Raw genomic sequence first — 53,505 nt, 5'->3', positions numbered from 1 at the left:
TTCTCTGTTCTTTGTGAATTGTGAAAGCCCACTGGAAGGTTGTGTCACTCACTGTGTCTTCTCCAAGGTTGCTTTCCACATTGCCTGCTACCATTTCTTTCCAGCTACCTTGGCAACTACAGCTTCCCCTGGGAGTTGGCTTGGATTTTACTCATTGAGAATTTGATTTGCTTGGAGTTGCATTGTCATCAAGCAAAAGTCAGATAGCTATGCTGTGGTGCAAGAACAGGCCAGTTTCAGGAGCCCCTTTAGGTGCACAGATAATCCAAAGCACTCCCCTATGTTATCTGTGTACCATTCTGCAAGTGCTGTTAATCAACATCATTTTCTCTCAGGTAATTTCAGCCTCAATGGGGTTAGGAGAAATGACGAAATTCAGATGGGTCTGGGAATATAAGAACAGGTAGCCCTATGAGAAGCCGTGTTCAGAAAGTGGAACAGACGTTTTAGTTAACCCAGTGATTCCACAACAAGGAGTAGGTGTTACAATTGCAACTAGGGAGCATCAGTGTTGTAGTGGTCCCAGAGCAGCCTTGAAGGAGAATCTATCCAGATGTCCATCAGCCAAGGAGTAAAAGTGTACCGTAGGTTGGAGCCCTTCCATGCATTCTGATTCAGTGTGAGATAATCCATGCAAGCTTTTCCTTACTCACTCAAAATATCTGTGGCACAATCACATTACGGGGAGAAAATTTGTTGATTTGGATCCTGGTTATGGAGATTTCCTATGATTCTAGCTTTGGGCCTGAAGTCACTCAGGTTATGGTGAAGACTGCTCCGATGAGACGTAGCTGCACACTTTGGGGAAAGTCTGAAATAGTGAACAAGAACAAGAGTCTAGTCCTTCACCAATGTATGATCCTTTGCTGGGAAACAAGACTACTCTACACAGCCTTGGGAACTTGCTAAGCAAGATTGGTAATAGGGAAAGAACCCTGAGTCTATGTCGGTTTATGGGAGGACAGCACATCACTGACTGAGCTGTCTAAAGGTTCTGGCCACTACGTACATAACCCACTCAACATTTGTTTTTATGCCTCCAGAGTATCCTGGGGAATCTTTACATTAAGCATTAATGTTCAGGTAGGAACACAGGCTGGAAGAAGCCATTTGAATATCCTTTCCCTATATAAATACCCTTTTTGGGTGAATGACCACCCACATGGCTTCAACCTCAGGCAGCTAAAGAGCTACTCAGAGTATTGTTCTGGTACAGTTCATGTGAATTTTGCCCATGAAACAATATATATGATCCTCTGGATTTCTTGGTATTTTCTACTCCTTTTTTACTGTGATCTCTCCGGAAAGATCTGAGGACATTTTCTCTTCTGTCCTCTCACAAACTGCCTTGCACTAGCCATAGACTTACAGGGGTGCTGTTCTGTTTCTACATCACAATCACCTTTAATGTCCATGTGTACGCTGGGAAGATTTGCATGGAGCACATTCTCAGTGATTACAGGATCTGTGCACTTCCCATGGATTGGATGTGAGATGGCTTCCCTGTGCATTTGCAGGTACAGTGGTTACAAATTGAACCTACAGTTCCTTCAGTGCTAACATAATCAGAACTTTCACCTCAATTCTGGGCATGTTCTCCAGAAGGCATCTACATGGTATTCTAGGTTGCTCATACCTCTCTTGAACTCAGATTCAGACATAGCTACAAGGTTATTAGTCAATATCATATTCCTGTACCAGTGGGAAAATATGCTCATTTTTCTCTTAATTCCAGTACAGTGCATTGTCCAAAGTTCAAATTCTAGCAGTTTCAAAAGGTGAGATATAAATCCAAGCCCAGGTACTCTATGTCACTTGGGGATGCAGGGACTGACTCAGATGACAGGTCATGCTGGATTGTCCAACTAAATAGACCAGATGTAAGAGGGAGAGCTGAATTGACAACCACTCACTAAATCTTTTTCCCTCTCTCTGCTAGGTCTGAAATTCTCCAGCAGAAACTAGAATATGACACATACCAGGACAAGATCTCCCTTGGTGAGAATTGCTACAGGAGGAGAACTAAGTGTGCACAGCAAATACACCACTATTGCGTCTCATCTGTAATGTCCATAGCAATTGTGGACTGCATTTTCCTCCTTTAGTTTGATTTCTTTGGATTGAATATGTTGTATTTTCACCTCGCCTCTCTCCAGCAAGTGTAAATTTTTGGAGGGACCCAGAGAAGTGCTGATGCACATCAGTCAAAAGCTGCTGGTCATCCAGAAAGACTGTGCACGTATAAATTTGTACTTGTCCTGATGGGTCATCCAGAAGAGTTTCATGGAGATCAGTTCACAACATTGGAAAGACTTTGAGACAAAGTCTGTAATATCATTTATACTCAATATTGGATGGCTTCTTCCTTAATACCCCTACTCCAACAAAAGAGACCTACTTCCACTCCTCTTGAAAAGATCATTACCACCAATAACTGCTTGTCTACTATGTCTCCAAGGCAAGCCACAGGCTATAAGTCTATTCTGCAAAAGGAGCAGCAAAAGAATGCTTAGAGCAATTCCTCTATTTAAAGTTTGGTTGAGTTTTGATTATATTGGTTTTTTGGTTTTCCTTCTATTCATTTGAAGATTTGTTATTTATGTCTTGTTATTTTGTTCATTTGCTTTTCTATTTTGATAAGGATATAGACTGTATATATTGACTACCTGCATCTGGTTACTATCAAGTAAATTGGATGTATTCTGGTGAATAAAGGAGTAATTTCAAACTCTTCACTCTTACGAACCTTCTTTATTGATCACTGGTATCAACCTCTGAAGTCCCACAGCTACCAGGGAGGGATGGATCTCTGCATTCTCATCGGGACTGGGCATCAAAATTCCTTCCCAGTCAGACTGAGATTCAAAGGCAGTTACACAGTCACTGTTCACTGTGTTCCCAACTCTGTGAACTTCAAGTTCATCATGCATATATTACCTACTGTGTATGCCTGGTGTCAAATATATAGTTACCTCTAAGTTATACTCTGTGGATGAGAGTGTTGAACAAATTAATAGGATAAACATTAATTTTTCTGTAATATGTCCCAGGACATATAAACATGGTATGAGGGAGATTAAAGCAATCGGGAATCCTGCACCGAAATCCCATGGCAGAGAATGCTGAACACCCAGAAATGCAGATAATCCTGAGACCACAGGACAGAAAGCCACTTCTACCCAGCTCTGCCCACATCTCTGGCTCAATATTAATCTGCATGATGCCTCTGGAAACAGGAATAGAGGAGCAGTCAGTGGCAGGAACCTGCTTTGTCCAGCCTGGGCCCAGAACTGACCAGGGCCCTGAGCATATTTGAAAAAAACCAGAAGCATACAATTCTCTGTTTCCTGATTGTGGCTTTTTTTATTTGAAGCTCTAAACACCATTTTGTTGTTGTTGAATTTTAATTGGATATTTTTCATTTCGAATTCAAATGTTATTCCTTCCTTGTTTTCCAGAAATAAGTCTGAATACCATCGCCCTCCCCCTCTGCTATAAGGTATTCCTGTCACCATCCAGCCACTTTCCCAGCCTAGGCAGGACCAAGGGCTGCCCATTCCATTTGTGCCCAAGAAGACCATCCTCTGATACACATGCAGATGGAGCCATGGCACAGTCCCTGTATAGTGATTGGGTAGTGGTTTAGTCACTGGGAATTCTGCTTGGCAGGCATGGCTGTGCTTATGGGGTTGCAAGTCCCTTCAGCTCTTTCAATCTTTGTGTAATTCCTCCACCTGAGGTCCAGTTCTCAGTTCAATGGTTTGATGCTAGCATTCACCACTGTATTTGACATGATCTGGCTGTGAATCACAGGAGACATCTATATCCAGTTCCTATCAGCCTGCACCTCTTAGCTTCATCGACCTCATCTAGTTTGAAGGCTGTATATGTATAGGCCACTCGTGGGGTAGACTCTGGATGGCCATTCCTCTAGGCTCTGTTCTAAATTTTGCCTCCCTATCCCTTCAATAGTGATTCTTCTTCTCCTTTAAAGGAAGGAGTGAAGCATCAGCATTTTGGTCATCCTTCCTGAATTTCATTTGGTCTGTGAATCTTGGGGAATTCCAGCATTTGGGCTAATATCCACTGATCAATGAATGCATACCATGTGTGTGTTTCTGTGATTGGGTTAGCTCACTCAGGATGATATGTCTTAGTTCATTCTCTTTGCCTATGAATTTCATGAAGTCATTGTTTTTGATATCTCTGTAGTACTCCATTGTGTAGATGTACCACACTTTCTGTTTCCATTCCACTGTTGAAGGGCATCTGGGATCTTTTCATTTTCTGACTAGTATAAATAAGGCTGCTATGAACATGGTGGAGCGTGTGCCCTGTTGTATGTTGGAGCATCTTTTGGGTAAATGTGTAAGAGAGGTATAGTTGGGTCCTCAGCTATTGCAATGTCTAATTTTCTGAGGAACCTCCAGACTGATATCCAGAATGGTTGTACCAGTCTGCAATCTCACCAAAAATGGAGGAGTGTTCCCCTTCTCACATCCGCGCAAGCATCTTCTATCGCCTGAGTGTTTTATCTTAGGCATTCAGACTGGTGTGAGGTGGAATCTCAGGGTTGTTTTGATTTGCATTTCCTTTATGACTAAAGATGTTGAACATTTCTTTTGGTGCTTCTCACCGATTCCCTACTCCTCAGCTGTGAATTCTTGTTCAGCTCTGAACCTCAACTTTTAATAGGATTATTAGTCTTCCTACAGTCCAACTTCATGTGTTGTTTGTATATTTTGGATATTAGCCATCTATCAGTTGTAGGATTAGTAAAGTTCTTTTCCTAATCTGTTGATTGGTATTTTGTCCTAACCACAGTGTCCTTTGCCTTACAGAAGCTTTGTACCTTTATGAGGTCCCATTTGTCTACTCTTGATCTTAGAGCATAAGCCATTCGTGTTTTGTTCAGGAAATTTTTTACAGTGTCCTTGTGTTCAAGATGCTTCCCCACTTTTGCTTCTATTAGTTTGAGTGTTATCTGGTTTGATGTAGAGGTCCTTGATCCACCTGGACTTAAGCTTTGTCCAGGGCAATAAGCAGGGGATGATTTGGACTCTTCCATATGCTGACCTCCAGTGGAACCAGCACCATTTGCTGAAAATGCTATCCTTTTTCCACCTGATGGTTTTTTCTCCTTTGTCAAAAAATCAAGTGATCATATTTGTGTGGTTTCATTTCTGGGTCTGCAGTTCTATTCCACTGGTCTATCTGTCTGTCTCTGTACCAATACCATACAGTTTTTATCACTCATGCTCTGTAAACTGCTTGAGTTCAGGGATGGTGATTCCCAGGGAAGTCCTTTTATTGTTGAGGATAGTTTTAGCTATTTTGGGTTACTTTTTATTCCAAATGAATTTGCAAATTGTTTTGTCTAACCCTATGAAGAAGTGTATTGGAATTTTGATGGGGATTGCATTGAATCTCTAGGTCACTTTTGGAAAAATGGCCATTTTTACTCTCTTAATCCTGCCAACCCACGAGCATGGGAGATCTTTTCATTTTCTGAGATCTTCTTCAATTTCTTTCTTCAGACACATGAAGTTCTTTTCACACAGATCTTTCACTTGTTTGATAAAAGTCACACTGAGGTATTTTTATGTTATTTGGGACTATTATGAAAGGTGTCATTTCCCTAATTTCTTTCTCAACTTGTTTATCTTTTGTGTAGAGGAAGGCTACTGATTTGTTTGAGTTAATTTTATACCCAGCCACATTGCCGAAGTTGTTTATCAGTCTTAGGAGTTCTCTGGTGTAACTTTTTGGGTGTCTCAATTATACTGTCCTATCGTCCTCAATAGTGATAATTTTCTTCTTCCTTTCCAATCTGTATCCCTTTGACCTCCTCTTGTTTTCTGATTGCTTTGGCTAATGCTGAGGACAACATACAATGACAGGGACTGCCAGTAGTAGGCCGGGATGGAGACATGTCAGAAGCCTGCAGCAGGTTCTTGTAAAGTAGGGTGGCTTTGGGAACCCTGAGTATCAGGACACACATCCCTCCACGAGACCCACCATCTGAAATAAGAGGCTGCCTTCAGTAGTCCTGGATGGAGACATCTCAATAGTCCGCAGTAGCTCTTTGTAAAAACTGGTTGTTTCCATTTCCCTAACCTTATCACTGGACAAGGGCTGTATAGATTTCATTTGTGTGTGACTGCCTATCAGTTGGCCTTGGTGTGCACAATTATAGTATTATATCTGACTTTCCTACTTCTTTCTCCTTCTGCTCTGGTGAATTCTGTGAAATTAGATGTTCCTTGATGTTATGATTCTTAGACAATTGGAAATTGATGCATAGGGGCACAGCACAGCACAGCCCTAGAGGCCCAGTTGCATACTGTGTGTTCTCATCTTGGAAAAAATGTAATAACTGCACAATTGTAGTTCCAGATTAAGGTTTGACTTGCAAAGATAGCTTGAAGAAAATAAGAGAAAATGAATTAGAGACAACATTGGGACCCTAAGAAAGGAAAAAGTTATTTAAGTTAGGATATAAATTTTCCATAATATTTCAGACTGGTTACTGGATATGGAAGTATAGAATATATAAAATAATATACTAGTAAACTAAGTCAAGCTACTGGAACTCTTATGAGAGTCATTGTGTGCAAGGAACAGAAAGCTAGTGGAATTACTGTGCTAAGAGTTACCTTGATTCTTTCTGGCCACTGCCTGGCAGTTTTGCCTATGTCATTTATCATTAGAGCTTCACAGGAAAGTGCAGGTAGCTGACCTCGGAGCTTTGGTCTCTGAAGTATAAAAGTAAAAAGTTAAAGTTTAAATAATGGTAAGTTTACAATTATTATTATTATATTGGCCACAGGTCTGGGTATAGGGGAAGCCTGAAACTTTGGAGAACAGTTGTAATTCTTAGTTCTTGGTGAGATGTAGTCATTCTTTGCATTTGATTTTGCAATGATTATAAAATCTCTTTTTTCTACCTGCTTCTGGATTATTAATAAAGGACTGGGGCAAGAAAAAGGCTACAGAACATGTGAAGAGTAAATGAGAGAGAGCATGAGGGAGTGAATGAGAGAGTAAGTGACAGAGCGAATGTAAGAACAAATGTGATTGCAAATGCGAGAGCATGAGAAGAGCATGTGAAGAGTGAGTGGAGAGAGAATGTGAAGAGTAAATGAGGGAGCTAATGAGAGAGCTAATGAGAGAGCGAGTCTGAGAACAAATGTGAGAGCCAGGGAGAGAGCACGAGGAGAGAATGTGAAAATGAGTGAAGAAAGAATGTGAGGTGTGTAGGAAGACTGTGTGTGTGAGTGACAGGAGAGTGCATGTGGTGTGTGTGAGATATGTATGAGCTGTGTATGAAGAGTGTGCGTGAGAATGGGAGTCTGAGAAAAGAAAACTGCAATAAAAAAAAGCAGAGTGCACAAAAGAATGCAGAGTGTGTGCAGCGTCAAGCTGTGTGTGTGTGTGTGTGTGTGTGTGTGTGTGTGTGTGTGTGTGTGTGTGTGTGTTTGAGGGGGAGAGAGAGCAAGAGAGACAGAGAGACAGAGAGACAGAGAGAGACACAGAGAGAGAGACAGAGAGACAGTGAGCGAGAAAGAGAGAATGACTTTAAGCCTTGAAATTGCCTATCAGTTTGTACCCAAAGAGTAGTCTGTATATCTATATTATGTGCCTTCCAGTTGAGAACTCTTATCCTGTGAGAGGGCCAGGAAAGGCTGAAAGAATGGCTGCAACCCTCAGGGCAAAGGATAAAACTTTTTGGCCTAGACCTCGTAATTTATCTTTTCACCTGAAGCCTTATTACTCAAATTTTCTTACTGGGATACAACTATGGTCCTGTTGAGCATCTTGTCTCTTGGCTGTTCAGTCAGTTCTTTGTTGTCACAGACTGTTTGAGCTTACTCCAGTCACTGGGACTTATTCACACCTTCAAGTTTCCTGAACTTTTCAGATTTCTAACATTTGTGGCAAACTGAGCGACAAAAGCAATGAATGTTGAGCACTTCCCTGGGTCCAGTACATATGGAGCTACGGGTGTATGGATATGGTAAGTCCCTAGGAGTTACTCTAAGAAAGTAGGACTGTGCTATTAGGATCCCTGCATGACCTCAGTTAACTCACCCAGCTTATTGGGCTTCTACTCTGCTGCTCTGGGAAGAACTGAAAACTAATGGAATAGATGTGTAGCCTCCCATTACCTTTGTCATTGTTAGGATATTTGTAGGAATACTTTGATAGAAATACACTCTCAAGATTATTAACAAAATCAGTGCTATTTGTGTACCATCTGGATGAAGTACCAAGTTCACAGACAGTTCTGTACGAACTTTCCAAAGCCAGCAAATTGGAGCATGAAGAAAGCCAAGTCCAAGGCATTCAAAACCAGCATCCTCACCAATGCCCACAGGGAAGGCTTTGCTCAAATAAGGGAGGTACTGAGACAGTTGGCCCTCATACACTCAGAGAAGACTGTGCCAGGAGGATTGGGGGAGGATTGTGGGAGAGAGTAATTAGGTGTCAGCATGCATAGAGCAGAATGTAAAGTGAATAAGAAAATATATATAAATAAAAATAAAATAAAGTTCTTTAACAAAATGGGACACAATGTATTGCTGTGCTAACTCTACTATGGTTCTACTAGTAAACGCTGTAATATCTAGAGAGCCTAGATGTGATAAAGTAGGATGCTCTAGTCATTTACATATACTATGTACACAGCAAATATAAATGAAATGGAGAACTTGAAGATCAAAGATCCATTGTTCCCACACATCTATGTGACTCTGCTTCCCTTTATCAGGACTGTGGAAGCCTCTGCTCATCCAGGTCTCAGGGCTCAACCAAAATGCAGTCCCCTATGATCACTGGCCAAGTGCTCTTGTGTTCCCAACAGAACTCTGCCTCAGGCTGCAGAGGCACTGAAGGGCCAACCTTCACATTCAAGGTGACAAAGAGAACTCTACTCTTTTAATCTTAATCTCTTACTGGTGCTAAAAAGCCAAAGATTATGTAATGTGTAAACAACACTCTATCATTAAACACAACATTTAGTTTCCATTCCTGCTTCAGAAAGGCTTAAAATCTATATTATATCTTGCCTAGCTTGTATACTATCTGATAACCATCCAATAAAGTATGCATATTCAGAGTTAAACAGCCTGATAGGCTATGAGACTCTAGTCAGTCGTCAACCCCGTCAGAAATCTCAGAACGACCAAATAGCTATACACATTGGAAGCCTAACACGGCTTGCAGAACTGAGAGGTTGTAGAGACAAATTTCCACTAGCACAGCCCCATGCTTGCAACATGTGAGCTCAAGGCTTCAGCCTTCCGGCCCAAAATCAACTGACAGACTGTTGAAATGCAGATTTGAAAGGGCTGATCACCCCATCTTGTCAGGGCTTAATCAGTCAAGTCCTCTGCACAATTTGTCCTTTTCTGGACAGTATCAGTCTGGAGATGAAACAGGCACTTTTGTCCAGTGTCTGCACAGCTGCAGAGTATTGCCTTGCCTGGAGGTAGAGATGTTCAAATTCTTCATTCAGTCCACCAAAGGGGAACTGTTAGGAGCAGATGTGTCTCAACAGAAGATAAATAACTTTAAATCTCAAATTTTGTGCCTTTTAGACGGTTTTGAAAACCAACTTTCTACAGAAAGTAATCTGGACTGTTGTCTCCAAACCCTAAATAGTATCTTGAAAGAATTATCACAAACTTGGAGCCATGAATCTGTTATTTGGCACTTCACCCACAGGTGTAATCAACCCAGAACCATGTAGTGACATCAATACTGGGCCTGGCTCTAAACCTTGTACGTCTTACATATTTTTTTTGTCAAATAATTTCTATACCAAAGCAAAGGTCTGATTATTATCTTTGTTGCCAAATGAGATTGTGACTGTGTAAGGCAATCTACCGACTTCCTCCCTGTTAAATTACACCCATTTCTAAATTCCTCAAGAAAACCACCGCAGAATAACCGCTTCCAGCCCCCCAAAATCCAGGGAATTGGGGTGACGACTCCTCCATCACTTCTTCAAGCTGTATAAGGGCGTTGAGATATCCTTGGGGGTAAGGGGTAGGAAGAAAGAAGCAAACGCTGTAGCAGATGTGTCCTGACTAGACCCAGCTAAATGTCCTGGAGACCAGTTTTCCAAGTAGGCACACTCAGCAACATACAACAATCAAGACTAAGTTTTCAGAGTTGTAGGAAGTTGGTGATGATTTCACAGTGATGAACATACTATCATTACTATTTTCATTGATATTGCCATTAACTACATCACTGAGCTTGATTGGATTATGTTCTTTATGTATTTTCTTAACTATTTCCTTCAGCTAACCATTGGGCCTTTTGATCCGATGCAGAGTGACGATATCACGTTTCCTTCTCTCTGTCAGATGGCCCCTAAAGACACAACACTAGCCTGTGGCATGGTCTCTTTGATGGTTCATTGTAGGTGGACTCGGGCGGGGCTGGTCATCTCAGAGAATGAAAAAGGTATTAGATTCCTTTCAGACTTGAGGAGAGAAATGGAGAAGAACAATGTGTGTGCTGCCTTTGTGCAAATGATCAGAGTCAACTTTACTTTCCACTTGAGTGATTCATTCATCTACCATAGCCCAATCATGAGGGAAACGGCAAATGTCGTCATTGTTTTTGGTGACACTGAGTCTTCTATAGGAACAGTATTTATGCGATGGGAACATATATTCCCATGGAAAGTATGGATAGCCACCTCACAGTAGGATGTTACTAGCAGCACGAGACACTTCATCCTGGACTCTTTCCATGGAACTCTCATTTTTTCACAACATCATCCAGATATTTCTGCTTTTAAAGATTTTATTAAGAATGTAAAACCTTCCAATAACCCAGATGACGCTTTCCTTTCAGAAATATGGACTTTATATTTTAATTGTCCAGTCGCAGGGTATTCCTGTAAAACAAGAAAGAACTGTTCATCTAAAGGATCCTTGGCCTTGTTGCCTTGGGATCGCTTTGACGTGAAATTGAGTGAGGGGAGCTACCACATATATAATGCAGTTTATGCTGTGGCCCACGGCCTCCATGAGATGCTATTAAAAGATGTAGATATGAAACCAGTGGACAGTAGCAAAGGACAGTTTATTCATCCCTGGCAGGTAATGGGTCATTTGTCACTCATGTAAGGGTTCCATAGTGTTGTGGAAGACACATTTTAAAATCTTCCTAAATACCTCCTTTCATGCACCTTTCACATTTTGCTTAAAGCAACTCTAGTTGGAAATAAAAAAAAATCATATGCCAGATAAATAGAAGATATGCTTTATAACTGGAGATCAAATCTCACTGTCCACAGGGTTTCAATACATAAACACTTACAAACACACACACACACACACACACACACACACACACACACACACACAGGAGTCACCCTTTTACTGGGAATTTTTAGTAAGAGCTATGAGTGAACTGGTAACTGAAAACACTTGACTGAAAGCACTATAATTCAGAATTTACTCAAAGTGTGTCAGTAAATAATGTAAAATATAAGGGAGTAATGAATAAATTTTGTGTACTTTTGGAAGTTCTTTGAACTTCCAAAAATAACTGGGTTTAAACATTTGTGATGGTAGTCATCTCCATTATTTCACTCGAATCTTCTGCCTATAATAACATAATAAAATTTTATACAATTGTTACATATATAATATTTTTAATATTTAATGTTTATTATTTAAATAAAATGTTTTATATTTGGAAACTATATATTTTATCTTATTGGAGTGATTAAGAAATCTGATTGTTGGCTGCCGCTGCAGAGAGCCCCTGGGCAGCACCCCACGAGCGAACCTGAGCCTCGGGACCACAGGTAAGACCAAATTTTCTGCTGCAAGAAAGCTGCCTGGTGAGCTTGGGACACACGGAAGCAGAATTTCTCTAGGACCAGGCACATTCTGTGTTTACCGGAAGTCCCACACCCGCGGATCCCGGCCCGCAGCCGCTCTCTGCTCCCAGACCCGGTGAGAGAGAGACCCAACCGCCTGGTCAGGTGGGCACTCCTGAGGCTGCAGAGCGGAAGAGACCACCAACACTGCTCACCCCTGCCCACATCCCTGGCCCAAGAGGAAACTGTATAAGGCCTCTGGGCTCCCGTGGGGGAGGGCCCAGGAGCAGCAGGACACCTGCCTGAGACACCGCCGGAACCTGAAAGAAACAGACCAGATAAACAGTTCTCTGCACCCAAATCCCGTGGGAGGGAGAGCTAAACCTTCAGAGAGGCAGACAAGCCTGGGAAACCAGAAGAGACTGCTCCCTGCACACACATCTCGGACGCCAGAGGAAAAAGCCAAAGACCATCTGGAACCCTGGTGCACTGAAGCTCCCGGAAGGGGCGGCACAGGTCTTCCTGGTTGCTGCCGCTGCAGAGAGCCCCTGGGCAGCACCCCACGAGCAAACCTGAACCTCGGGACCACAGGTAAGACCAAATTTTCTGCTGCAAGAAAGCTGCCTGGTGTACTCAAGACACAGGCCCACAGGAACAGCTGAAGACCTGTAGAGAGGAAAAACTACACGCCCGAAAGCAGAACACTCTGTCCCCATAACTGACTGAAAGAGAGGAAAACAGGTCTACAGCACTCCTGACACACAGGCTTATAGGACAGTCTAGCCACTGTCAGAAATAGCAAAACAAAGTAACACTAGAGATAATCTGATGGCGAGAGGCAAGCGCAGGAACCCAAGCAACAGAAACCAAGACTACATGCCATCATCAGAGCCCAAATCTCCCACCAAAACAAACATGGAATATCCAAACACACCAGAAAAGCAAGATCTAGTTTCAAAATCATATTTGATCATGATGCTGGAGGACTTCAAGAAAGACATGAACACACTTAGGGAAACACAGGAAAACATTAATAAACAAGTAGAAGCCTACAGAGAGGAATCACAAAAATCCCTGAAAGAATTCCAGGAAAACACAATCAAACAGTTGAAGGAATTAAAAATGGAAATAGAAGCAATCAAGAAAGAACACATGGAACCAACCCTGGATATAGAAAACCAAAAGAAGAGACAAGGAGCTGTAGATACAAGCTTCACCAACAGAATACAAGAGATGGAAGAGAGAATCTCAGGAGCAGAAGATTCCATAGAAATCATTGACTCAACTGTCAAAGATAATGTAAAGCGGAAAAAGCTACTGGTCCAAAACATACAGGAAATCCAGGACTCAATGAGAAGATCAAACCTAAGGATAATAGGTATAGAAGAGAGTGAAGACTCCCAGCTCAAAGGACCAGTAAATATCTTCAACAAAATCATAGAAGAAAACCTCCCTAACCTAAAAAAAGAGATACCCATAGACATACAAGAAGCCTACAGAACTCCAAATAGATTGGACCAGAAAAGAAACACCTCCCGTCACATAATTGTCAAAACACCAAACGCACAAAATAAAGAAAGAATATTAAAAGCAGTAAGGGAAAAAGGTCAAGTAACATATAAAGGGAGACCTATCAGAATCACACCAGACTTCTCGCCAGAAACTATGAAGGCCAGAAGATCCTGGACTGATGTCATACAGACCCTAAGAGAACACAAATGCCAGCCCAGGTTACTGTATCCAGCAAAACTCTCAATTAACATAGATGGAGAAACCAAGATATTCCATGACAAAACCAAATTTACACAATATCTTTCTACAAATCCAGCACTACAAAGGATAATAAATGGTAAAGCCCAACATAAGGAGGCAAGCTATACCCTAGAAGAAGCAAGAAACTAATCGTCTTGGCAACAAAACAAAGAGAATGAAAGCACACAAACATAACCTCACATCCAAATATGAATATAAAGGGAAACAATAATCACTATTCCTTAATATCTTTCAATATCAATGGCCTCAACTCCCCAATAAAAAGACATAGATTAACAAACTGGATACGCAACGAGGACCCTGCATTCTGCTGCCTACAGGAAACACACCTCAGAGACAAAGACAGACACTACCTCAGAGTGAAAGGCTGGAAAACAACTTTCCAAGCAAATGGTCAGAAGAAGCAAGCTGGAGTAGCCATTCTAATATCAAATAAAATCAATTTCCAACTAAAAGTCATCAAAACAGATAAGGAAGGACACTTCATATTCATCAAAGGAAAAATCCACCAAGATGAACTCTCAATCCTAAATATCTATGCCCCAAATACAAGGGCACCTACATACGTAAAAGAAACCTTACTAAAGCTCAAAACACACATTGCACCTCACACAATAATAGTGGGAGATTTCAACACCCCACTCTCATCAATGGACAGATCATGGAAACAGAAATTAAACAGTGATGTCGACAGACTAAGAGAAGTCATGAGCCAAATGGACTTAACGGATATTTATAGAACATTCTATCCTAAAGCAAAAGGATATACCTTCTTCTCAGCTCCTCATGGTACTTTCTCCAAAATTGACTATATAATTGGTCAAAAAACGGGCCTCAACAGGTACAGAAAGATAGAAATAATCCCATGCGTGCTATCGGACCACCACGGCCTAAAACTGGTCTTCAATAACAATAAGGGAAGAATGCCCACATATACGTGGAAATTGAACAATGCTCTACTCAATGATAACCTGGTCAAGGAAGAAATAAAGAAATAAATTAAAAACTTTTTAGAATTTAATGAAAATGAAGATACAACATACTCAAACTTATGGGACACAATGAAAGCTGTGCTAAGAGGAAAACTCATAGCGCTGAGTGCCTGCAGAAAGAAACAGGAAAGAGCATATGTCAGCAGCTTGACAGCACACCTAAAAGCTCTAGAACAAAAAGAAGCAAATACACCCAGGAGGAGTAGAAGGCAGGAAATAATCAAACTCAGAGCTGAAATCAACCAAGTAGAAACAAAAAGGACCATAGAAAGAATCAACAGAACCAAAAGTTGGTTCTTTGAGAAAATCAACAAGATAGATAAACCCTTAGCCAGACTAACGAGAGGACACAGAGAGTGTGTCCAAATTAACAAAATCAGAAATGAAAAGGGAGACATAACTACAGATTCGGAGGAAATTCAAAAAATCATCAGATCTTACTATAAAAACCTATATTCAACAAAATTTGAAAATCTTCAGGAAATGGACAATTTCCTAGACAGATACCAGGTATCGAAGTTAAATCAGGAACAGATAAACCAGTTAAACAACCCCATAACTCCTAAGGAAATAGAAGCAGTCATTAAAGGTCTCCCAACCAAAAAGAGCCCAGGTCCAGACGGGTTTAGTGCAGAATTCTATCAAACCTTCATAGAAGACCTCATACCAATATTATCCAAACTATTCCACAAAATTGAAACAGATGGAGCCCTACCGAATTCCTTCTATGAAGCCACAATTACTCTTATACCTAAACCACACAAAGACACAACAAAGAAAGAGAACTTCAGACCAATTTCCCTTATGAATATCGACGCAAAAATACTCAATAAAATTCTGGCAAACCGAATTCAAGAGCACATCAAAACAATCATCCACCATGATCAAGTAGGCTTCATCCCAGGCATGCAGGGATGGTTTAATATACGGAAAACCATCAACGTGATCCATTATATAAACAAACTGAAAGAACAGAACCACATGATCATTTCATTAGATGCTGAGAAAGCATTTGACAAAATTCAACACCCTTCATGATAAAAGTCCTGGAAAGAATAGGAATTCAAGGCCCATACCTAAACATAGTAAAAGCCATATACAGCAAACCAGTTGCTAACATTAAACTAAATGGAGAGAAACTTGAAGCAATCCCACTAAAATCAGGGACTAGACAAGGCTGCCCACTCTCTCCCTACTTATTCAATATAGTTCTTGAAGTTCTAGCCAGAGCAATCAGACAACAAAAGGAGATCAAAGGGATACAGATCGGAAAAGAAGAGGTCAAAATATCACTATTTGCAGATGACATGATAGTATATTTAAGTGATCCCAAAAGTTCCACCAGAGAACTACTAAAGCTGATAAACAACTTCAGCAAAGTGGCTGGGTATAAAATTAACTCAAATAAATCAGTTGCCTTCCTCTATACAAAAGAGAAACAAGCCGAGAAAGAAATTAGGGAAACGACACCCTTCATAATAGACCCAAATAATATAAAGTACCTCAGTGTGACTTTAACCAAGCAAGTAAAAGATCTGTACAATAAGAACTTCAAGACACTGAGGAAAGAAATTGAAGAAGACCTCAGAAGATGGAAAGATCTCCCATGCTCATGGATTGGCAGGATTAATATGGTAAAAATGGCCATTTTACCAAAAGCAATCTACAGATTCAATGCCATCCCCATCAAAATACCAATCCAATTCTTCAAAGAGTTAGACAGAACAATTTGCAAATTCATCTGGAATAACAAAAAACCCAGGATAGCTAAAGCTATCCTCAACAATAAAAGGACTTCAGGGGGAATCACTATCCCTGAACTCAAGCAGTATTACAGAGCAATAGTGATAAAAACTGCATGGTATTGGTACAGAGACAGACAGATAGACCAATGGAATAGAATTGAAGACCCAGAAATGAACGCACACACCTATGGTCACTTGATTTTTGACAAAGGAGCCAAAACCATCCAATGGAAAAAAGATAGTATTTTCAGCAAATGGTGCTGGTTCAACTGGAGGGCAACATGTAGAAGAATGCAGATCGATCCATCCTTATCACCCTGTACAAAGCTTAAGTCCAAGTGGATCAAGGACCTCCACATCAAACCAGACACACTCAAACTAATAGAAGAAAAACTAGGGAAGCATCTTGAACACATGGGCACTGGAAAAAATTTCCTGAACAAAACACCAATGGCTTATGCTCTAAGATCAAGAATCGACAAATGGGATCTCATAAAACTGCAAAGCTTCTGTAAGGCAAAGGACACTGTGGTTAGGACAAAACGGCAACCAACAGATTGGGAAAAGATCTTTACCAATCCTACAACAGATAGAGGCCTTATTTCCAAAATATACAAAGAACTCAAGAAGTTAGACCGCAGGGAAACAAATAACCCTATTAAAAAATGGGGTTCAGAGCTAAACAAAGAATTCACAGCTGAGGAATGCCGAATGGCTGAGAAACACCTAAAGAAATGTTCAACATCTTTAGTCATAAGGGAAATGCAAATCAAAACAACCCTGAGATTTCACCTCACACCAGTGCGATTGGCTAAGATCAAAAACTCAGGTGACAGCAGATGCTGGCGAGGATGTGGAGAAAGAGGAACACTCCTCCATTGTTGGTGGGATTGCAGACTGGTAAAACCATTCTGGAAATCAGTCTGGAGGTTCCTCAGAAAATTGGACATTGAACTGCCTGAGGATCCAGCTATACCTCTCTTGGGCATATACCCAAAAGATGCCTCAACATATAAAAGAGACACGTGCTCCACTATGTTCATCGCAGCCTTATTTATAATAGCCAGAAGCTGGAAAGAACCCAGATGCCCTTCAACAGAGGAATGGATACAGAAAATGTGGTACATCTACACAATGGAATATTACTCAGCTATCAAAAACAACGAGTTTATGAAATTCGTAGGCAAATGGTTGGAACTGGAAAATATCATCCTGAGTGAGCTAACCCAATCACAGAAAGACATACATGGTATGCACTCATTGATAAGTGGCTATTAGCCCAAATGCTTGAATTACCCTAGATCCCTAGAACAAACGAAACTCAAGACGGATGATCAAAATGTGAATGCTTCACTCCTTCTTTAAATGAGGAAAAAGAATACCCTTGGCAGGGAAGGGAGAGGCAAAGATTAAAACAGAGACTGAAGGAACACCCATTCAGAGCCTGCCCCACATGTGGCCCATACATATACAGCCACCCAATTAGACAAGATGGATGAAGCAAAGAAGTGCAGACCGACAGGAGCCGGATGTAGATCGCTCCTGAGAGACACAGCCAGAATACAGCAAATATAGAGGCGAATGCCAGCAGCAAACCACTGAACTGAGAATAGGTCCCCTATTGAAGGAATCAGAGAAAGAACTGGAAGAGCTTGAAGGGGCTCGAGACCCCAAAAGTACAACAATGCCAAGCAACCAGAGCTTCCAGGGACTAAGCCACTACCTAAAGACTATACATGGACTGACCCTGGACTCTGACCCCATAGGTAGCAATGAATATCCTAGTAAGAGCACCAGTGGAAGGGGAAGCCCTGGGTCCTGCTAAGACTGAACCCACAGTGAACTAGTCTATGGGGGGAGGGCGGCAATGGGGGGAGGGTTGGGAGGGGAACACCCATAAGGAAGGGGAGGGGGGAGGGGGATGTTTGCCCGGAAACCGGGAAAGGGAATAACACTTGAAATGTATATAAGAAATACTCAAGTTAATAAAAAAAAAAAAAAAAAAAGATGCCTCCACGAGATGAGAGGAGGTTTAAGACCTTGAAGTTGACCTGACAGCTACTCAGGACTGGTTCATTGCTTTTCTGCACTAAGAGGATTTAGAACATATGAAGGAGATTGTAGTTCTGGAAACCCTGGAGGATATCGACAAGAACGGGGATGGTTTTGTGGACCAGGATGAGTACATTGTGGACATCTTTTTCTCACGAGGACAATTGCCCTGAGACAGACTGGGTTTTGTCTGGGGAGCAGTTCAATGATTTCCCAGATCTGAACAAGGATGGGAAGCTGGACTAGGATGAGATTCACCATTGGATCCTTCCTCAGGACTATGACCATGCAAAGGCTGAAGCCCGGCATCTGGTGTATGAGTCAGACAAAAACAAGCATGAGATGCTGTCCATGGAGTAGATTCTAGACAACTGGACCATGTTTGTGGGAAGCCAAGCCACTGACATGGAAGATCTTACCAAAAATCATGATGAATTTTGAAAGACAGTCATCCTCATGTGGCCAACGGTCACAGGCTTCCTGCGGATGTTCTGGGTTATTGCTGTATTTGTCAAGTATATAGCAGTTGTGTCCCTAAACAATGAGAAACCTTTCTAAAAAAATCATAAATTGCACCAAACAATAATAGTAGGAGATTTAAACACCCTACTTTCATCAATGGACAGATCAGGGAAACAGAAATTAAACAGAGACATAGAAAGACTAACAGAAGTTATGAAACAAATGAATTTAACATATATTTATAGAACATTCCACCCTAAAACCAAAGGATATACCTTCTTCTCTGCATCTCATGGTACCTTCTCCAAAATTGACCATATTATCGGTCACAAAAGAAGCCTCAACATGTACAGGAAGATAGAAATAATCCCATGCATCCTTTCAAAACACCACGGACTAAGGCTGCTGATCAATAACAACAAATAGGACAGAAAGCCCACATATACGTGGAAGTTGAAGTCAATGACAACTTGGTCATTGGAGACATAAGAAAGAAATTAAAGATTTCTTAGAATTTAATGAAAATGAAGATACAACATACCCAAACTTATGGGACACAATAAAAGCAGCGCTAAGAGGAAAACTCATAGCTCTGAGTGCCTGCAAAAAGAAACAAGAGAGAGCATATCTCAGCAGCTTGACAGCACACCTCAAAGCTCTAGAAAACAATTAAATAAACCCTAGAGGAGTAGAAGGCAGGAAATAATCAAACTCAGGGCTGAAATCAAACAAGAAGAAACAAAACCGAGGATCAAAAGAATCAGCAAACCCAGGAACTTGTTCTTTGAGAAAATCAACAAGATAAATAAACACTTAGCCATACTAACCAGAGGTCACAGAGAATATATCCAAATTAATAAAATCAGAAATAAAAGGGAGACATAACAACAAATTCTGAAGAAATTAAAAAGATCATCAGATCCTACTACAAAAACATATATTCAACAAAACTGGAAAATGTGGAGGAAATGGACAATTTTCTATACAGATACCAGGTACCACAGTGAAATCAGGAACAAATAAACCATCTAAACAACCCCATAACTCATAAAGAAATAGAAACTGTTATTAAACATCTCCCATCCAAAAGGAGCCCAGAACCAGATGGATTTAGTGCAGAATTCTATCAGAACTTCATAGAAGACTTCATACCAATACTGCCCAAATTATTCCGCAAAATAGAAACAGACAGAGCACTACCAAATTCCTTCTATAAAGCCACAATTACTCTTATACCTAAACAACACAAAGAAACAACAAAGATAGAGTAATTCAGACCAATTTGATTTATGAATATTGATGAAAAAATGCTCAATAAAATTCTTGCAAACTGAGTCCAAGAACACATCCAAACAATCATCCATCATGATCAAGTTGGCCTCATGGCAAGGATGCAGGGATGGTTTAATATACAGAAATCCATCAACAAAATTCACCATATAAACAAACTCATAGGAAAAAAACCCACATGATCATTTCATTAGATGCTGAGAAATCATTTGACAAAATTCAGTAACCTTTCATTAATAAAGTCCTGGAAAGATCAGGAGGATGCCCTACTTAATATATAAAAGGGAAAGAAATTTATTATTTTATATATGCCCTGTAGTTGGTCTCTATGTTCCCAAGAAAAAGGAGTTTTTATTGCAAAAAAAATAGGATTATAGACCATTGATTTTGTGAAATACATGGATATGTAATTGGAAACAATGTCAGCTGTCAAAAACTGCACACTAATCAACTATTTCTCGGTTTTATACACTCAGAGGTATAGAAGAAACATATTGGCCTCCACAAAAAGGGAAAAGCTTAAGAATCGAAATGTATGTCACATGCATTGTCTCGGCTAGTAGATTTACTTTTAAGAAAAAACTGCCCCCTCCTTGGCCCCTAGAGATTTGGGTGCTAAGAAAAATCTGTTCTCCAATTCAGGGTTGTAAGCAACTCTCCCCAGCAAAAGCATTGTTGACTTCTAATGAAGCAGAGAGACATATCTAGCTTTGAAATAGAGGTTGCCAAATGGTATTCCCAGTGACACATGGGAGACTGGAGGAAAGGGTCCCCACAGAAATTCATCACTTTGTGGAGAGCTGGTTAGTAGGTAGGCCATAGAACTTTCCAGTGACATCATCAGTAAGCCCTTCACTGGACACTCTATTGTATCTAAGAGATCCCTAGAATCTTCAGTGATGTCACCAGTGTTGTGGTGACACCAACTGCCTTTGGGATATTACTTCAGTTCCCTTTGGGTTCACAAGCAGGCATGTTTCGCCAGCTGCTCAGGCTATTTCGGAAGGAAAGGGGAGATCAAGGAGAGACCACACCAGGTCAGAGGGAAGCTGACCCCCTCTCTAGTGAAACAGGAAGGAGGAAATCATTCTGCGGAAGGCTTGGTGAGTCCTGGGCAGAGTTGGGGAACATCCTCAAGGAGGTAGGTTTGAGATGTGCCTTCTAAGACTAGGCCTTACAAGCAGGAGCCTTGGGATTTCTCAAAGGCAAACCAAGAGTCAGGAGTTCCAAACTTTAATTTGAGAGAAAGCCAGGAAGTGGTAAGCCTTCAGTGTCTTTTCTTGAAGCTTTTTAAATGTGAGTGTCAATGAATGGCAGGAGGAGGCACTGTGAGATTAACAATGTGACCATCCATGGTTGGGAGTTGAAGCACTTCATCCTCTAGATTACTGTAGGTTACATAAGTCTCTGATGGCGAGAACAAGGAAGGATGCACCCCTAGTCATGAATTGAGTTCTCAGGCACTTTGAGCTGCAACACAGATGATTAGAGCTTGATGGTGCTAAGCATTATGAACTCCAGGATTAACTGCACCACATCTGATATGAGACAACAATGTCCCAGATGTTTATGTATCAGTCAGGTTATACTGTTCAGGGTGCGGGGTCCTGTAATAGTGAGTGTGGCACGTGTATGGCATTAGAGGTTGGGAAGAGGGACATAGCTTAAGAATCCACCTTTAAGAAAGCTTTTCTGCTCTTCCAGGGATTCACCCAGTCTCTACTATTTCCCCTTCCTCAACCTCCTTTTGGGATTCAGAATGATCTTTTCTGCCTGTGGGCCATCAAATATGCAAATTCACTTGGGTTTATCTATCTACAGGTTTTGGTAGGAAGGCATCATCCCAAAATGTCATCAGTCAGCAAGAGGAGTGTCTAAAGGAACTGGAGGAACTCAAATTTGAAATCCAGAAATGTCAATTCGAGAGGGATGAACTTTATCAAATCCTGGATCTTTATATCTATGATGAGTGGGACCACAGGTAGTCATTATGCCCAGTAACCTGTTCACATTCTTGTGCTCTCTTTCTGCTAACCCGATATTTCCTCATAGCACGAGAGAGTTTCACCTCTCATCCTGGATTTTAAGGAGATTTGGCAGGCATTACCTTTGAGATAAGCTAGGTGCTGTGTGTTTAGGGTCAGCCTTTTTGTACTTGACTCTGAGCTCCTTGGATTAGCGTTGGTTCTGTCAGCAGCTGGAAGGACCTGGTCACACTTGCTGCAACTGTGTGTGTGAATGAAATGCCTGCACGTCATCACTCTTTCCTCTGAATTTGTTCATTATACACTGATTCTATGGCACCTCCATGGATGTAGTTGGCATTCTAAATGTGTTTGGATATGGGTTGCTATGTATGTATGTTGAAGTATATGTGGTGTTTTACTCAGGATCAGGACATCTGGGACCTTTGATGGGGTCTGAGGATTTGGTTGATCAACAGAGTGCAGGTCATGATAGTGATGAGTACGTGGAGGCCCACACTGATCAAAAGAGCACTTTGCTCCTTCTGTATACCTTGGTGGCACACAGGACTCTCCTGACGGGAGGAGGTGCTATAAATCCTCTTCCCTGTCAAACTTAGTTATGCCCTCTGAGAATTCATGTAACGATAGAAACCAAGGATTGAGTATACCTGCTTTCAAAACAAGAGAAATGTCATCACAGCTTTCTCTTGGGCCCAAAGCTGTGGCACAGACTGGAGCAATCTTCTTCCTGAACTAGTCAATTCCATCATGCTCACCTGGCCAGCTCTTGAAGGTCAGGTCCCTCCAACTGGTACCGTGGCTCTGTTCTCCTGTGCCCAGGATAATAAGTTTAATCAGTACAACTATTTCAAAGGAGCAAGTATGTGCTATATACTGGGTTTAAGTAATTGAGAGAACAGTCTGATTTCACCTAATTTTTTTTACCTGCTTTGATCGTTAGTTTTTTATTTTTTTAACTATCCAGTGATGGTTTATTGTGACCTAGAAAGGGTCACTGTGGGAATAAATTCTTGACAGTTGTTATTCCAAACAGGCAGGTCTCAGGCTCTGCCCACTCCTATATAGTAAGTCTTTGCAGAACCATATCTCCCCAGGCTTTTAAGGAGTCCTTACTTCAAAACAAAATTTGCTTATTTACATGGAAATATTTTCTGTGGATTGAGTCTCACTGTTGGGTTTTGGTCTGGTTTTTGAGTTTGCCACTTTCTTCCCTTCTACCATTCCTTGAATTTGAACTTTTTACTATATATTTTTTATTTACACTTCACCTAATTCTGAAATCATGAGTTCAAAACATTATTTGTTCCTTTGGCCATGACCTAACCCAGGCTGGATGTCGAATTGCCAGTACTTCAATCCGAACATGAGATGAGAATGATGGCTATGCAAATGATGACCAACTCAATAAGTGATGCCATGGAGAGGTACAAGGAGCTCATACAAGTGAACAGTTCCTACCGGTGAGTCGCTGACAGAGATGAGAACCCAGCACTAGGCAGGGAATGCTTCTGTCATGTATGACTTTGAACAAAAGTCAGGGCTCTGGTTCCATGGTGTCTGACTCTTAACAAGAAGCCTGCCTCCTGGCAAGTGTCTTAGATTTGTAGCTCTTGGACTCAGTTGTCCTACATGTGAAGGGTGTAGAAGACCCTCCAATTGTTATTTTCCCCAATAAGGATCCTCTAGATAGAAAAGGTTTGCACCATGATGGGAATATCAATCAACTCTGAATCTCTAGGACTCTAACAGGAGATTGTGATCCATGAGAAACACATGGAAAGACTATATAGCTATTGGGTCATCTATCCTCCCTCAGAGGGGATTTGACCTCTACTTGCAGATGATTTCAGCATACTATGGACATATGAGCTCCCTTATGGACCATTTCTTCTACCTTGATTTATTTAAACCGTCTTAGTGTCAGGATTTTCAGAAGTACTTTCATTCACAGGGAATGTGTCCTCTGGATTTGACCTCCTCTAATTGGTGCTAACTTGTATAGTGTCGCTCTAGTCTGGGGATTTCTGGGGATGAGGACCCTTGAAGGGATGATTGTACTTGCAAGAGTGACAGGCAAATAGAAGCTGGCTGGGATTTACCATTTTTTGTTTGTGTTTCAGCATCAGGCACTCCCAGCTCCTGCGTGAACAAACTCAATTGAAGAACAATATACAGATTTTGCTGAATGAGAAGAGAAAACTGCTGGTGGAGCAGACTGAACTGCCAGCATCCTCTGTGGAGGCAAAGAGGTTCTGTGAAGAGGCCAGAATGAACATCTGTGACCCCAGTGCCAAGCAACAGCAGGTAGGGTTAGGACTCAGGGTCAGGCTGTCCTCATGTCTTACCATAAACATAGTCAACCAATGTAACTGTTTATTGACGGATCTATGTCCTGACCTAGGTCTCATCCAAGTGTTCATTTATGTGATGGTTTACAAGGCTTTCTGTGGAGAGAGCCCATCTTCAAGAAACTGCATGTTTGGAAAGCAAATCCTCCTGCTCTTCGAGAATCTGCAGTTTATTAAGGGAGATGGGTTGATCACACATCACAGCACTACATGCCATATGTGTGGAGGGTGCTATGTGGGTGCCCCTCTTTAGACTAGAGCAGGGCTTTGAGGGATGAAGCAAAAGCCCAGAGCCCATTTTCTTTGCAGGGGTCCTGTGAGATTCCAGGAACTAAATAGTTTAGAAGGAGGAGAGCCTGGTGGAAATGCCAAAGAAATGGTTGTCATTGTCATCTTTTGGTGGATTTGTTCTTTCTTTACCATTTTCCCTGTATATCAAGACCATCTCTTCATGCTTCCTAAATCATGGTACCTGACAGAGAAAGAGTAGCAGCATGTCAGTCCTGTTTTGTTCGAGTGTTGCTGGAGAGTTCATATCTTGACGTTATACTCTGTAGATGCTTGGAAAAGCAGGGATGTGGAAAGGTGTTCTCAAAACCTGACAATTGGCATGAGAGATTTGAGACTTCAAGAACAGAGTTATCTACCCCCATTCTCATCAAGAAGAGTGCTATCTAGGCCTTTTTGTTCCTCTCAGGAGAAATGGCTGAGTAGTGATTCTCTCTTAAAATACCTGCTTTGAATAGTCTATATTATGTTGTTCCTCCAGTATGATGGGATTTTCATTGTTTTCTGCCGACTTGCGATTTTTGGGGTGTGTGTGTGTGTGTGTGTGTGTGTGTGTGTGTGTGTGTGTGTCTGTTTGTGCTTGTTTGTGTGTGTGTCTGTATGGGTGTGTGATAGAGTATGTGTGTGTGAGTGGGTGTATGTGTGTGTGAGTGTGTGTATGTGTGTATGTGTGTACCAGCTGTGGCTCAGCATGTTTATGCTCATGTTGTGGGTTTAATTCTGGATGATTTTCCAAGTGTTTCTAGTGTGGGTTCTTTTGTGTGTGTGTGTGTGTGTGTGTGTGTGTGTGTGTGTGTGTGTGTATGTATGTGTGTGTGTGTGTGTGTTTCCCTGTGCATAATTGCACAGGTGAGTCTGTATTGCCCTGTTTCATGAGAAAAAGAATCTAAGAGTTCACTTTGCCTCCATGAATATCAAATATAGCACCCCAATCACTTGGAATCTCCACCTAGCTCTGTACAGCAAAAGAACCCAAAACACGTGTAAAGTTAGATTTTCAAGTGATTAGGGAAAAATGACTGGTCTGCATCAAAATCCTTTGGAGCACATCAAAGGAATGGAGTACATGGAGGTAAGGGGGGCTGCTTTATAAAATCCATTGATTTATGATCCTTCTCTGTCCTTTGTGAATGGTGAAAGCCCACTGGAAGGTTGTGTCACTCCCTGTGTCTTCTCCAAGGTTGCTTTCCACATTGCCTGCTACCATTTCTTTCCAGCTACCTTGTCCATGACAGGATATGTATAATCCTCAGGATTTCTTTGTATTTTGTACTTCTTTCTTCCTGTTAACTCTCTGATAAGATCTGAGAACATTTTCTCTTCTGTCTTCTCACAAATTGCATTACAATAAGCATAGTCTTACAGGGGTGCTGTTACGTATCTCCATCACAATAAACTTTACTGTTCCTTGTGTATGCTGTGAGGATTTGCTGTGAGCACATTCTCAGTGATTACAGGATCTGTTCAGTGAGAATGGATTTGAAGTGAGATGGCTTCTCTGTGTATTTGCAGATTCAGTGGTTACAAATTGAACCTACGCAGGTTCCTTCAGTGCTAACATAATCAGAACTTTCACCACATATCTGGACATGTTCTCCAGAAGGAATCCACATGGTATTCTAGGTTGCTCATACCATTCTTGAACTCAGATTCAGACCCAGCTACAATGTTATTATTCAATATAATAAACCTGGACCAGTGACAAAATATGCTCATTTTTCTCTTAACCCCAGTACAGTGCATATTCCACAGTTCAAATTCTAGCAGTTTGAAAAGCTGAGATATAAATCCAAGCCCAGGTACTCTATGACACTTGGGGATGCAGGGACTGACCTCAGCTGACAGGTCATGCTGGATTATCCAACTGAACAGAGCTGATGTAAGAGGGAGAGCTGAATTGACAACCACTCACTAAACCTTTATTCCCTTGCTCTGCTAGGTCTGAAGTTCTCCAGCAGAAACTCGAACATGACACAGACCAGGACAAGATCTCTCTTGGAGAGAAGATCTACAGGAGGAGAACTAAGTGTGCACAGCAAATACACCACTATTGTATCTCATCTGTAATGTCCATAGCAATTGTGGACTGCATTTTCCTCCTTTAGTTTAACTTCTTTGGATTGAATAGGCCTTACTTTCACCTCAGCTCTCTCCAGCAAGTGTATACTTTTGGAGGAACTCAGAGAAGTGTTGATGCACATCAATCAAGAGCTGCTGGTCATCCAGAAAGACTGTGCACGTGTAAATTTGTACTTGTCCTGATGGGTCATCCAGAAGAGTTTCATGGAGATTAGTTCACAACATTGGACAGACAATGAAACAAAGTCTGTAATATCATTTATACTCAGTATTGGTAGGCTTTTTCCTTAATACCCCCACTCCAACAAAACAGACCTACTTCCACTACTCTTGAAAATATTATTACCATCAGTAACTGCTTGTCTACTATGTCTCCAAGGCAAGCCACAGGCTATAAGCCAATTCTGCAAAAGGAGCAGCAAAAGAATGCTTAGCGAAATTCCTCTATTTAACATTTCCTTGAGTTTTGATTATTTTGGTTATTTGGTTTTCCTTCTATTCATTTGAAGATTTGTTATTTATGTGTTGTTGTTGTTTTGTTCATTTTGTTTTCTATTTTGATAAGGATATAGACTGTATATATTGACTACCTGCATCTAGTTACTATCAAGTAAATTGGATGTATTCTGGTCAATAAAGGAGTAATCTCAAACTCTTCACTCTTAAGAACCTTCTTTATTGATCACTAATGTCAACATCTGAAGTCCCACAGCTATCAGGGAGGGATCGATCTCTGCATTCTCATGGGCACTGTGCATCAATCTTACTGAGATTCAAAGGCAATTATACAGTCACTGTTCACTGTGTTTCCAACTCTGTGAATTTCCAGTTCATCATGCATATCGTACCCACTGTGTATGCTTGCTGTCAAATATATAGTTACCTCTAACTTATACTCTGTGGATGAGCATGTTGAACAAATTAATGGGATAAACATTAATTTTTCTGTAATAGATCCTAGGACATATAAACATGGTATAAGGGATTTTAAAGCAATCAGAAATCCTGCACCCAAATCCCGGGGCAGAGGGTGTTGAACACCCAGGAATGCAGATAATCCTGAGACCACAGGAAAGAAAGCCACTTCTGACCAGCTCTTCCCATATCTCTGGCCCCATATTAATCTGCATGATGCCTCTGGAAACAGGAATAGAGGAGCAGTCAGCGGCAGGAACCTGCTTGGTTCAGCCTGGGCCCAGAATCTACCTGGGCCCTGAGCATATTTGACGAAAACTAGAGGCATACAATTCTCTGTTTCCTGATTGTGGCTTTTTTTATTTGAAGCTCTAAACACCATTTTGTTGTTGTTGAATTTTAATTGGATATTTTTCATTTCGAAGTCAAATGTTATTCCTTCCTTGTTTTCCAGAAATAAGTCTGAATACCATCGACCTCCCCCTCTTCTATAAAGGTGTTCCCTTCACCATCCAGCCACTTTCCCAGCCTAGGCAGGACCAAGGGCTGCTCATTCCATTTGTGCCCAAGAAGACCATCCTCTGATACACATGCAGATGGAGCCATGCCTCAGTCCCTGTATAGTGATTGGGTAGTGGTTTAGTCTCTGGGAACTCTGCTTGGCAGGCATGGTTGTCCTTATGGGGTTGCAAGTCCCTTCAGCTCTTTCAATCTTTTTGTAATTCCTCCAACTGAGGTCCAGTTCTCAGTTCAATGGTTTGCTGCTAGCATTCGCCACTGTATTTGACATGATCTGGCTGTGCCTCTCAGGAGACATCTATATCCAGTTCCTGTCAACCTGCACCTCTTAGCTTCATCCACCTTATCTAGTTTGAAGGCTGTATGTGTATAGGCCACTCGTGGGGTAGACTCTGAATGGCCATTCCTCCAGGCTCTGTTCTAAACTTTGCCTCCCTACCCCATCAATAGTGATTCTACTTCTCCTTTAAAGGAAGGAGTCAAGAATCAGCATTTTGGTCATCCTTCCTGAATTTCATTTGGTCTGTGAATCTTGGGGAATTCGAGCATTTGGGTTAATATCCACTTATCAATGAGTGCATACCATGTGTGTGTTTCTGTGATTGGGTTAACTCACTCAGGATGATATGTTTTAGTTCATTCTATTTGCCTATGAAATTCATGAAGTCATTGTTTTTGATACCTCTGTAGTACTCCATTGTGTAGATGTACCACACTTTCTGTTTCCATTCCTCTGTTGAAGGGCATCTGGGATCTTTTCATTTTATGACTATTATTAATAAGGCTGCTATGAACATAGTGGAGGGTGTGTGTTGTTGTATGTTGGAGCATCTTTTGGGTATATGTGCAAGAGAGGTATAGCTGGGCCTCAGCTAGTGCAATGTCTAATTTTCTGAAGAACCTCCAGAATGGTTGTACCAGTCTGCAATCTCACCAACAATGGAGGAGTGTTCCTCCTTCTCAAATCCCTACAAGTATCTTCTGTCACCTGAGTGATTTATCTTAGCCATTCAGACTGGTGTGAGGAGGAATTTCAGGGTTTTTTTGATTTCCATTTCCCTTATAACTAAAGATGTTAAACATTTCTTTTGGTGCTTCTCAGCGACTCCATATTCCTCAGCTGTGAATTCTTTGTTCAGCTCTGAACCACAATTTTTAATAGGGTTATTAGTCTCCCTACATTCCAACTGTCCAACTTCATGAGTTCTTTCTAAATTTTGGATATTAACCCTCGATCAGTTGTAGGATTGGTAAAGGTCTTTTCTCAATTTGCTGGTTTGTGTTTTGTCCTAACCACAGTGTCCTTTGCCTTACAGAAGCTTTGTACTTTTATGAGGTCCCATTTGACTACTCTTGATCGTAGAGCATAAGCCATTCATGTTTTGCTCAGGAAAATTTTCCAGTGTCCTTGTGTTCAAAATGCTTCCCCACTTTTGCTTCTATAGATTGAGTGTATCTGGTTTGATGTAGAGGTCCTTGATCCACCTGGACTTAAGCTTTGTCCAGGGCAATAAGAAGGGGATGATTTGTACTCTTCCATATGCTGACCTCCAGTGGAACCAGCACCATTTGCTGAAAATGCTATCTTTTTTCTACTGGATGGTTTTGTCTCCTTTGTCGAAAACCAAGTGACCATAGGTGTGCTGGTTCATTTCTGTGTCTGCAGTTCTATTCCACTGGTCTATCTTCCTGTCTCTGTACCAATACCATACAGTTTTTATCACTAATGCTCTGTAAACTGCTTGAGTTCATGGATGGTGATTCCCAGGGAAGTCTTCTATTGTTGAGGATAGTTTTAGCTGTCCTGCCTTACTTGTTATTCCAAATGAATTTGCAAATTATTTCTTCTAACCCTATGAACAATTGATTTGGCATTTTGCTTTCAATCTGTAGGTCACTTTTGGAAAAATGGCCATTTTTACTATCTTCATCCTGTCAAGCCATGGGCATGGGAGATCTTTCCATCTTCTGAGACCTTCAATTTGTTTCTTCAGATACTGGAAGTTCTTGTCACACAGATCTTTCACTTGCTTCATAAAAGTCACACTGAGGTATTTTTATATAATTTGAGACTATTATGAAAGGTGTCATTTCCCTAATTTCTTTCTCAGCTTGTTTATCTTTTGTGTAGAGGAAGTCTAATGATTTGTTTGAGTTAATTTTATACCCAGCCACTTTGCTGAAGTTGTTTATCAGACTTAGGAGTTCTCTGGTGTAACTTTTGGGGTGTCTCATGTATACTATCCTATCCTCTGCAATAGTGATATTTTGACTTCTTCCTTTCCAATCTGTATCCCTTTGACCTCCTCCTGTTGTCTGATTGCTCTGGCTAATGCTGGGGACAACATACAATGACAGGGACTGCCAGAAGAGGGCCTGGATGGAGACATCTCAAAAGCCTGCAGCAGGTTCAGAGCTAAACAAAAATTCACAGCTGAGGAATGCCGAATGGCTGAGAAACACCTAAAGAAATGTTCAACATCTTTAGTCATAAGGGAAATGCAAATCAAAACAACCCTGAGATTTCACCTCACACCAGTGAGAATGGCTAAGATCAAAAACTCATGTGACAGCAGATGCTGGCGAGGATGCAGAGAAAGAGGAACACTCCTCCATTTTTGGTGGGATTGCAGACTGGTACAACCATTCTGGAAATCAGTTTGGAGGTTCCTCAGAAAATTGGACATTGAACTGCCTGAGGATCCAGCTATACCTCTCTTGGGCATATACCCAAAAGATGCCTCAACATATAAAAGAGACACGTGCTCCACTATGTTCATCGCAGCCTTATTTATAATAGCCAGAAAAAGGAAAGAACCCAGATGCCCTTCAACAGAGGAATGGATATAGAAAATGTGGTACATCTACACAATGGAATATTACTCAGCTATCAAAAACAACGAGTTTATGAAATTCGTAGGCAAATGGTTGGAACTGGAAAATATCATCCTGAGTGAGCTAACCCACTCACAGAAAGACATACATGGTATGCACTCATTGATAAGTGGCTATTAGCCCAAATGCTTGAATTACCCTAGATGCCTAGAACAAACGAAACTCAAGACGGATGATCAAAATGTGAATGCTTCACTCCTTCTTTAAATGAGGAAAAAGAATACCCTTGGCAGGGAAGGGAGAGGCAAAGATTAAAACAGAGACTGAAGGAACACCCATTCAGAGCCTGCCCCACATGTGGCCCATACATATACAGCCACCCAATTAGACAAGATGGATGAAGCAAAGAAGTGCAGACCGACAGGAGCCGGATGTAGATCGCTCCTGAGAGACACAGCCAGAATACAGCAAATATAGAGGCGAATGCCAGCAGCAAACCACTGAACTGAGAATAGGTCCTCTATTGAAGGAATCAGAGAAAGAACTGGAAGAGCTAGAAGGGGCTCGAGACCCCAAAAGTACAACAATGCCAAGCAACCAGAGCTTCCAGGGACTAAGCCACTACCTAAAGACTATACATGGACTGACCCTGGACTCTGACCCCATAGGTAGCAATGAATATCCTAGTAAGAGCACCAGTGGAAGGGGAAGACCTGGGTCCTGCTAAGACTGAACCCTCAGTGAACTAGTCCATGGGGGGAGGGCGGCAATGGGGGGAGGGTTGAGAGGGGAACACCCATAAGGAAGGGGAGGGGGGAGGGGGATGTTTGCCCGGAAACCGGGAAAGGGAATAACACTCGAAATGTATATAAGAAATACTCAAGTTAATAAAAAAAAAAAAAAAAAAAAAAAAAAAAAAAAAAAAAAAAAAAAAAAAAAAAACAATGACTACGTTCAATAAATAGGCAAATGGAAAGAACTAGAAAATATCATCCACAGTGAGGTAATCCAATCACAGAAAAACACACTTGGTATGCTGTTGGGAGCGATGGCCTTGAAGCCCTCCATTATTGATGTTATTATTATGGTTAGCATTAAGTATGACTGGGTTCATGGAAAATCCCCAGCCAGCTGCAGAAGACTAATACAAATGTGGTGGTCAAAATGAATAATCATATGATCATGTGTGACGTTAAGATACCAAATGTCATGTCCTGTAACCTCTCTGAAAAACCAACAGCATGCTGACTAATAGATATGACAAACCTGTGACCTTTCTGAAACCTGTCAACATCAGCGGATTCCCTGACCACATGAATATTGTGTCCTTGGCGTGCATAAATGTTTCTTACTTCTCTCCTCTCTCTGTTACCCATTTTATGGTACAAATTCAGCCTTGGGGAAAAATAAAATTGTCGCCTTGATCAGACTCTTGTCTTGGAGTCCTTCTTCGCATCTCTTGTCCCTCATTCTCTTCCAGGTACTCAGCACCCCTCGTTGACAATATGCACTCATTGATAAGTGGATATTGACCAAAACCTCGAATTACCCAAGATGCAATCTGCAGATCTCAGGAAACTCAAGAAGAAGGATGACCAAAGTGCAGATACTCCCACTCCTTCTTAAAATGGGGAACAAAAATATCCATAGGAGGGGATATGGAGGCCAAATCTAAAGCAGAGACTGAAGGAACAGCCATTCAGAGTCTGCCACACATGTGGCCCATATATATACAGCCACCAAAACTAGGTAAGATTGATGAAGCTAAAAAGTGATTACTGAAAGCGACCGGATATATATCTCCAGACACATCCAGAGCATGTCAAATAAAGAGGTCAGTGCTAGCAGTAAACTACTGAACTGAGAACAGGACGCCCTTTATGGGAATTAGAAGAAGGATTCAAAGAGCTGAAGGGCTTGCAACCCCATAAGAACTCTATGCCAACCAAATAAACCACTAGCAAAAGACTATACATGGACTGACCCAGGGGTCCAACTGCATATGTAGGAGAGAATAGCCTTGTTGGGGCACCTGTGGAAGTGGAAGCCCTTGTTCTTAACAAGGTTGGACACTCAGTGCAGGGGAATGTCCAGGAAGGGGTTTCTAAGTGGCCTGGATTGGGGGACCATACATATGGGAGAGGGCACGGCAGGGTGGCTTATGGACCAAAAGCTGGGAAAGGGAATAGGTTTGAAATGTAAATAAAAAGTATATATCTATTAAAAAAATAAAATTTAAAAATATGATAATAATACTAAGAAATAATCAAAAAAAGAAAATGTGAATAAGAAAGAAATTTTAGGATTTGGAAAAAGATGAATGCCAGGTATTTGAAAAACTCTATGACCATGGTAAACACTTTAATATACGTGAGAAATATTTTTACATGTTAATGAACTGCATCTTTTTTTTACATAGTGAATGGAAATCCAGTCCCTTCCTGGGTGTGAGGCTAGGTATCCAGATGTAGTGGAATTCATTATTTGTTGGTCCTGAATCTTTGAGCCTGTTTCTAACTCAGCTTATGCCAAGGAAACTAGGCCAGGGTGATATCTAAGCCATTGACCAAACTATCTGTACTAACAATCACAGGTGAAATTCCACCTTGTAAATGGGAGGAGAGGAATAAAAGATACCTTTAAGGATTTAAAAAAAATGAAATGTACCCAAAAAATCCAATAAAAAGTTTAAAATAGGGGTTGGGGATTTAGCTCAGCTGTAGATTGCTTGCCTAGCGAGCGCAAGGCCCTGGGTTCGGTCCCCAGCTCGGAAAAAAAAGAAAAAAAAAAAAAGAAAAAAAAAGAAAAAGAAAAAAAGTTTAAAATAAAAATAACTTAGGAAATACAAAATACTGGGGTGCCATTCCACAATCATGATGTGTTTCTTCTGTGATAGCTTATAGGTTAATTTACTTCTCTATGACTGTTTTCTTATTTGAAAGTAAGAAATGGCATCATCTGTGGAGTGGATGGTGAGAACAAAAGCTTTGCCTAACTTGAATAATCGATCCCTCCCAAGCACATGCTTAACATTCTAAGCACAGGGAAATTTCGTGAGGGGATTAAAAAACAAAATCCAAACATAAAACAGGAACAACAATGATTTAAAAACATTCTGCACGCTGGGTATGAAGGCATGTTACAACTTTAATCAGCTTTGTAGGTATTTCTAATAAACACACAAAGAAACAAAAATCCCATCACAGTCCTAGCAGTTGCATCCAACAAAGAGAGAGCTGTGAGGTAGTGCGTGCTGCTTCTTTCCCCAGATACCCCTGGGCCTCAAGCCTGCACCCAGTGAGCTGGACCAAGAGCAGCCAGGTTGAAATTCCTGCTGCCATGGCAGGATTCTGCAGGAACATTTCCCTTTGACAACAAGGAACCTGTGTGGAGGAGACCTCTTGGTGAGTCCACAAGGACTCTAAGTGTCCTATTCTACAGGGAGAAGCCCTGCCAGGTCTTTGACAAGGCCAGCCAGTTGTTTGGGGAAGTCTCTGGTCCTGTGGTAGAGGGTGAGGAATGGCAGAAAGAATGGCAGCTCCACTGAGAGCAAAGGATAACCCTTCTAGGTCTATGACCTCCTAATTAATTTATCTTTTCACCTGATGCCTATTCACATTTTCTTACTATCATACAACTGTGATCTTGACGAGCAGCTGGTCTCTTGTTTTCTTAATCAGTTCTTTGTTGTCACAGACGTTTTTAACTTACTCCAGCCCATGAGAATTATTCATACATTCTGTATGCAGTAGGACCCTTGGTGGGCCTGTCATCTCAAAAATAGAAGGTTCAGTAATCCAAAAGATTGGACTCTAGTTTACCTCAGGCCAGGAAAGAAGTCAGCCACCATTAGTAAAAGAGCAAGGGAAAAATTACATAGGAAAAACAAGTGCCCTAATCAGAAGAAAAGATCCTCAACTTCTAAGGGGTGCACATCTGCACCCCTCTCTTCTGAGCTTTGTAAAGTGATGTTGTATAACTGTAGATGGTAGGAAAAGGCAGAGCTCTTCCCAGAAAGGTCAAACATGATTTTCACTCTTACATCTGTGAGGTGGGGTGGCATTATAGCACACATTCATGTTGAATTATTATAACACCTAGGATAAGAATACAGAATCCATATATCACAATGCCAAATGGACTCCCTCCTGAACTTATGGACCCATTAAAATTGAGGTTCAACCTGAACTCAGGCCATTACACTCCCTTCCCATCCTCCTGATTCTTATGTTTGGTAGGAGTAAAGGATCATGGTGCAGCCCCCAATATTCTCATGCCTAGACTTGCCTATTCAGGAAGAATGATATTGGAGAAGTGATGGCTATGTGGTTACAATGTAGTAACACAAGCTCCAAGTTGACATTTGCTCACTGATGTCCAATTTAATTTTCTTGTTATATTTGAGAAAGGGAGGATGCCCTACTTTATATATAAAAGGGAAAGAAATTTATTATTTTATATATGCCCTGTAGTTGGTCCCTATGTTCCCAAGAAAAAGGAGTTTTTATTGCAAAAAAATAGGATTATATACCATTGATTTTGTGAAATACATGGCTATGTAATTGGAAACAATGCCAGCTGTCAAGGACTGCACACTAATCAACTATTTCTTGGTTTTATATATTCAGAGGTATAGAAGAAACATATTGGCCTCCAGAAAAAGGGAAAAGCTTAGGAATCGATATGTGTATCACATGCATTGTCTCAGGTAGTAGATTTACTTTTAAGAAAAAACTGCCTCCCCCTTGGCCCCTAGAGATTTGGGTGCTAAGAAAAATCTGTTCTCCAATTGAGGGTTGTAAGCAACTCTCCCCAGCAAAAGCATTGTTGACTTTTAATGAAGCAGAGAGAAACATCTAGCTTTGAAATAGAGGTTGCCAAATGGTATTCCCAGTGACACATGAGAGACTGGAGGAATGGGTCTCCACAGAAATTCATCACTTTGGAGAGAGTTGGTTAGTAGGTAGGCCATAGAACTTTCCATTGACATCATCAGTAAGCCCTTCACTGGACAATCTTTTGTATCTAAGAGATCCCTAGAATCTTCTGTGATGTCACCAGTGTTGTGGTGACACCAACTGCCTTTGAGATATTCCTTCAGTTCCCTTTGGGTTCACAAGCAGGCATGTTTCGCCAGCTGCTCAGGCTATTTTGGAAGGAAAAGGGAGATCAAGGAGAGACCACACCAGGTCAGAGGGAAGCTGACCCCCTCTCTAGTGAAACAAGAAGGAGGAAATCATGCTGGGGAAGGCTTGGTGAGTCCTAGGCAGAGTTGGGGTATATCCTCAAGGAGGTAGGTTTGAGATGTGCCTTCTAAGACTGGCCTTACAAGCAGGAGCCTTGGGATTTCTCAAAGGCAAACCAAGAGTCAGGAGTTCCTAATCTTTAATTTGAGAGAAAGCCAGAAAGTGGTGCCTTCAGTGTCTTTTCTTGAAGCTTTTTAAATGTGAGTGTCAATGAATGGCAGGAGGAGGCACTGTGAGATTAACAATGTGACCATCCATGGTTGGGAGTTGAAGCATTTCATCCTCTAGATTACTGTAGGTTACATAAGTCTCTGATGGCGAGAACAAGGAAGGATGCACCCCTAGTCTTGAATTGAGTTCTTAGACACTTTTGGCTGCAACACAGATGATTAGAGCTTGATGGTGCTAAGCATTATGAACTCCAGGATTAACTGCACCACATCTGATATGAGATAACATTGTCCCAGATGTTCATGTATCAGTCAGGTTATACTTTTCAGGGTGAGGGGTCCTGTAATAGTGAGTGTGGCACGAGTATGGCATTAGAGGTTGGGAAGAGGGACATAGCTTAAGAATCCACCTTTAAGAAAGCTTTTCTGCTCTCTTAGGGATTCACCCAGTCTCTACCATTTTCCCTTCCTCAACCTCCTCTTGGGATTCAGAAGGATCTTTTCTGCCCGTGGTCCATCAAATATACAAATTCACTTGGGTTTATCTATCTACAGGTTTTGATAGGAAGGCATCATCCCAAAGTGTCATCAGTAAACAAGAGGAGCTTCTAAAGGAACTGGAGGAGCTCAAATTTGAAATCAAGAAGTGTCAATTTTAGAGGGATGAACTTTATCAAATCCTGGACCTTTATATCTATGATGAGTGGGACCACAGGTAGTCATTATGCCCAGTAACCTGTTCACATTCTTGTGCTTTCTTTCTGCTAACCTGAGATTTCCTCATAGCACGAGAGAGTTTCACCTCTCATGCTGGATTTTAAGGAGCCTTGGCAGGCATTATCTTGTGAGATAAGCTAGGTGCTGTGTGTGTTTAGGGTTAACCTTTTTTGTAGTTTAGCCTGAGGTGGTTGGAGAGGCATTGGTTCTGTCAGCAGCTAGAAGGACCTGGTCACACTTGCTGCAACTGTGGGAGTGAAAGAAATGCCTGCACGGCATCACTCTTTTACTCTGATTTTGTTCATTATACACTGATTCTATGGCACCTCCATGGATGTAGTTGGCATTCTAAATGTGTTTGGATATGGGTTGGTATGTATGTATGTGGAAGTATATGTGGTGTTTTACTCAGGATCAGGACATCTGGGACCTTTGATGGGGTCTGAGGATTTGTTTGATCAACACTTTGCAGGTCATGATAGTGATGAGTACGTGGAGGCCCACACTGATCAAAAGAGCACTTTGCTCCTTCTGTATACCTTGGTGGCACACAGGACTCTCCTGAGGGGAGGAAGTGCTATAAATCCTCTTCCCTGTCAAACATAGTTATGCCCTCTGAGAATTCATGTAATGATAGAAACCAAGGATTGAGTATACCTGCTTTCAAAACAAGAGAAATGTCATCACAGCTTTCGCTGGGCCCAAAGCTGTGGCACAGACTGGAGCAATCTTCTTCCTGAACTAGTCAATTCCATCATGCTCACCTGGCCAGCTCTTGAAGGTCAGGTCCCTCCAACTGGTACCGTGGCTCTGTTTTCCTGTGCCCAGGATAATAAGTTTAATCAGTACAACTACTTCAAAGGAGCAAGAATGTGCTATATACTGGGTTTAAGTAATTGAGAGAACAGTCTGATTTCACCTAATTTTTTTTACCTGCTTTGATCGTTAGTTTTTTATTTTTTTAACTATCCAGTGATGGTTTATTGTGACCTAGAAAGGGTCACTGTGGGAATAAATTCTTGACAGTTGTTACTCCAAACAGGCAGGTCTCAGGCTCTGCCCACTCCTATAGAGTAAGTCTTTGCAGAACCATATCTCCCCAGGATTCCAAGGAGTCCTTATTTCAAAACAAAATTTGCTTATTTACATGGAAATATTTTCTGTGGATTGAGTCTCACTGTTGGGTTTTGGTCTGGTTTTTGATTTTGCCACTTTCTTCCCTTCTACCATTCCTTGAATTTGAACTTTTTATTATATATTTTTTATTTACACTTCACCTAATTCTGAAATCATGAGTTCAAAACATTATTTGTTCCTTTGGCCATGACCTAACCCAGGCTGGATGTCGAATTGCCAGTACTTCAATCCGAACATGAGATGAGAATGATGGCTATGCAAATGATGACCAACTCAATAAGTGATGCCATGGAGAGGTACAAGGAGCTCATACAAGTGAACAGTTCCTACCGGTGAGTCGCTGACAGAGATGAGAACCCAGCACTAGGCAGGGAATGCTTCTGTCCTGTATGACTTTGAACAAAAGTCAGGGCTCTGGTTCCATGGTGTCTGACTCTTAACAAGAAGCCTGCCTCCTGGCAAGTGTCTTAGATTTGTAGCTCTTGGACTCAGTTGTCCTACATGTGAAGGGTGTAGAAGACCCTCCAATTGTTATTTTCCCCAATAAGGATCCTCTAGATAGAAAAGGTTTGCACCATGATGGGAATATCAATCAACTCTGAATCTCTAGGACTCTAACTGGAGATATAAAGACCTGTCATCCATGAGAAACACATGGAAAGACTATATAGTTATTGGGTGGTCTATCCTCCCTCAGAGGGGATTTGACCTCTACTTGCAGATGATTTCAGCATACTATGGACATATGAGCTCCCTTATGGACCATTTCTTCTACCTTGATTTATATAAACCGTCTTAGTGTCAGGATTTTCAGAAATACTTTCATTCACAGGGAATGTGTCCTCTGGATTTGACCTCCTCTAATTGGTGCTAACTTGTATAGTGTCGCTCTAGTCTGGGGATTTCTGGGGATGAGGACCCTTGAAGGGATGATTGTACTTGCAAGAGTGACAGGCAAATAGAAGCTGGCTGGGATTTACCATTTTTTGTTTGTGTTTCAGCATCAGGCACTCCCAGCTCCTGCGTGAACAAACTCAATTGAAGAACAATATACAGATTTTGCTGAATGAGAAGAGAAAACTGCTGGTGGAGCAGACTGAACTGCCAGCATCCTCTGTGGAGGCAAAGAGGCTCTGTGAAGAGGCCAGAATGAACATCTGTGACCCCAGTGCCAAGCAACAGCAGGTAGGGTTAGGACTCAGGGTCAGGCTGTCCTCATGTCTTACCATAAACATAGTCAACCAATGTAACTGTTTATTGACGGATCTATGTCCTGACCTAGGTCTCATCCAAGTGTTCATTTATGTGATGGTTTACAAGGCTTTCTGTGGAGATAGCCCATCTTCAAGAAACTGCATGTTTGGAAAGCAAATCCTCCTGCTCTTCGAGAATCTGCAGTTTATTAAGGGAGATGGGTTGATCACACATCACAGCACTACATGCCATATGTGTGGAGGGTGCTATGTGGGTGCCCCTCTTTAGACTAGAGCAGGGCTTTGAGGGATGAAGCAAAAGCCCAGAGCCCATTTTCTTTGCAGGGGTCCTGTGAGATTCCAGGAACTAAATAGTTTAGAAGGAGGAGAGCCTGGTGGAAATGCCAAAGAAATGGTTGTCATTGTCATCTTTTGGTGGATTCGTTCTTTCTCCACCATTTTCCCTGTATATCAAGACCATCTCTTCATGCTTCCTAAATCATGGGTACGTGACAGAGAATGAGTAGCAGCATGTCAGTCCTGTTTTGTTTGAGTGTTGCTGGAGAGTTCATATCTTGACCTTATACTCTGTAGATGCTTGGAAAAGCAGGGATGTGGAAAGGTGTTCTCAAAACCTGACAATTGGCATGAGAGATTTGAGACTTCAAGAACAGAGTTATCTACCCCCATTCTCATCAAGAAGAGTGCTATCTAGGCCTTTTTGTTCCTCTCAGGAAAAATGGCTGAGTAGTGATTCTCTCTTAAAATACTTGCTTTGAATAGTCTATATTATGTTGTTCCTCCAGTATGATGGGATTTTCATTGTTTTCTGCCGACTTGCGATTTTTGGTGTGTGTGTGTGTGTGTGTGTGTGTGTGTGTGTGTGTGTGTGTCTGTGTGTGTGTGTCTGTGTGTGTGTGTGTCTGTTTGTGCTTGTTTGTGTGTGTGTCTGCATGTGTGTGTGATAGAGTATGTGTGTGTTTGTGTGTGTGTGTGAGTGTGTGTGTGAGTGTGTGTTAGTGAGTGTGTGTATATGTGACTCTGTGTGTGTGTGTGCCTGTGTGTGTGTACCAGCTGTAGCTCAGCATGTTTATGCTCATGTTGTGGATTTAATTCTGTATGATTTTTGAAGTGTTTCTAGTATGGGTTCTTTTGTGTGTGTGTGTGAGTGTGTGTGTGTGTGTGTGTGTGTGTGTGTGTGTGTGTGTACCAGCTGTGGCTCAGCATCTTTATGCTCATGTTGTGGGTTTAATTCTGGATGATTTTTCAAGTTCTTCTTGTATGGGTTCTTTGTGTGTGTGTGTGTGTGTGTGTGTGTGTGTGTGTGTGTTTCCCTGTGCATAATTGCACAGCTGAGTCTCTATTACCCTGTTTCATGAGAAAAAGAATCTAAGTGTTCACTTTGCCTCCATGAATATCAAATATAGAACCCCAATCACTTGGAATCTCCACCTAGCTCTGTACAGCAAAAGAACCCAAAACACTTGTAAAGTTAGATTTTCAAGTGATTAGGGAAAAATGACTGATCTGCATTGAAATCCTTTGGATCACATCAAAGGAATAGATTACATGGAGGTAAGGGGGCTTCTTTATAAAATCCATTGATTTATGATCCTTCTCTGTTCTTTGTGAATGGTGAAAGCCCACTGGAATGTTGTGTCACTCACTGTGTCTTCTCCAAGGTTGCTTTCCACATTGCCTGCTACCACTTCTTTCCAGCTATCTTGGCACACTACAGCTTCCCCTGGGAATTTGGCTTGGATTTTATTCATTGAGAATTTGAATTGCTTGGAGTTGTATCGTCATCCAGCAAAAGTCCCATAGCTATGCTGTGGTGCAAGAACAGGGCAGTTTCAGGAGCCCCTTTAGGTGCACAGATAATCTAAAGCACTCCCCTATGTTATCTGTGTAGCATTCTGCAAGTGCTGTCAATCAACATCATTTTCTCTCAGTTAATTTCAGCCTCAATGGAGTCAGGAGAAATGATGAAATTCAGATGGGTCTGTTAGTGGACGATCAGAAAGGCCTGTGAGAAGCCATGTTCTTTAAGTGGAACAGAAGTGTTAGTTGACCCAGAGATCCCAGAGAAAAGAATAGGTGTCTAACTAGAGCAACTAGAGCACATCTGGGTTGTAGTGGTCCAAGGAGGGAAACTGTATGAGAGGTTGGAGCCCTTCAATGGGTTATGACTCAGTGTGAGATAATCCATGTAAGCATTTATTTATTTACTCCAAATATCTGTGACACAATCACATTATAGGTAGAAAAATTGTTCATATGGATCCTGGTTATGGAGATTTCCTAAGATCTGGGGTCATAGCTTTGGGCATGAAGTCACACAGGGTATGGTAAAGACAGCTCCTATTAGAAGAAGCTGCACACTATGGGGACAGTCTGAAACAGTGAACAAGAAGAGGAGTCTAGTCCACCACCAACATATGATCATTTGCTGGGAAACAATACTGCTCTACTCAGGCTTGGGAACTTGCTAAGCCAGATTGGTAATAGGGAAAGAACACTGATTCTATGTCGGCTTATTGGAGGACAACACATCACTGACTGAGCTTTCTGTAGGCTATGACCACTATGTACATATCCCACTCAACATTTGTTTTTATGCCTCCAGAGTATCCTGGGGAATCATTGTATTAAGCATTGAAAGGGAAAGTAAACACTGCAATGTACTATGTTTATATTGTGTAAGCACAAATGGCTTGTGTGTTTACGAGTTTGTATTAGTGTGTCTGTGTGTCTGTGTGTCTGTTTGTGTGTGCACACATGCATGCATGCTTCCATTGACAGTACACTCATCTGATGACCAGGATAAGGAAGGATTACAGGAAAGAATGCAGGACATTCTGAAGCAGAAAGAACTGATCACCCAGGAAAGTGGCTTGGGTGGAACAATGTAGAAGCATTCTGATATTTTTGAGGTCAGGTAGAAACACAGACTGGAAGAAGCCAATTGGATTTCCTGTCTCTATATAAATATCCTTTTTGGATGGCTGACCACTGACAAGGTTTTCCCCATCAGTCACCTAAAGAACTAGCCAGAGTTTTGTTCTGGTACAGTTTATGTGAATTTTGTCCATGACACAATATGTATAATCCTCAGGATTTCTTTGTATTTTGTACTTTTTCTTCCTGTTAACTCTCTGATAAGATCTGAGGTCATTTTCTCTTCTGTTGTCTCACAAATTGCATTACAATAACCATAGTCTTACAGGGGTGCTGTTATGTATCTCCATCACAATAAACTTTACTGTTCCTTGTGTATGCTGTGAGGATTTGCTGTGAGCACATTCTCAGTGATTACAGGATCTGTGCGGTGAGCATGAATTTGAAGTGTGATGGCTTCTCTGTGTATTTGCAGATTCAGTGGTTACAAATTGAACCTAGGCAGGTTCCTTCAGTGCTAACATAATCAGAACTTTCACCACAATTCTGTGCATGTTCTCCAGAAGGAATCCACATGGTATTCTAGGTTGCTCATGCCATTCTTGAACTCAGATTCAGACCCAGCTACAATGTTATTATTCAATATAATAAACCTGGCCCAGTGACAAAATATGCTCATTTTTCTCTTAATTCCAGTACAGTGCATATTCCACAGTTCAAATTCTAGCAGTTTGAAAAGCTGAGATATTTATCCAAGCCCAGGTACTCTATGACACTTGGGAATGCAGGGACTGACCTCAGCTGATTGTCCAACTGAATAGAGCTGATGTAAGAGGGAGAGCTGAATTGACAACCACTCACTAAACCTTTATTCCCTTGCTCTGCTAGGTCTGAAATTCTCCAGCAGAAACTCGAACATGACACAGACCAGGACAAGATCTCCCTTGGAGAGAAGAGCTACAGGAGGAGAACTAAGTATGCACAGCAAATACACCACTATTGCATCTCACCTGTAATGTCCATAGCAATTGTGGACTGCATTTTCCTCCTTTAGTTTAACTTCTTTGGATTGAATAGGCCGTACTTTCACCCCAGCTCTCTCCAGCAAGTGTGCACTTTTAGAGGGACCCAGAGAAGTGTTGATGCACATCAATCAAGAGCTGCTGGTCATCCAGAAAGACTGTGCACGTGTAAATTTGTACTTGTCCTGATGGGTCATCCAGAAGAGTTTCATGGAGATCAGTTCACAATATTGGAAAGTCTTTGAGACAAAGTCTGTAATATCATTTATACTCAGTATTGGTAGGCTTTTACCTTAATACTCCCACTCCAACAAAACAGACCTACTTCCACTTCTCTTGAAAATATTATTACCATCAGTAACTGCTTGTCTACTATGTCTCCAAGGCAAGCCACAGGCTGTAAGTCTATTCTGCAAAAGGAGCAGCAAACGAATGCTTAGCGCAATTCCTCTATTTAAAGTTTGCTTCGGTTTTTGTTAATTTGGTTATTTGGTTTTCCTTCTATTCATTTGAAGATTTGTTATTAATCTGTTTTTGTTGTTTTGTTCATTTTGTTTTCTATTTTGATAAGGATATAGACTGTATATATTGACTACCTGCATCTGGTTACTATCAAGTAAATTGGATGTATTCTGGTAAATAAAGGAGTAATCTCAAACTCTTCACTCTTAAGAACCTTCTTTATTGATCACTAATGTCAACATCTGAAGTCCCACAGTGATCAGGGAGGGATGGATCTCTGCATTCGCATGGGGACTGGGCATCAGTCTTACTTCCCAGTGAGACTGAGATTCAAAGGCATTTATACAGTCACTGTTCACTGCGTTTCCAACTCTGTGAATTTCAAGTTCATCATGCATACATTACCCACTGTTCAGGGTGAGGGGTCCTGTGATAGTGAGTGTGGCACGTGTACGGCATTAGAGGTTTGGAAGAGGGACATAGCTTAAGAATCTCCCGTTTAGAAAGCTTTTCTGCTCTTTCAGGGATTCACCCAGTCTCTGCCATTTCCCCTTCCTCAACCTCCTTTTGGGATTCAGAATGAACTTTTCCTCCCATGGTCCATCAAATATGCGAATTCACTTGGGTTTATCTATCTACAGGTTTTGGTAGGAAGGCATCATCCCAAACTGTCATCAGTAAGGAAAAGGAGCATCTAAAGGAACTGGAGGAAGTCAAATTTGAATCCAGAAGTGTCAATTCAAGAGGGATGAACTTAATGGGTTGGGGATTTAGCTCAGCAGTAGAGCGCTTGGCGCAAGTCCCAGGGTTCGGTCCCCAGCTCTGGGAAAAAAAAAAAAGGAGAGGGATGAACTTTATCAAATCCTGGACCTTTATATCTATGATGATTGGGACCACAGGTAGTCATTATGCCCAGTAACCTGTTCACTGTCTTGTGCTCTCTCTCTGCTAACCCAGGATTTCCTCATAGCACGAGAGAGTTTCACCTCTCATCCTGGATTTTAAGGAGATTTGGCAAGCATTTGCTTGTGAGATAAGCTAGGTGCTGTGTGTTTAGGGTCAACCTCTTTTGTACTTGACCCTGAGCTCCTTGGATTAGCGTTGGTTCTGTCAACAGCTAGAAGGACCTGGTCACACTGGCTGCCTGTAAGTGAGGGAATGAAATGCCTGCACGTCATCATTCTTTTCCTCTGATTTTGTTCATTATACACTGATTCTATGGCACCTCCATGCATGTAGTTGGGATTCTGCTTGTGCTTGTATATGGGTTGGTTTGTATGTTTGTGAAAGTGTTTGTGGGGTTTAAGCTCTCGGTCAGGGAGTCTGGGGAGTTTGATGGGATCTGAGGATTTGTGTGGTGGATAGTTTGCAGGTCATGATGGTGGGGATGCCCACATGGATCAACTGAGCACTTTGCATCTTCTATTTACTTAGGTGGTAGATAGGACTCTCCTGAGGGAAGGAGGGGTTACAAATCCTCTTCCCTGTCAAAGTAGTTATGCCCTCTGGGAATTCATGGAACAGTAGGAAACAAGGTTTGAGAATCCCTGTTTTCATAACAAAAGAAATGTCATCACAACTATCTGTTGGACCCAAGCCACTGCAGTACAGAGGGTCTTTGGAGAACCATATTGCCACAGCTTTTTAAAGAGTCCATATTTCAAAATAATTCTTTGCTGATTTGTGTAGAAATATTTCCTTGAAAGAATTGTTTTTGGAGTCTCACTGTTGTGTTTTTGCTTTGGTCTTTGTATTTGCCACATTCTTCCCTCCCCCTCATTTCTTAAATTTGAATTTTTTATTGGGTTTTTTTATTTACAATTCACCTAATTCTGAAATCATGAGTTCAGGTGGTTATTTATTCCTTGGGCCATGTCCCAACACAGGCTGGATGTCGAATTGCCAATACTTCAATCCGAACATGAGATGAGAATGATGGCTATGCAAATGATGACTAAATCAATAAGTGATGCCATGGAGAGGTACAAGGAGTTCATACAAGTGAACAGTTCCTACCAGTGAGTCGCTGACAGAGATGAGAACCCAGCACTAGGCAGGGATGCTTCTGTCCTGTATGACTTTGAACCAAAGTCAGGGCTCTGGTTCTGTAGTGTCTGACTCTTAACAAGAAGCCTGCCTTATGGCAAGGGTCTTAGATTTGTAGCTCTTGGACTCAGTTGTCGTACATGTGAAGGGTGTAGAAGACCCTCCAATTGTTATTTTCCCCATTAAGGATCCTCTAGATAGAAAGTTTTGTACCATAATGGGAATTTCAATCAACTCTGAATCTCTAGGACTCTGACAGGAGATTTAAAGATCTATGATCCATGAGAAACACATGGAAAGATTGTACAGTTATTGGGTCTTCTATCCTCCCTCAGAGGGGCTTTCCCCACCACATGAAGATGGTTTCACCATACCATGGACATACGAGCTCCCTTATGGACCATTTCTTCTTCCTTGATTTATATAAACCGTCTTCGTGTCAGGATTATGAGAAGTATTTGATTCATGTGGAATGTGGATTCTGGATTTGACCTCCTCTAATTGGTGCTAACCTGTATAGTGTGGCTCTATTCTGGGGATTTCTGGGGATGAGGACCCTTGAAGGGATGATTGTACTTGCAAGAGTGACAGGCAAATAGAAGCTGGCTGGGATTTACCATTGTTTGTTTGTGGTTCAGCATCAGGCACTCCCAGCTCCTGCGTGAACAAACTCAATTGAAGAATATACAGATTTTGCTGAATGAGAAGAGAGAACAGCTGGTGGAGCAGACTGAACTGCCAGCATCCTCTGTGGAGACAAAGAGGTTCTGTGAAGAGGCCGGAATGAACATCTGTGTCCTCAGAGCCAAGCAACAGCAGGTAGGGTTAGTCCTCAGGGTCAGGCTGTCCTCATGTCTTACCGTAAACATAGACAAACCAATGTAACTGTCTATTGATGGATCCATGTCCTGACCTAGGTCTCATCCAAGTGTTCATTTATGTGATGGTTTACAAGGCTTTCTGTGGAGATAGCCCCTCTTCAAGAAACTGCATGTTTGGAAAGCAAATGCTCCTGCTCTTCGAGAATCTGCACTTCATTAAGGGAGATAGGTTGATCACACATCACAGCACTACATGCCATTATGTGTGGAGGGTGCTATGTGGGAGCCCCTCTTTAGACTAGAGCATGGCTTTGAGGGATGAAGCAAAACCCTGAAGCTCATTTTCTTTTCAGGGATCTTGTGAGACTCCAGGAAGTAAATAGTTTTCAAGGAGGAGACCCTCATGGAAATGCCAAAGAAATGGTTCTCATTGTCATTTGTGGTGGCTTTTGTTCTTCCTCCCCTCATGTCCCTGTATATGAAGATGGTGCCTTCATGCTTCATAGATCTTGGGTAACTACAGAGCCTGAGGAGCAGCATGTCAGTCCTGTCTTATTTGAGTGCTCCTGGAGAGTTCATAACTGGGCCTTACAATCTGAAGCTGGTTAGAAGAGCAAGGATGTGGAAATGTTTCTCAAAGGCTGACGGTTGCCATGAGAGATTTGAGACTTCAAGAACAAAGTTATACATATGTACCCCCAATTCTCACCAAGAAAGGTGCATTGCTGTGCTGACCTGCATCTTAGGGAGCATGTGGAGAGGCCAGTTCATGACATGGAATTTTGTCCAGTCATTATCCAACTTAGTCCTTTAAGCCCAGGTCTCTCAACAAACCTGAAGCTTAGTGTTTTGTTCTGGCCAGCAGTCTTTGCATCTCCAGTCCAGTTCCAGGTGGAGCCCCCTCTCTTATTTGTCTCAACACATTCTTAAACCATTCAGCTATTTTAAAAATAATGATTAGATTTCTTTACTTTACCTGAACAGAGGAATCCCCCAGGAAGATTCTGGTTTGTCTTATTGGCTTCACCATGATATTGCATGGAATCCTAGAGTGCAACCCTCTGCTGACATGCTTTGCTGACTATATCATGGGCACGGCATTCTTTCAGGATAGATTCCCTCTCAATATTGTACACAGTGCTGCATTTCAGAAAAGTCACTGTATGTTATTTATTTAGCCTCCTTCTGACTGACATTGAGGTTGTTTTAACATCACATGAACACTAATGTGATGAAAAGTTCCTGGTAAATGACCATGAATCGCTGTCTTCTCTGATGCTTCCAAGGTCTTCTAAGAAGGAAACAGGGTAGTTTTAGTGAGGGGCCTATGATGAGTCAACATAGAGCTTGATGGAGTCTTTTCCCTCTCTCTTGGGAATTTGATGTTGTGTTGTTTAGGCTATCTGTGCAGAACATGTAACTTACTCGTAGGACCAGAAAGTATCTGCATAGAAAGGTTTCCTGAAGTGGAAATGAGTACAGACCAGGGCAGCACAGCCTGCTTGAGTCTAAGAGACTCGTACACAGCATTGTTCCCACTAATTTCTCACTCAACAGGAAATGTGCTGCGTAAGAGCAAAGTTTTCATTTGTGCATGCGAGTGTGTATTTGTGTGTGTGTGTGTGTGTGTTTGTGTTTGCAGTAGTGAATGTGTTTCCCTCTATTTCCAAGTATCATAAGAAAAGAATTCTAAGAGTTCACTTTACATCCATGAAACATGAAATACAGCTGCCCAGTCATTTGGCATCTCCATGTAGCTCTGTACAGCAAAAGGACACCTAAGTTATTAATTTATTCTGTTTACAAAAAAATCGCAACAGAATTATCTTGTGAAGTCTGGGGGAGGAGTGGAAATATGTTCAAGTGAGTCGTTTTTCACAGTGGTAACAAATGGTACAGGCCTGGAGCTTGCAGGTCCCTTTTTGTTATGGTGTAGAAGCAGGACAATAAAGTCCTGTAGAAATGCAACCCCCAAAAAGAGGACACAAAAACACCTGTAAAGTTAGATTTTCAAGTGATTGTGGGCAAAACTACTGACCTGCATTGAAATCCTTTGGAGCACATCATAGGAGTGGAATTAAGGGAGGTAAGGGCTAGGCTTCTCTATAAAATCCATGAGTTTATGCGGCTTCTCTGTTCTTTGTGAATGGTGAAAGCCCACTGGAAAGTTGTGTCACTCACTGTGTCTTCTCCAAGGTTGCTTTCAACATTGCCTGCTACCATTTCTTCCCAGCTACCTTGGCACACTACAGCTTCCCCTGGGAGTTTGGCTTGGATTATATTCACTGAGATTTTGAGTTGCTTGGAGTTGTATTGTCATCCAGCAAAAGTCCCATAGCTATGCTGTGGTGCAAGAAAAGGGCAGTGTCAGGAGCCCCTTTAGGTGCACAGATAATCTAAAGCTCTCCCCTATGTTATCTGTGTAGCATTCTGCAAGTGCTGTCAATCAACATCATTTTCTCTCAGTTAATTTCAGCCTAAATGGAGTTAGGAGAAATGATGAAATTCAGATGGGTCTGGGAGTGTAAGAACAGGTAGCCCTATGAAAAGCCATGTTCAGAAAGTGGAACAGAAGTTTTAGTTAACCCAGTGATTCCACAACAAGGAGTAGGTATTGCCATTGCAACTAGGGCACATCAGTGTTGTAGTGGTCCCAGAGTAGCCCTGAAGGAGAATCTATCCAGACGTCCATCAGGAAAGGAGTAAAAGTGTACCATAGGGTGGAGCCCTTCCATAGATTCTGATTCAGTCTGAGAAAATCCATGCAAGCTTTTACGTACTTACTCAAAATATCTGTGGCACAATCACATTACAGGGAGAAAAATTCTTGATTTGGATCCTGGTTATGGAGATTTCCTATGATTCTAGCTTTGGGCATGAAGTCACTCAGGCTATGGTAAAGACAGCTCAGATTAGAAGAAGCTGCACACTTTGGGGAAAGTCTGAAACAGTGAACAAGAACAAGAGTCTAGTCTACCACCAACATATGATCCTTTGCTGGGGAACAAGACTGCTCTACACAGCCTCAGGAACTTGGAAAGCAAGATTGGTAATAGGGAAAGAACCCTGAGTCTATGTCGGTTTATGAGAGGACAGCACATCATTGACTGAGCTATCTATAGGCTCTATTCACTATGTACATATCCCACTCAACATTTGTTTTTATGCCTCCAGCGAATCCTGGGGAATCTTTACATTAAGCATTAATGTTCAGGTAGGAACACAGGCTGGAATCCATTTGAATATCCTTTCCCTATATAATTACCCGTTTTGGGTGAATGACCACCTACATGGATTTCAGCCTCAGGCAGCTAAAGAGCTACTCAGAGTATAGTTCTGGTACAGTTCATGTGAATTTTGCCCATGAAACAATATATATGATCCTCTGGATTTCTTGCTATGTTCTACTCCTTTCTTCCTGTGATCTCTCTGGAAAGATCTGAGGACATTTTGTCTTCTGTCCTCTCACAAATTGCCTTACACTAGCCATAGACTTACAGGGTGCTGTTCTGTTTCTACATCACAATCACCTTTAATGTCCATGCATACGCTGGGAAGATTTGCATGGAGCACATTCTCAGTGATTACAGGATCTATGCACTTCCCATGGATTTGAAGTGAGATGGCTTCTCTGTGTATTTGCAGATTCAGTGGTTACAAATGGAAACTAGACGGGTTTCTTCAGTGCTAACATAATCAGAAGTTTCACCTCAATTCTGGGCATGTTCTCCAGAAGGAATCCACATGGTATTCTAGGTTGCTCATACCTCTCTTGAACTCAGATTCAGACATAGCTAAAATGTTATTATTCAATGTCATATACCTGGACCAGTGGGAAAAAATGCTCATTTTTCTCTTAATCCCAGTACAGTGCATAGTCCACAGTGCAAATTCTAGCAGTTTGAAAGCTGAGATATAAATCCAAGCCCAGGTACTCTATGACACTTGGGGATGCAGGGACTGACCTCAGCTGAGAGGTCATGCTGGATCGTCCAACTGAATAGAGCTGATGTAAGAGGAAGAGCTGAATTGACAACCACTCACTAAACCTTTTTTCCCTTGCTCTACTAGGTCTGAAATTCTCCAGCAGAAACTCGAACATGACACAGTCCACGACAAGAACTCCCTTGGAGAGAAGAGCTACAGGAGGAGAACTAAGTGTGCACAGCAAATACACCCTATTGCGTCTCATCTGTAGTGTCCATAGCAATTGTGGACTGCATTTTCCTCCTTTAGTTTGATTTCTTTGGATTGAATACGCTGTATTTTCACCTTGCCTCTCTCCAGCAAGTGTACACTTTTTGAGGGACTCAGATAAGTGCTGATGCACATCAATCAAGAGCTGCTGGTCATCCAGAAAGACTGTGCACATGTAAATTTGTACTTGTCCTGATGGGTCATCCAGAAGAGTTTCATGGAGATCAGTTCACAATATTGGAAAGACTTTGTGACAAAGTCTGTAATATCATTTATACTCAGTATTGGTAGGCTTTTTCCTTAATACCCCCACTCCAACAAAACAGACCTACTTCCAGTCCTCTTGAAAAGATCATTACCATCACTAACTGCTTGTCTACTATGTCTCCAAGGCAAGCAACAGGCTATAAGTCTATTCTGCAAAAGGAGCAGCAAAAAATGCTTAATGCAATTCCTCTATTTAAAGTTTGGTTAATTTTTAATTGTTTTGGTTATTTGGTTTTCCTTCTATTCATTTGAAGATTTGTTATTTATCTGTTGTTGTTTTGTTCATTTGCTTTTCTATTTTGATAAGGATATAGACTGTATATATTGACTACCTGCATCTGGTTACTATCAAGTAAATTGGATGTATTCTGGTGAATAAAGGAGTAATCTCAAACTCTTCACTCTTAAGAACCTTCTTTATTGATCATTAGTGTCAACATCTGAAGTCCCACAGCTATCAGGGAGGGATGGATCTCTGCATTCTCTTGGGGAGTGGGCATCAAATCACTTCCCAGTCAGACTGAGCTTCACAGGCATTTATACAGTCACTGTGCACTGTGTTTCCAACTCTGAATTTCAACTTCATCATGCATACATTACCCACTGTGTATGCTTGCTGTCAAATATATAGTTACCTCTAAATTATACTCTGTCGATGAGAGTTTTGACCAAATTAATAGGATAAACATTAATTTTTCTGTAATACCTCCCAGGACATATAAACATGGTATAAGGGAGTTTAAAGCCATCAGGAATCCTGCACCCAAATCCCGGGGCAGAAAATGCTGAACACCCAGGAATGCAGATAATCCTGAGACCACAGGAGAGAAAGCCACTTCTGACCAGTTCTGCCCACATCTCTGGCCCAATATTAATCTGCATGATGCCTCTGGAAACAGGAATAGAGGAGCAGTCAGTGGCAGGAACCTGCTTGGTTCAGCCTGGGCCCAGAACCTACCTGGGCCCTGAGCATATTTGAAGAAAACCATAGGCATACAATTCTCTGTTTCCTGACTGTGGCTATTTTTGATTCGAAGCTCAAAATACCATTTTGTTGTTGTTGATTTTTAGTTGGATATTTTCATTTCGAATTCAAATGTTATTCCTTCCTTGTTTTCCAGAAATAAGTCTGAATACCATCGCCCTCCCCCTCTTCTATAAAGGTGTTCCCTTCACCATCCAGCCACTTTCCCAGCCTAGGCAGGACCAAGGGCTGTTCATTCCTTTTGTGCCCAAGAAGACCATCCTCTGATACACATGCAGATGAGGCCATGGCACAGTCCCTGTATAGTGTTTGGTACTGGCATAGTCTCTGGGAACTCTGCTTGGCAGCCATGGTTGTTCTTATGGGGTTGCCAGTCCCTTCAGCTCTTTCAATCTTTCTGTAATTCCTCCAACTGAGGTCCAGTTCTCAGTTCAATGGTTTGCTGCTAGCATTTGCCACTGTATTTGACATGATATGGCTGTGCCTCTCAGGAGACATCTATATGCAGTTCCTATCAGCCTGCACTTCTTAGCTTCATCCACCTTATCTAGTTTGAAGGCTGTATATGTATAGGCCACATGTGGGGTAGACTCTGAATGGCCATTCCTTCAGGCTCTGTTCTAAACTTTGCATCCCTATCCCTTCAATAGGGATTCTTCTTCTCCTTTAAAGGAAGGAGTGAAGAATCAGCATTTTGGTCATCCTTCCTGAATTTGATTTGGTCTGTGAATCATGGAGAATTTGAGCATTTGGGCTAATATCCACTTATCAATGAGTGCATACCATGTGTGTGTTTCTGTGATTGGGTTAACTCACTCAGGATGATATGTTTTAGTTTGTTCTCTTTGCCTATGAATTTCATGAAGTCATTGTTTTTGATATCTCTGTAGTACTCCATTGTGCAGATGTACCACACTTTCTGTTTCCATTCCTCTGTTGAAGGGCATCTGGGATCTTTTCATTTTATGACTATTATAAATAAGGCTGCTATGAACATGGTGGAGCATGTGCCCTGTTGTATGTTGGAGCATCTTTTGGGTATATGTGCAAGAGAGGTACAGCTGGGTCCTCAGCTATTGAAATGTCTAATTTTCTGAGGAACCTCCAGACTGATATCCAGAATGGTTGTACCTGTCTGCAATCTCACCAACAATGGAGGAGTGTTCCTCTTTCTCACATTCGTGCAAGCATCTTCTATAGCCTGAGTGTTTGA

General features: G+C 41.5%; 2 protein-coding genes across 2 annotated transcripts; both read left to right on the top strand.

Moving 5' to 3' along the window:
- Positions 1–21,038: 21,038 nt before the first annotated feature.
- Positions 21,039–27,521, top strand: LOC148003395 (disks large homolog 5-like). The gene is made up of 5 exons (XM_087568583.1): positions 21,039–21,262; positions 21,981–22,140; positions 23,476–23,607; positions 24,268–24,451; positions 26,723–27,521. Exons 1-5 carry the CDS (start codon positions 21,133–21,135, stop codon positions 26,726–26,728), a joined length of 612 nt encoding a protein of 203 aa, XP_087424709.1. The 5' UTR covers positions 21,039–21,132; the 3' UTR covers positions 26,729–27,521.
- Positions 27,522–38,601: 11,080 nt separating this feature from the next.
- On the top strand, positions 38,602–44,425 carry LOC148003394 (disks large homolog 5-like). The gene is made up of 3 exons (XM_087568582.1): positions 38,602–38,733; positions 39,403–39,586; positions 43,381–44,425. Exons 1-3 carry the CDS (start codon positions 38,642–38,644, stop codon positions 43,384–43,386), a joined length of 282 nt encoding a protein of 93 aa, XP_087424708.1. The 5' UTR covers positions 38,602–38,641; the 3' UTR covers positions 43,387–44,425.
- Positions 44,426–53,505: the final 9,080 nt, after the last annotated feature.

This window comes from Rattus norvegicus, chromosome 9 (assembly GCF_021556685.1).
Source record: "Rattus norvegicus strain SHRSP/BbbUtx chromosome 9, alternate assembly SHRSP_T2T, whole genome shotgun sequence".
Classification (NCBI taxonomy): domain Eukaryota; kingdom Metazoa; phylum Chordata; class Mammalia; order Rodentia; family Muridae; genus Rattus; species Rattus norvegicus.
This window is presented reverse-complemented; position numbering and strand designations above follow the sequence as displayed.

Excerpts from the sequence above, each read along its gene's own strand:
- LOC148003395 (XM_087568583.1), top strand. The coding sequence starts at position 21,133 with ATGTTTCGCCAGCTGCTCAGGCTATTTCGGAAGGAAAGGGGAGATCAA. Across the intron at positions 22,141-23,475 it reads TATGATGAGTGGGACCACAG|GCTGGATGTCGAATTGCCAG; the intron begins GTAGTCATTATG and ends GACCTAACCCAG. Across the intron at positions 23,608-24,267 it reads CAAGTGAACAGTTCCTACCG|CATCAGGCACTCCCAGCTCC; the intron begins GTGAGTCGCTGA and ends TTTGTGTTTCAG.
- LOC148003394 (XM_087568582.1), top strand. The coding sequence starts at position 38,642 with ATGAGAATGATGGCTATGCAAATGATGACCAACTCAATAAGTGATGCC. Across the intron at positions 38,734-39,402 it reads CAAGTGAACAGTTCCTACCG|CATCAGGCACTCCCAGCTCC; the intron begins GTGAGTCGCTGA and ends TTTGTGTTTCAG.